Source organism: Carlito syrichta, unplaced genomic scaffold (genome assembly GCF_000164805.1).
Source record: "Carlito syrichta isolate Samal-C Ts95f unplaced genomic scaffold, Tarsius_syrichta-2.0.1 Scaffold314064, whole genome shotgun sequence".
Taxonomy (NCBI): Eukaryota; Metazoa; Chordata; class Mammalia; order Primates; family Tarsiidae; genus Carlito; species Carlito syrichta.
The window spans coordinates 39,349-103,302 of record NW_007258160.1 but is presented as its reverse complement, the minus strand read 5'-3'; the positions used below and the strand labels follow the sequence as shown (position 1 = coordinate 103,302).

General features: G+C 39.6%; 3 protein-coding genes across 3 annotated transcripts in view; all 3 read left to right on the top strand.

Moving 5' to 3' along the window:
• Window positions 1–4,080: 4,080 nt before the first annotated feature.
• MS4A1 (membrane spanning 4-domains A1) lies at window positions 4,081–11,421 on the top strand. Its single transcript, XM_008070933.1, has 6 exons — window positions 4,081–4,431; window positions 4,870–4,989; window positions 6,195–6,251; window positions 8,020–8,256; window positions 9,302–9,403; window positions 11,200–11,421. The coding sequence occupies exons 1-6, from the start codon at window positions 4,273–4,275 to the stop codon at window positions 11,416–11,418; spliced, it is 894 nt and encodes a 297-aa protein (XP_008069124.1). The 5' UTR covers window positions 4,081–4,272; the 3' UTR covers window positions 11,419–11,421.
• A 24,287-nt stretch (window positions 11,422–35,708) lies between these two features.
• On the top strand, window positions 35,709–45,204 carry MS4A12 (membrane spanning 4-domains A12). The gene is made up of 6 exons (XM_008070935.1): window positions 35,709–35,972; window positions 39,613–39,750; window positions 40,515–40,571; window positions 42,162–42,278; window positions 44,816–44,926; window positions 45,103–45,204. The coding sequence occupies exons 1-6, from the start codon at window positions 35,709–35,711 to the stop codon at window positions 45,202–45,204; spliced, it is 789 nt and encodes a 262-aa protein (XP_008069126.1).
• A 15,662-nt stretch (window positions 45,205–60,866) lies between these two features.
• Window positions 60,867–63,954, top strand: part of LOC103273498 (membrane-spanning 4-domains subfamily A member 13-like) — a 7,169-nt gene continuing 4,081 nt past the window's right edge. The window contains exon 1 of the mRNA XM_021719006.1: window positions 60,867–60,998. Coding sequence (XP_021574681.1) covers window positions 60,870–60,998 — 129 coding nt within the window. The 5' untranslated portion in view covers window positions 60,867–60,869. The remainder of the gene's footprint in view (window positions 60,999–63,954) is intronic.

Genomic DNA, 63,954 nt, shown 5'->3' with positions numbered 1-63,954 from the left:
CCATTCATCACTACCAGACACAGCCAAGAAGCATTTGCTTACATAAATGGTTTATCTCACCAATCATACAGACGCAGACTTCCTTCAAGCAGCTGACGAATAAACAGAAATTAAGACAGAGGCAGGCCATTCATCTCCTTCAGTTCAAATAATTGATAACCTCTGCACTGTAAGCAATCTTTACTAAAAACAGCCCCCTGGAGAGGAGTGTAGCCTCTCCCATTTCATTTGATACTTGCTGTAGGATCTTGGGAAAATGACTGAACCTCTCTGAACCTCCATTTCCACATCTGCCAAAAGGAGACAAAAATGCTCACTTAGTAAGGAAGGTGTTGGGTGAGTTGGAAATAGCACACACAATATCCCTGGAACATAGTAGGTGCTCAGAAAAACGATATCATTATCTGGACTAGCCTGTGGTACAGCAGAAAGAACATCAACGTCAGAGTCATGGTGATTGCCATCCACTGTGGCTCTGTTACTAAGTGTGAGATCTTGACCCAAGCATGGCTCATCCCCAGGCTGCAGTTTCCTCGTTTATAAAATAAACAGAATGGTTTTTCTTTCTTTTCTTTTCTTTTTTTTCTCTTTTTTTCCCCTTTGAGTCAGAGTCTCACTCTGTTGGCCCAGACTGGAGTACAGTGGCATGATCATGGCTACCACAGCCTCAACCTGCAGGGCTCAGCCATCCTTCCGCCTCAGCCTCCCAAGTAGCTGGGATCATAGGTGTGCAACACAACGCAAAACTCATTTTTGGATTCATTGTAGAGACAAGGTCTCAGCATGTTGCCCTGGCTGGTCTTGACCCCTGGGCTCAGGCAATCTCGCTGCCTCCCAAAGTTCTGGGATTACAGGCATGAGCCACTGCACCCAGCCAGAATGGTTTCTGAGATTTAAACTAGCTCTAGAAATTGTCTGGTAAGCTGGGCACGGTGGCTCAAGCCTGTCATCTCAACACTTTCAGAGGCCGAGACAAGAGGATTGCCCGAGCTCAGGGGTTGGAGACCAGCCTGGGCAATTTGGCGAGACCTCATCGCTACAATAAAAATTTTAAAAAATTAGCCGGGCATGATAGCATGCACCTGTAGTTCCAGCTACTTGGAAGGCTGAGGTAGAAGGATCACCTGAGCCCAGCAGGTTGAGGCAGCAGTGGCTATGAGAGTGCCACTGCACTCCAGCCTAAGCAACAGCATGAGACTCTGACGCAAAAAAAAAAAAAGAAATCCTGTCTGGTGACTAGAACCAGACTGTAAACTCCTTAGTGGGTTATATTAATATAATCCTTTTTGTTGATGATCTTGTGGGGTTGTTGTGGTACAAAGCAGAGCCCCAGAATCTCATGACATCTGGCTGTGTATGCCAGAGGCAAAAGCAAGTGAGAAAGACCCAAAGACTCTTCTCTTCCCTCTAGCCTGTGCCCCAGACAGATACTCTGTTTTCAACGGATTCGCCGTCACCCAGATAGTGCATCTACTTGAAGGACAAGAGAGGGGGTTGTAAGGCAAAGGCTGAATTCTTCTCCACAGGAGACAAGGCTGCCTGGTACCATGGATCCCTCATTTGATAGGTCCGAGACCTCATTTTAAATCTTTACTAATTATGTAACTTAGAACATGTAACCCAACTTTTCTATGCCCTCGTTTCCTCTTTTATAAGATAGAGGCAGCGATTCATTCTTGGCCTATACTATGAGGCTCACATGAGATGCCATATGTGAAGTTTCTTTGTAACTCTAAAGTAGGTACAAATGTGACTCCTAGCCGCCTGTCTTACAGCACACTTGTAGCTACCCAGCTCTGACGGGCCTTAGGAAGATATACTTCAACCTGTGGTCTAATGGATTAGTGAGATAAGCAACCTGCATAGACAGTCTTGATTTCCGAAATCCCTTACAAGACTTATAATCAATAAAGACAAGACCAGAGATGTGTCCCCAGAGGGAAATTTCCAGGCCACAGGAAAGACCCAAGAGAATTCACGTAAGTGGTTGACATAAACAAATGAATACCAAGAGGAAGCATGAGATGAAGATTAAACAGAATTTTAAATGTCAGAGCTGGAAAGGACCTGGCTAATTGCCTTCTCTCTTCAGAAATGAATAAATCATGAACACTAACAAACAGCATCTACTAAACTTGTCTTAGGTACTAGGCACAATTACAGACTCATATGCTAACTCATTTATGTCTTACAAAATCTCAGAGAGGGATATTGTTCTCACTTTAGAGATGGATAAAATAAAAACTAATGCTTAGAAAGGTAAGAAGAGCAAGAACAGCAATAAAAATATATTTATTCAGACATGACTGCTTTGCAGACATTTATTTCTTCAATAATATTTATTAAGAAGCTACTAAATTCAATTATTACTTTAGGTACCAAATAAGAGAGATCAAGATTTCTTCTTTGATGAAACTTACATTCTGTAGGGAGAGACAGGCAATAAATGAAGTGTTTTTCCACAGTGATACATGTCATGAAGCAAATAAAATAGGATGTTGAGAGAGAGAGAGAGCGAGCGTGTGTACACAAATAGGAACATGTGTTATAGATTGAGGTTTCAGGGAAGGCTCTGAGGAGCTAACATTTGAGATACATCGGAATAAAAGATATCGGTCATACACAGATCATGGATCCAGTTAAGTCCTTTTTATTTTTTTTGAGTTGGAGTCTCACTTTGTCGCCCAGGCTGGAGTGCAATGGCATGCTCACAGCCACAGCAGCCTCAACCTGCTGGGCTCCAGGGAACCTTCCACATCACCCTTCCAAGTAGCTGAAACTACAGGTGTGCATCACCATGCCCAGCTAATTTTTTGATTTATTGTAGAGATGAGGTCTTGTCAGTTGCCCAGGCTGGTCTTGAGCCCCTGGGCTCAGGGGATCCTCTCATCTCTGCCTCCCAAAGTGCTGGGATTATAGGCATTAGCCACCGCGCCTGGCCAAGCCCAGTTAAGTCTTATGGCAGCCTATGAGGTAAAAATTAGTTACTCTCGTTTCTCAGTTGAAGAACGTGAGGCCCGCAGAATTTAAAGGACTTGTTTAAGGCCTCAGAGAATTATTAATGATGGCCATCAAAACACAAGAGATGCTGGAGAGGATGGTGGGAAAAGGGAATGCTTCTACACTGTTGGTGGGAGTGTAAACTAGAACAACCCATTTGGAAAACAGTGTGGCGATTTCTAAAAGATCTAAAAATTGACCTCCCAAACACCCCAGCAGTTCCCCTTCTGAGAATATACCCAGAGGAACTCAAATCACTCTATAAAAAAGATACCTGCACACACATGTTTTTTGCAGCACTATTCACAATAGCAAAAACATAAAACCAGCTGTGATGCCCATCAAAAGGTGACTGGATAAAGAAAATGTGGTACATTTACAAGATGGAATATTACACAGGCATAGTTATGGACTTCGCGGCAACTTGGATGGATTTAAAGTCTATAATATTCAGTGATCTATCACAGAAACAAAGATCTGAGTACTACATATACTCACTCATAAGCAGACCCTGAACATTTATCGTAAAACCATAAGAAGGGATTGGCAGTAGTGAACACTGCCGGGGGGGGGCATACAGCATCAATAAGGTGCCCAATCTCAAACCAGGCAAAGCGGAGACCAAGGGGAAGCCCAAATCTTGCCTATAAGATACCACTTATGTACCTAACATTGTGAATTATACCCCACATCTTTAAAATAATTTTTAAAAGTCTCAGAGACAATGGAGAAATCACTATTTAAACGTAGACAATCTTGCCTCAGGAGACCATGATCTTCCATGCTGCATTAGAGGGCCTTCTTGACAGGACTTGCTCAAGGTGGCAAATTTAGAGGCAGAGTGAGGCCTGGAATCAGCCTCCTGCTTCTAAGGACAGTCCTCACCATACTCTGTAATGATGCCTCTTCCCCATTACAATGAGCAAGTCAATAGAAAATACATTTTCCAATGTCAAACATAAGAAAAACATGCAGGGATGTACACATGGTGCTCTCAACAAAGGTAAAGCATGCCGAGAACACCGGCAGGGAATACTGGGTCCACATGATCTTGCCTAAGGCAACCCCTCCAGATTCTTTCTCAGACCAGGACAGCAGGCCTTGCCTCAGACCAAAAGCCACTAGGAAGAAGCCACGTCTGCCTTCAGTGACACCCACAGAGGGAGTGCTGAGAGAAGCATTCAGATGCATGACACGAGGTAAGATGGCCAAAATGCGTTTTGCTCTCTTTGGTTTATTCTCTATTTTATTTTTAGAACTTTTGAGAGTGAAATGATGACACCTAGAAATTCAGTGAATGGAACTTTCCCAGCAGAGCCTACGAAAGGCCTGATTGCTATGCAACCTGGTCAGAAACCAATCCTCAAAAGGATGTCTTCACTGGTGGGCCCCACACAAAGCTTCTTCATGAGGGAATCTAAGGCTTTGGGGGTAAGTCGGTTGCCCTCTGTTTCACGTAGCTTGGGATTCTCTGGCCTACAGAAGCTGAGGACATAGTCCATGTGTATAATTCAATACATCTTGAAGGGATGCGATCCAACACAGCATTCTTTGCGTCCGACACAGTGGGCCCAATCAGGGGCATATCAGAGAAGTTGTCACCTGGATCACCTCAGGGTGATTTTATGTCACCTTTCGGTTTGGGGGCTTGTATGTCTAGGGGTCTCTCATCCCAGTCCACTGACAGAATCCTAGGCATCCTCCTCCTTGGAAATGCCCCATGTGGTGGGGGAAAATGGATCTGAACAAGAAAAAGATAAAATTCTTGGCACTTCTGCCACTTCCTTTAGGCATTTTCCTTAGCTCCAAGTCAGGAGCCAGGACTTCCAACCTTGCCTTTGCCTTCTGACAATGATGATTCTCTTCCAGGCTGTCCAGATCATGAATGGACTCCTCCACATTGCCCTGGGGGGTCTCCTGATGATCCCCGTGGGAGTCCACGCCCCCATCTGTATGGCTGTGTGGTACCCTCTCTGGGGAGGCATTGTGGTGAGTAAAAAAAAAAAAAAATAGCAACAGCCATTTGGGGAATGGTACAGACAAAAATGTTAAGAAGCTCCAGAGGGATATGCCAGATTGCTTCTGTATTGAGGGGATAGTAAGTAGGAAGAGAGGCTGACTAAATTGAACATGAATCCAGGATTGAGAGTCCGTGGTCAGGCTTCATGTGAATTCAGAGAAAGACCCCCTCCATGGAGCTACACAGGGGTTGCTCACTGCAGGACCTCTCCACAGTCAGTGCTGATGAGAGGAAGGCACTAGACATTTGCAACGTGTGGCATGGTGTGTTGGAAAGCAAGAGGGAGCGGGAGTATCCACTTCCTCCCATACTCTCCTCCTTCCCTGCGATTATTTTTGTTTAAGTTTCCAAATAAAGTTTATTAGCAAGGAAAAGAGGAGAAGGAAAAAGGGATATTCATAGCAGAAAGACCTGCCACGGGCAAGTGTCTCAAAGAAGAAAAACTGCCCTTCCCTACAATTCTGTTTAGTTGCTATGAAACCTAGTGAAATGAATCCCATACCCAAAAAAATCTCCTTTTGCTCATCAGCCGAGCAGCACTCTTTTTTGGCTGTTTTGTACACATTTTTCAGATCTGTAACCCTGTCTGGGTATGGCATGTGGCAGTGATGTTTATTCAGAACAAGGAGAGATGGATTAGGACAAGCGTTTCCTCCATATTCTGCCTTGAGCATTAGAAAAGGAAGATGAGAGATAATCAGCATCACTTCTTGTAGCAGTTAACATTTCAATGGAGTGCACTTGACATGCAGGTCAAGCATTTTCTTCTATGTCCATCCTCTCTTCCTTGACTTCAGAGTCATTTAAGTCGCCTTAAATCCCAGAGAGCGTTCCCACAAATCAAAAGGAAAGAAACACTAAAAATAAAACTTTTAAATTCATGGTGTACTAATTGACAAGGAAATGTGAGCTCTGTCTCTTTGTTCTTATTATATTCCTAGTCACAGCTCCCAGATGGTTGAATAAAAGGCATGAATTGAATGTAGTTGAGCCTGAATAAAGGGAAAATAAGACTGCTGAAAAATGAATGAACTGGATAAAAATGGGCGAGCAGTTTAGTGAAAGCGGCTGAAAGTGTGGATGGCTTCTTTCTGACCAGTTCTCAGTGCTAAAAAGTGGCCTCCCTCTCTCCTCCTTCTCTTACCTCACCTACCCCCACCTCTCTTTTTTACAGTACATTATTTCTGGATCACTCCTGGTAGCAGCAGAGAAAAACCCCAGGCAGAGTTTGGCAAGTAACCGTATGTCCTTCTTTCCCACACATCAAAGAAATACCTGTTTTGCAGTTAAAAACAGGGAAAGTTAAAAACTTAAAAAGCCTTGGGATCACAGATTCGTAAGCCTAAAAAGCAAAAGATCCCCCACAGTACTGTTGTGATTTTATCCATGAAAAACTTGGAAGTAAGTCTACCTGAAGTTCAGAACTAAAAGCAGATCTGTGAAGACTTGTATTTACAGTCTTGAGAGTGTTAAATGCCGTGTGAAAATAACAGACCTTTCTGAAAGCCATGTCAATTCTCCTAGACTCCCGTTTAGGAAAACTATCTGTTCAGTGTTGTGCTCGATTCAAATTCTAGCTAAGTAATGTTGAGCAAGTCAGCTTGCCTCTCTGTGACTGAGTTTTCACCTATAAAGCAGGGTAATGGTCCTTGCTATCATGTGAAATCAGCATAAGGATAAAAGGCAATAATGTGCGTGACAGGGTTTCAGAGAGCACAGGGAGCTACAGGGCAATCTTGCCCATGTAAGTCCTAGGGACTCATTTACATCCAGAAAAGGCTGCCCTGCAGTGCTGCTGACACTGTGTGGCTGAAAAAAGAGCTGATCAGCAAGTTTCCTCCCAAGAAGATTCTCTCCCAACACTGTCTTATTACTTATGAAGTTGAGTCACTTTCTTTGTATTTTTTTACTTTTTATTTTCAAGATGTGGGGTACAATTCAGGGTTGGGTATACAAATGTTCATTCTGCAGGTGCCCTTGTCGATGAGGTGTGTCCCCCCTCATGGCAGTTTCCCGCTGCTGCCAGTCCCACCCCTCATCCCCCACCCCCGCCCAGCAGTTTCCCACTACTGCCAATCCCTTTCTTGTAGTATTTCAAAGTCAGTGAGGGGCTGGGTAAATCGAGATGGTTCCTCTCTAAAAAATGATCTGACAAGCTCAGTTTGGGGCAGGAGAGGAGTTGCTTATGAAAATCTAATTATTCTATTCTCCAAATAGGGCCAGACCTACTGACTGGTCATTATAGCCAGGGATGAAATATGTGTGGCATAAAATAATCATCAACAATCCCATACCGTTATGACACATACATTTTCCTGTTTCCAGCTTTATCATCCCTGCAAGGTAGAACATTCACACTGGCCATTCTCTTACCTGTGCTACCTAGAGACATCGGCCCTAACTGCATTTTGAAAGATGGGTGACTGGGGCTAAGTGCGGCCTGTGTCAATAAGGAGTAGGTGGTATGTTATAGTTGCACAGCTGCTTGTTCTTTCCATTTGTTGGTGTAGACTAGAGGGTTCCATCTGCACCTTCTCAACCTAGACTCAATACCATCCCACTTACGCATAATGCAGGAAACGTCTTCTGTCTCTTCTCTCTATCTACTTACCTAGACAGGTAACAATCTGGATACGACTGAACTTCACTTATTCAACAAATGTTTATTGAATACCTACTAGGATAGTGGCAGTGGCAATAAAGAAAGGGCAAGGATAAAAGATATAAGAATTAAGGATCACTTCTAGAATTTGGCTTGATAAAATGAATGGAAAGGTGATGGAATAAAATGAGATGGAGAAGACAGAAAGGAACAGGATAGTGTCATGATTTTATTTTATATGGCAAAGAGGCTAAAAACAACTACGATAAGAAGTATAATATGATTTAGGGGCAATACCTTTGTGAGTCAGGGGAATGGCATCTGGAATTCCTTCCTAGGTTATATTCTCCAAGTGGAAGTCAAGCCCAATTAATAAATCTTTATGTCTCCATTTCAGGTCAAAGGGAAAATGATAATCAACTCATTGAGCCTATTTGCTGCCATTTCTGGAATGATTCTTTTGATCATGGATATACTTAACATTAAAATTTCCCATTTTTTAAAAATAGAGAGGCTGAATCTCATTAAATCTCCCATACCATATGTTAACATATACAATTGTGAACCATCTAATCCCTCTGAAAGAAACTCTCCATCTACACAGTACTGTTACAGCACACAATCTGTTTTCTTGGTAAGTGTGAAGTTGGATTTGATTCCAGAGAGGAAGTATGACATTTTTATTATGAGCATCAACTCTGGACCAAGACTGTCTGAGTTTGCTTCTTAATTGTATATGCAGCTTTGGGCATGAATTCTAACCACATTCTACCTAAAATTCTTCAACTGTGAAATAGGGGTGGTGACCCCTATTAATAATAAATGAATTAAAAATGCAAAGCCTTTGTAACAATGTCTGGTAGATACAAAGTGCTATATAAGTGTTAGTTTTAATATTATTATTAACAGAATTAATATTTATCATTATTAACTAAGATAAACATGGAAGAAATGCCTAAGATGCTATGAACATCTTTTCCCTCAAGGATTAAAGGAGAAAAATATTATATTTCCCAAGTGTGAAGAGGTTTTCTTGATGTGATACCACACCACATAAAACTGAATAAAATTTAATTTGGGACTCAATACGTATTCTTTCCTGCATAGAATTGACTCTTCAACTGATTATTCCTATCTTACTTTCTATCAGCAACATGTAGTAACCATCTGTTATATGCCAGAAGTGGTGCTAAACATTGTGTTATAAAGACACTATTTCTCTTTTCTTTTCTTTTTTTTTTCCTCAGTCAGAGTCTGACTTTGTTGCCCAGGGTGTAGTGCAGTGGCACAATCATGACTCACCATAGATCATGGCTTACTGCAGCCTCGGCCTTCTGGGCTCAGGCAAATCCTTATACTTTAGCCTCCCTGGTAGCTGGAACTACAGGAAAGCACCACCACACCCGGCTAATTTTTTTTAAATATAGATGGTGCCCAGGCAGGTCTTGAACTCCTGGCCCTAAGTGTTCCTCCCGCTTCAGCTTCCCAAAGTGCTGGGATTACAGACGTGAGCCACAGCACTCAGCCAAGACACTGTTTTCTATACTAGCAGTTCTCACATTTAGTCATAACCTACCTAAGGAATCATTTAATTATAGTCAACAGTAATTTTCTGAAGACCGACCATGTTCTCTGTCCCATCTTTACATTTTCACCGCTGTTCTTCTGTTGTTTTTCAGGGCATTTTGTCAGTGATGCTGATCTTTGCCTTTTTCCAACAACTTGTGATAGCGGGCATCATTGAGAATGAATGGAAAAGATCATGCTCCAGATCGAAAGCTGTAAGTAGCAGCTGCTCTGTCCATAACCTTACTCTAGAAAAACCACATTTGCAAAGGATCTTATGGAGAATGATGAGACTTTAAAAGTAGGAGAAGGCTGGGCGTAGTGGCTCACGCCTATAATCCCAGCACTTTGGGAGGCCAAGGTGCGAGGATTGCCTGAGCCCACAGGTTCGAGATGAGCCTGGGCAACTTGGCGACCTCATCTCTACAATAAATCAAAAAAATTAGCTAGGCGTGGTGGCACGTGCCTATAGTTCTAGCGACTAGGAAGGCCGAGGCAGAAGGATCACCTGAGCCCAGCAGGTTGAGGCTGCGATGACCGTGAGCATGCAACTGTCCTCCAGCCTGGGTGACAAGAGTGAGACTCCAACTCAAAAAAATTAAATTAAATTAAAATTAAAAAATAAGATATAGGTGAAGAGAATAACATCCAATTATTAAAAATCTCTAAATGTTATTCTGGAAACTATCTCTTTTAGGTAGAAATAATTCACCTGCATAAAGATTTTACTTTCATAGTTATTTGCTTTTAGATTCAAGCAAGAATCTAATAGGTGACAGAGGACCCTCCCTAGTGGAAGGATTCGATAATATTGGCCTGACAGGAGTACCACTATCTCTAGCTTGATCTCACTTCTCCAAAGAACTTTTTGGACAACCACAATTCTATTTCTGAGACTGTTACAAGCCTGGCATTTGTGTGCAGGTGAATTCACACTAAAATGAGCATTGACCGGACACAGTAGCTCATGCCTGTAGTCCCAGCACTTTGGGAGGCTGAGGTGAGAGAATTGCCTGTGCCCACAGGTTGGAGACTAGCCTGGGCAACTTGGCAAGACCTCATCTCTACAATATATCAAAAAATTAGCCAGGCATGATGGGGCATGCCTGTAGTTCCAGCTATTCGGAACGTGGAGGTGGAAGGATCACCTGAGCCTAGCAGGTTGAGGCTGTGGTGGCCTTGAACATGCCATTGCACTCCAGCCTGGACAGCGGAATGAGACTCCAACTCAAAAACAAATGTAGCGGTTTCACAAAAAATCATCTTGGTCTGTTTCTGGAAGGCAGAAAATACCAATAGTGAAAGAAATTGTCTTGAAAATTGGCACGTCTGTTCTTAGACTTCTAGAACATGGAGTTTTATGGTACATGCACCTTCTTATTAACCTTCGGTTTCTATCTTGAGGTCATGGTTCCATACTCAATGTGTAAAAGCAGAATGGTTGAAGGTTAAAGTCACTGGTTCTCTGGCCACTTCTCAGTATTGCCCTCTTCCCTCTACTTCTTTTCGCCTAATTACTCTTACAAAACAATAGGTTTGAAGAGGCTACACAATTGGAAAATATGAATATCCCAATATAGATCTATTACCAACTGCTTCAGAAGAACCAGCCTGCTAGATTTAGAAAAGAATTTAGAAATCACTAATTCCTTCATTTTGCAGATGAGAACACTAGAATCAGAGAGGGAAACTAGGGCTATATTCACTGAAGGAAAATCAGAACTAGAATCTAAACTCCTCTCTCATTTATGCACTCTTTTTCCAATACAATGTGATCATTCCAAGTGCAGAAGCAAATGTCTACTTGAGGGACTGCTCAGAGTTGAGTTTTAGTAAGTAAGTGATTTGATAAGGATTTGATCCTCTGGGGAATAAATCCTTGCTTGTGGAGGTATATATTAAATAATACAAGTAGCATTAAAAACTAGAAGGCATTGGATAAATATTTGTAGAGATTGTTAAGAAAAGTGTCCATGGTAAAAGTCAAGAAAAGTTTAATTTTGTGTTCTAGAATGTAGTTCTCCTGTCAGCTGAAGAAAAGAAAGAACAGACTATTGAAATAAAAGAAGAAGTGGTTGAGCTAACTGAAATATCCTCCCAAACAAAGAATGAAGAAGACATTGAAATTATCCCAGTCCAAGAAGAAGAAGAAGAAGAAACAGAAATAAACTTTCCAGAACCTCTCCAAGATCAGGAATCCTCACCAATAGAGAATGACAGCTCTCCTTAAATGCTTTCTTCTGTTTTCTGTTTCCCTTTTTAAGCATTAGTAGTCTTAGCTTCCAAGAGATATGCTGATTTTCATTTCTTGAGGTACCGTGCAAAATCCTTCACAACTCTACTTGGTCTTTGCTTGGAGTGACCACAGCTCCTTCTCGCACACATTCAGAGAATGTAGCCATTGTACCATTCCGTGTTTCGTATTTCTTGTTTGGGGCAACTTTCTTAATTGAAAAAAGGCATAATGAGTGCTGCAGAATGTGATTTTTTTTCATTCATCTTTTCCTTGGGTAGGCTTTGTGGTAGTAGTGGCAGCATTTCCTTTCATTTCTTCCATTAGTAACAGGGAGACTCTATACCAAATAAAAAAGATGGCTCCATGCCATCCCTAAACTGTCTTTAATTCTTTCCACATCTACATTTTTGGTGAAGTCCTTTTTGTACTATGGTTTTAAGGACAATAAAAAATAATGACAATGAAGAGCAATAAGGAACCTGTTCCATCTGTCTTTCTGTGGGGCTAACATTGTAGCACTTCTTAGAGTCTCTACACCCTGTTAGAGAAACTCTAAATGGCCAATAACCAACTTTTTCTTTGTTCAAACAGCATAGCTTGAACATGGACATATCTCTGTCTTAACTTTTCCTAACACCTTCTCTAGGTTCTTGGTTCTACTTTTAGCCTTTCATCCAGAAGAATGAATGCTATAGAAAATGACACAATAAAGTACCCAAGTCTCAAATAATAAACAAACATTTGCATTTATATTATAAAACGATTTCCAGATAACATATTTTATCAAATCATGTTATTAGATCTTCCATGACCAAGAACTCCTCTTTCTATTTGACAAGTAATTCGAAGAGGTAAAGTAACCTTTAAATGAGAAAAAGTAGCTTGCCAACAGTCATAGCTAGTAATTATGAAAGCCTTGTTTCATTAACCAGGCTTTCTTATTCGAATCCTATGATGTCTGAAACAATGAACTGTCTATCCAATGTCTGCATACACTATTAGAGTCAGATCAACAGGTCAAAAACCTACCCTCTGTCCTTCCCTAAACAGATATTGAGAAAGACACAAGAGTCAGAATCTGATTTTACCACTTAGGGTTAAAAAATATTTAGATTTTTCTAAAATTTGTAGCATTTGTAAAACTACATCAACATATAATTAGCTGGTAGATTGTATAAAGTAGATGCTGAGTGCTATAGACATTCTCAGAAACACGATTGTGCTTGGAAACAACCTGATTAAAATGCTAAATCTCAGGCAATAGCCACCCTACTTTTCACTTCAGCTATATGAGCACCTTACCTAGAAAGAATATTAACCTAGGCTGATGTCCCTATCATCTATCAATCACATCTAAGCATTTGCTACATGCTGAGTGCTGCAAGATTGTGGCAGGTAAAAAGACAATGTAATTTTCTCTATGATATTTTCACTTTTTTAGGAAACACCAATGGATAAGATATTCCCTGTAATTAGAAAAAAAAAAAGGAGAAAGAACATTTCTCTAGGTAAAGTCCCCAAAATTAGCTCTAAATGGATAAAACTATTTTTGTGTTCTTGTTTGCAATAGATTATTCCAACAGGCACATTTTCACTGTTCTTCTTTCCTCAAGGAATGTCAGACCATGGGAGGCTCCCATAGTTTTGAGTTCATAGCCACATAACCCCAATCTGGGTTTGAACTGTGAGATCACAGGTCATCAGATATTCATGCCTGTATATTCTCAATATGTGTATTCCCAAGGAAAATGTTCACGGGATAGGTTGCTGATAATGTATTCCTCGTTCCCAACACTCCAGGCTGTGACAGAAATATATGGCAGGTGCTCCTAGAGAAGAAGGAAAAGGGTATAGCTATGGTAGATCTTAAAAAAAATGAAAATCAGAAAACTTTCCAAAAAATACAAGATGTCATTTCTATATTAGTTTCTCTACTTCTGAAATATAAGTATTCTTCTACAAACCAATGGTTTCTGTAAGAATTTTGAGTCATTTTTATAACCTCTATTTGTTTTTACTGACTTCACCTAACTCCTTATAATAGGAGACACCTTTAATGTCTACTATTAAAGAAGAATAAAAATCCGTGTTATTACCTCCTTCCCCATTCATCCCTTGGCAATATAGAATCAAATAATAGTATTGGCCAATAGCAAATATGCTTTGCCCAGAAGTGGAAGATATACTCTCTGGTCTTAAATTAGTTTTTCCTCCTTTTTATTTTTATAAAATTAATGTTATAGTCATAAAGAAAATAAACTTTACAAAGCCAATTGCAACCATTAATTAAGAGGCTGACATAACCCTTTTTCACTTTCTTCTTGTTTTCTTATCATCTTTGTTCATAACAGGGTGATCAAGCACCCCGGTTTGATTGAGCCTGAGGGATTTCCTGGGATGTAGAATTTTGATTGTTAAAACCAAGACAGTCCAAGGTAAACAGGATGGCTGATTACCCTAGGTCACAGTAAAAAATAACTTTACCCAGTTGCAATCACTGCATAATATAATCTGTATTTCATATGTAATTACATATCATAGATTCTTCCTTATTATATCATTTTCATAAGCATTAGCTTTAATTGCAACTTAGGATTCCAAGAATCAATATAAATAAATTTACCATCTCTCCAGCTCTCTTTGAGTACTTAGGATATTTCCTTTTTTTCATTCTCTCTCTCTCTTTTGCAAATCACTTTTGAAGCTGCAGAAACCATGAACAAAACAGGTATTTCCTCTTCTCATTATTCAAAATGTGGTTTCCCATTTTAAGTCTTGTCAAAGTCCACCAGTAGGAAATACTGGCACCTATTAAAAACAGGGAATTGACTTTTTATTTCACTTTGACAAAAAAAAGTAGTCAAAGACCTAATACAGAGATGGGAACTTCAGATTGATTTAGCATTAGTTCATTTGTGGAATCCGATTTGTTTTAAACTCTTGGAGTATAACCCAAAAAACTAATGGGGGAGGGTTCAAATCTAAATTTTTCCTAGGTTAAACATTCATTCCTTAAAGAGGATTCCTTTAATTCAAAATCTGGTTGTGTGTTCTGAGCTAAAGAAGACCCAGCAATAAATGAAAACAGTAGAACAATATGGTGGCAAAATCAAAGTTAGGATTATCCTTTATTGATCCTAGCATATTCTGCAGTGCAGAATGGTGAGCAATACTAAACGAGTTGTGTCCTCTTAGAGCTTACTATCTGGCTGAAGAAAGAAACACTAGTAAAATATATATCAGGCACATATTTTGGGTAAGGCATTCTGTTAAACACAATAGGCTATCCTAATGATAAGAAATGCCTCCTTACCACAAAAATCTTAGTGTTCAATTGAAGATGATATTAATATATGTGTTAAAAAGTAACCAGTAGGAGTCCAAGAAAAGGTAATGGAAAAAGAATCATATTTTCAACAAACGATGATGGGACAACTGGACAGCCACATGCAAAAGAATGAAATTAATCACCCACCTCACCTATATACAAAAATTAAGTAAAAATATAGGCCTATGTGTAAAAACTAAAAGTATAAAACTCTTAGGAGAAAACACAGGTACACATCTTGTGACCTTGATTAGGCAGTGGGTTCTTAAATATGACACCAGATGCACTAGCAACCAAAGGAAAAAATAAACTGGACATCACCAAAATTTAAAGAGGACACTATAAAAATAATCAGCCACATTAATAAAATGCAACCTAGATTTTAGAAAATCTAATATATCATATAACTTAATAAGCACTATATTTTCTCAGATCTAGTTAATGACACCCACAATGACATTCACAAAGTAGTCTTTTGAGTCCAGTAGGACAGGACAACCAATTGGTTTAGTTCAGCATCAGCGACCTGGTATCAAGGGAGAAAAATGACACAAACAACTTTCAAAGTCGAGCAACTAACTGTTTAAACCTATGACATTATTTAGATCATCAATAAATTGACAAATTCGAAGGTCAAATGTAATCGTGTTATGATACCTACAATAAAAAAGTAAAAAGAAAACGCAAATACTACCCAAAAAGGGAAAAATATTTGCAAATAATTCATCTGATAAGGGTCTAGTATCCAGAATATATAAAGAAAGCTTACAACTCAGCAATAAAAAGACAACCCAATTAGAGCTGGCAAAGTATTTGCACATATTTCCCCAAATTAGATATACAAAAGACCAACAAGCCTATGCACAACAGCCATATAAAAAGATGTTCAATGTCATTATACACCAGAGAAATGCACACTAGGGGAATGCAAATCAAAACCACAATGAGGGGGCCGGGCGCAGTGGCTCAAACCACTCAGCACTTTGGGAAGCTGAGGCGAGATGATTGCCTGAGCCCACGGGTTCAAGACCAGCCTGGGCAACTTGGCGAGACCTCGTCTTTACAATAAATCAAAGAAATTAGCCTGGCGTGGTTTGGACATGCCTGTAATTCCAGCTACTTGGAAGGCTGAGAAGGAAGGATCACCTGAACCCAGCAGATCAAGGCTGCGGTGGCTGTGAGTGTGCCACTGCACTCCAGTCTTGGTGACAGAATGAGAGTCCGACACATACACACACAAAAAAACCCCACAATGAGATACCACTTCACATTCACAGATACGGCAATCACCAAAAAAAAGTAACAAGTATTGCTGAGGATTCGGAGAAAGTGAAAACCTCCCACAATGTTGGTGGGGATGAAAAATGATGTAGCCTCTTTGAAAAATTGTTTGGTAATTCCTCAAAAAACCAAATGTAAAGTTACCATAGAACCAGCAAGGTTATTTATGGTACCCAAGAGAACCAAAAATAAGATATATGATCAAACAAAAATTTTATACAAATGTCCACAGCCGTAATAACCAAATAGTGGACACACCTCAAATGGCCATCAACTGATGAATGGATAAATAAAATGTGCTATATCCATATAATTCACCCATCAAAAAGAATTAAGTGCGGGTCTATGGACAGGTGAGATCAAGGAAAGAGTGGTCCATAGTCCTAAAGCACCAGAAAGCTCCCACTGGGTACATCACTGGCACCGTTTCTCATCAGCTTCTTCAGTCAGAGCTGGCCAAAGGTATATCCACAACTTTTTGTACTTTTATCATTATAGGAAATGAAACTTGTTAAAGTTATGCTGTTGCATTCTGCAGGAAACAGCTGCAGTGAATTCGACTTGATGACAGAAACAATGTGCATCACGAGATGGTAGAAAACTTTATTAAGACTTATTTAATGAGACCGACACAAAATTTTTTCTTTTAAATAAACTTGAGTTAGGTGCTTACCAAATAATAAGCTATGCTCTACTTAGATATATTATTTATTTACAGACTTTTTTTTTTTTTGCCAATGTGAAACTGCAAGAGATTCTTTTAAACACTTTTTCAAACTGAACACCACGTGTTTTCACTCGTATGTGGGAACAAAATAGTCACAAAGAAAGAAATAATAGACACTGGGGGCACCAATAAAAGGAAAGGTGGGGAGAGGGGCTAGGGTTCAGAAATTACCTATGAGGTACCGTGTCCACCATCTGGAGAATGGGCCACCTGAGACCCAATTCCCACCTCTACACAGTATGTCTATGTAACAAACATGCATGTGGACTCCCTACATCTAAAATACAAATGGAAAAAATGTGATAGATCCAAGCTATGTGAAGAAATATTTTAAAGATAAAAAAATTGAAACTGTTTTAATTGAGAAAACTCTGAGAAAGACAAATTTGAAAAAGACTATCATTGAATGAAACAAAAAGGAACAGATTTCAGATAGAGTTTCGCACAGGCCTTCCGAGCTCTGAGCCAGGACACGTGACATTTTTAAAACCACTGGTCTTCACTGCAGCTCACATTAGAATCACCTAGGGAGCTTTGAAAAATCCTGATGTCTGAGCGCTAGCACAGATTCTAATAATTATATATGGGCTCAATTTGGGCATGTGTTTTTTTTTAATTCTCACATTATTCTAATGTGAATCAATTTGATGACCACTATTCTAAATTCTTTCTATGAAGTCTAAGATATATCAAAATTCAAGGCCCAAGCGGTATAAATTTCTACAATTTTCTTTCTTTCTTTCTCTATTTTTCTCTTTTTTTTCTCTTTGTTTTGTTCTGTTTTTTATGGAAGGAGGATCTTTAGAGAAGATGAATGATATAATTTCTGAAGAGCTGAAGGGAATTCTTGGGGAAAATAATTTAGTAGTGAGAGTAGAGCTTGTGACATAAGAAATGCAATGAGTTAAAGAGCATATGGATAGCATCTTATCAAAGAAAGAGAAATTGAAGAGACAATATTTAACAACATTCTATAGCATTATCCAAGAGGAAGACACTGAATATGGGAAATACCCTTGCTGAGCCAAACTACTTCCCATAGATGAAATGAGAATTGCTTTTTTTGAGATCACACATGCATAGTCAACAAGCAGAGAATGCTTTTGTCTATGTGCAAAGCAGTCCAGGAAATTCATTACTGAAGTCTACATTTCAACCAGCAAGACAGAAAGGGAGGACAGAGCAAGGCGACAGAGATGGCAAGAAAGAACTATTCCCTGTTATGACTAAGAGTCCACCTTTCAAGGCATCTCAACTTAGAACTAACTTCAGGGAGGGAACTGAAACGAAAGGAAATGTTTAAATCAAGGAATATATAGTCTTAAAATAAGAAGAGAAACTAATTTCTGTTAAATATACACCATGTGACAGGCATATGGGTAGAAGCATTGCATTTATTTAGTATATCATTTATTCTTCATCTCAACCCAACTGAGGTGGGTGCAGTTCCGTTTTACAAATGAAGAAATGGAGTTTAAGGAAACATCACTTTGCATCACGTACCTAGTAAGAGGAGAACTAAAATTCAAACTTCAGACTAACTATAAAATCTCCATTCTTTTTTCTACTGTCTTTCTAAAGACTAAAAATAAAAATCCCTGTATCTTCCACCTAAAGATATACCATATTACATTAATGCTTTACTATTTTTTTCCACATTGTAACAGCTTGGAAACCTTACAGTATCATAGGTTAAGTGGCAGAATTTTTCCTTCTTGGTGTTATATACAACAATGGTGCATCTTACCAACAGTAATGTTATAGAGTCAATGAAATACTTAGATACATGACTGACTCCTGAAGGAAGTATTAATAGAATAGTGTAGATTTGAATATTCACTGTCGGATGGAGAGCAAGGTCCTGGAATAGAAAATCTCTAAGAGTCAGCGCCTTTGTTTAGTTCTGTTCTTCACGCTTCGATAATGGCACCTCTTTCTGAAATATTCTCTCTTCCGATGGTTAGCAAAAATCATTTTTTATAGAAGCTTTTTTGCTTTGCTTATCTGGGGGAAAAAAGCATTTGGAAATCTTACAGTATCATAGGGTAAGTGGCAGAATTTTTCCTTCTTGGTGTTATATATGACAACGGGGCATCTTACCAACAGTAGTGTGGTAGAGTCAATGAAATACTTAGATACATGACTGACTCTTGAAGGAAGTTCTGGCAGAGATATGTAACACATAATATTAATAAAATAGTGTAGATTTGAATATTCACTCTCAGATAGAGTGCAAGGTCCTGGAATAGAAAATCTCTAAGAGACAGTGCCTCTGTTTAGCTCTGTTCTTCACACTTCGATAATGGCACCTCTTCTGAAATATTCTCTCTTCCAATGCTTAGCAAAAACCATTTTTTACAGAAACCTTTTTGCTTTGCTTATCTTGGGGGAAAAACTTTTTATGACAGCATCCACACAAAGAACCTTCCGTTAATAATGCAAAAGCTAGGGCGTGTTTAGAGGTATCCCATAAAATCAGAGAAGGATCAGAGAGGAAGATACTTGGCTAGGTCCACACTGCACCTCCTTCACCTCTTGCTCCAGAGAGCGGTAACTCATGGAAGGAACGAGGACATAGAAAGGACGTCCAGAGTGAGACTCCAACTCAAAAAAAAAAAAAAAAAAGAAAGGACATCCACATGGTGATAGAGATAGGCCTCTGTTCCCTAACATGGGGATAGGGTGTGGCTCCATTTTTCCCACTTTCGGTCCCAGGGGACAATATGAAAGTGACCAGCAAACAAGACCAGCTCTCATCCTTTCCAGTGGGTGTGGCCTAGACCTGGGGAAGAGCCAATAAATGAATGTGAAGAGGTCACTAACAGCCCACATTTTGGGCCAAAGTTAAATTCTCATGTTGCTATCTATAAACCAAAGATTATTTCTTAGCCCCAGGGAATCCAGAGATCCTTCCCTGTCAGAGGAAGTCTTGTTCAAAGGCAGGTCAAGGATGACCTCATCTGCGAAGTTGTTCCTCACTTACACTTTAAATTTTTATCTTATTGGCCAGGTGTCATGGTCGCACCTGTAATCCCAGCACTCTGACAGGAGGTGGGAGGATTGCTTGAGCCCAGAAGTTCAAGACCAGCCGAGGCAACATAGCAAGCCCTCATCTCTATAAAATAAAAATAAATAAAATTAAATACTTTTTTTATCTTATGAACTTCCTGGATTTCATAGAAGCTATGTATTTCACTGGGTCTAACTCTCATTATGATGTAAGTTTTTTGAAGTTTAAAACCATTTGCATTCATCTCTGCATCCCCAGTCCCGACTCAAGCAATTCTCTTTGAATAACTATGTCAGTCTTTGTTCTTTAAGAATTGAGTGAGGCCCTGTGCAGTGGCTCAAGCCTATAATCCCAGCACTTTGGGAAGTAGAGGCGAGAGGATTGCCTGGGCCTACAGGTTCGAGACCAGCCTGGGCAACATGGTGAGACCTTGTCTCCACAATTAAAAAAAAAAAAAGTAGCTGGGCGTGGTAGCGCTCACCTGTAGTTCCAGCTACTGGAAAACTGAGGTGGAAGGATCGCCAGTGCCCAGCAAGTCGAGGCTGCAGTGGCTGGAAGCGTACCACTGCACTCCAGCCTGGGCGACATAGTGAGATGCCAACTCAAAAAAAAAGAAAAAAAGAATTGAGTGAAATCATCTTCAACACAACTTCCATCAGCAACACTAACTCCTTAAAGCACCCAATTAGAACAAAAGTAAATGTGTGCTTTATCTGCCACACAACTTGACTTTCCTTCAAATGGTATGTGAGGTGATGCTTGATGTAATTATTTCACAAGGTGTACACATATCAAAATATGTTGCACACCATAGATATACACAATGTTTCGTTTGTCAATTGAAACAATTAATTAAATATTCCAGAGATCGGTTCCAAGCACTTCAGTTTTTATTCTCCTGGCTCAAACTTTCTGAGAGATGGAGTTAGTTCGTATCACTACTTGCAGTGAATTCTCTTTTTTTTTTTTTTTTTCTTTTTTCTTTTGGCACTCTGCCTCCCAGGCTGGAGTGCAGTGGCATGCTCATGACCACTGCAGCCTCAACCTGCTGGGCTCAGATGGTCCTTCCGCCTCAGCCTTCCAAGTAGTTGGAACTACAGTCACGCGTCACCCCACCCAGTTAATTTTTTGATTTATTGTAGAGACAAGGTCTCTCCAAGTTGCCCAGACTGGTCTCGAACCCATGGGCTCAGGCAATCCTCTCACCTCGGTCTCCCAAAGTGCTGGGATTACAGGCATGAGCCACTGTACCCAGCCCATGAATCCTCTTTTCTATGTCTTCCTGATGTCTCATCCTCAGAAGCCAACAGGTGAGCCCATGTGTGTCTTCCACACAACAGGCAACTCTCATCCTTCTGCCAGCAACTTCCACTCAAGTCTCCTCATGACACTTCTGTCACCTCCCATCTAGGGTTCTTCACTTGCCTTTGGTTCCCACATCCACTTTAACCCAAGTCTTGACAGTTCTTCTTCTTCCGGGTAGCTAAGAAAAGAATTGAAGCTTTTTGAGCCCCGCACCCACCCACGTAGCACACAGAATGCAACGTGTTCTGTATACATATCTCATTTCATCTTCACAATAACCCTTCGGCATAGATATTGTTACTTCCAAATTTCAAAGTCAAGTTGACTAAAGCATAGAGAAGTTAATTCATTTGTCCAAGGTCACAAACAGCAAGAAGGAGAACAGGAATATGAACCCAGGGTGTCTGCATTAGATTCCACCATACTCTTGACCTCCATGGGCACTGCCTTCCTTTTCTCTTTTAAGACACTGTCTTGGCTGGGCACAGTGGCTCAAGCCTGTAATCAAACACTTTGGGAGGCTGAGGTGAAGGATTGCCTGAGCCCAGGGGTTCGAGACCAGCCTGGGCATCTTGATGAGACCTCATCTCTATAATAAATTAAAAAATGACCCAGACATGGTAGCGTGCACCTGTAGTTCTGGCTACTTGAAAGGCTGAGGTTGAAGGATCGCATGAGCCCAGCAGGTCAAGGTTGCCATGGCCGTGAGGATGCCACTTCACTCCAACCTGGGCGACAGAGTGAAACTCCAACTCAAAAAATAAAAAAGACACCATCTTTAATCCTTTTACCTGCAACTTCACATCCACCTAGGTTTGTTGATGTTGTTTGGTTTTTACTTTTTATTTTGCAAAAATAGTATGAGCTCCTGGTACCCTTCTACCAGCTTCCTTCATGTTCACATCTTCTGTAACCACAGTGCAACTGCCAAAAGCAGGAAACTGACATTTGTCTAACACTATTGACTACACCCCAAAACTCATTTGAATTTCACCCTTTTTAAAAATTATCAATTTAGAATCATGGGGTACATGTGAGAATTTATTCCATAAGTATACTGTGTGAAGGCGAGGTTTGGCTTCTAAGGAGCCCTCTCACTCTCCAGGAGTGGGTCTGGTACCCAAATGGGTGGTTTTGTATCCCTTATCCCCACCTTCTTTAGCAGTGCTCAGTGTCTGTCGTTCCTCCTTGTGCTGTGTGTGCCCAATGTTTAGTGCCCACTTAAGAGTGAGAACGTGCAGCATTCAGTTATTTCTGAGTTTCATCCATTTTTCAATGCACTTATCACATTTTGCACGTGTGTGTGGATGTAGTTTGTGACATGTAGAGAATCACATAACCACCATTACCATCGGAGTTTAGAACAGTCCAACCATCCCTAAAACACTCCCTTCAGAATACAGATCGTTGCCAGCACCACAAAGACGCTCACTTGTATCATTCCTTTGTAATCCCAACCCCATCCCTGATCACTGGTCTGTTCATCATCACATATTTTGTCATCTTAAGAAAATTCACAAAACTAGCCATAGACAATACACAAACAAGTGGGTATAGCTGTGTGCCGATAAAACATTACGTATGAGGAGGAGGGGCATACCTCATCAACAAGGGGACCTGCATAATCAACATTTGTATACCTAACACTGAATTGTACCCCACATCCTTATAATAATAATTATAAATAAATAAATAAATAACAACTTTACTTATAAAAAAACAAAAAAATATTCTAAGATAGAAACAGAGTATGTGACCTCTTAAGGTTGGCTTTTTCACTTTACATAATGCCACTGAGATCCATCAGTTCTTGTAAGTATCAATAACTACTACTTTTTAGAGCAATCCATTGAATGCATGCAAAGTTTTCTTTTTCTTTTTTTTTAAGTTGGAGTCTCACTCTGTCACCCAGACTGGAGTGCAGTGGCCGCTCCCAGGCCACCACAACCTTGGCCTGCTGGGCTCCGGCAATCCTTCCGCCTCAGCCTTTCAAGTAGCTGGAACTACAGGCGCACGCTACCACGGCTGGCTAATTTTTTATTTATTGTAGAGATGAGGTCTCGTCAAGTTGCCCAGGCGGGTCTCGAACCCGCGGGCTCAGGCAATCCACTCACCTCGGCCTCCCAAAGTGCTGGGATTACAGGCTGAGCCACCGAGCCCGGTCTTGCATGTAAAGTTTTCTTAGCAACTACCTTAAGGTTTTTTTCCTAGCCTCCTATGGTTCCTTTACCAGAGTATTCCAGTGATTCTCAAATACAGTGGAAGAACTTCCCTCAACTGAGCATGTGCGTTTAAGATGCAGAATTCTGGATTTCATTTCAGATCCATTGAATCTGAATATCTGTGGGTAAGGATGAGTGTTACAGTGTCTGTAATTCAAGAACTTCAAGGTAGACAGCATAACATAACATTGGTTGCTTTTCAGTTGCAGTAAACCAGAAACCTCTCTATGTAGCCGCCACTGAAATTAGGAATGGTGATTTTTAACTGGCATCCTTATCACAAAACCCATTCACCAGAGGCAATCGGTGGTATTGATCAACATTGACCCTCTTTTTAGTTAGAAGAATAGATGTCAGATTTTTAAAAATATGAGTGGCTTATTACATAGCATATGAGAAATGGATTCTCATTAGTGAAATTAAAGGTATTAATATTTTAGGAAGGCCAGGCGCGGTAGCTCAAACCTGTAATCCCAGAACTTTGAGAAGCCGAGGTGAGAGGACTGCCTGAGCCCACGGGTTCAAGACCAGCCTGGGCAACTTGGCGAGACCTCAACTCTACAATAAACTGAAAAATTAGCCGGGCATGGTAGCGCATGCCTGTAGTTCAGGCTACTTGGAAGGCTAAGGCAGAAGGATCGTCTGATCCCAGCAGGTCGACGTTGGCGTGGCAGTGAGCGTGCCACTGCGCTCCAGCCTGGGTGATGGAGTGAGACTCCAACTCAAAAATATATATATATTTTAGAGACATCTTCCACACTTGCATGAACAGGATATGTAAGTAATCGGACAATGTTAGCAGCATTTATACTTATGGCCTAAACTTATGCCGGGTCTTCTGTCCATCTATGAACTTGGAGAATCTGATGATAGGATTCCATCTTGGGGAACTTGGCTTGCCTGGCCATTAGAAAATTTCAGGTAGAATGGCATCAAGAGGAGCACCTAAGGGATACAGAACCTATGTGTCCCAGCATGTTCACTTGTCAGAGCCTAGGGCAAGGCCTGGCACAGAGCTGGCCCTCAGCCCATACTTAGTACATTTTAAAATGTGCTCTGTTCTTTTATAACTTTTCCCAGTGTGGACCGGAGTCACTGAACTAACTAATCCCTAACTAGCAGAATTCAAGATCTTCAGTGGACAAATACATTATTTTATAACTTTGTACCTACTTTAGATCTTGATTTAAGACTTTAAGGATACAAGTGCAGTTTTGATACATGGATATAATGAGTAGTAGTGAAGTCTGGGCTTTTAGATTCAAAACACTTGACTCAAATAGACATACTATACAAACACTGGTAAAGGGTTCCCAACCATTTGTCACTTTCTGGGGTTGCACAGTGTCAGGGAAGGGGCAGAGGGACTAATGTTCTTCCCTCTCCAAAGTCCAACAGTAACTTCCTGATGTCTCAGGATAAAAAGAAAAAGAGGAAGAAAAGTATAATTGTCCAAAATGAACAAGAAACTTTTTAAAACTCAAAGATTAACCATGAAGGGACACCTAGTGGTGAAATCTGTCACCATCCTGTCACAACTGTTCCTCGGCATCACACTTGCAACTTGAGGCCACTGCCCAGGCTCGATACCACACGAATGCAGAGTTGCAAGCCTCGTGAAAAGCCGAGGAATGGCGACCCCGTGCCTTCATTCATGAGTGTACTCTGCCTCTATCTTACTCCTCTCTCTCTGGTTGGCTCAAGTTTACCTAGACTTAGTCAGATCCTGTTCCCTACAGGTGCCCTGCTTTAGTAGAAAGAGGGCAGGGTTTGAACTCAGATACACCTGTACAGACCCTCTGCCACTTTCTTTCTTACATATCCTTAATCAGATTGCTCACCATGCTGAGACTCAGTTTACTTGTGCATAAAATTGCAATTAAATCTATTATGGCATCATTTTCGGAAGAATTAAATAAAGCAGATTTATGCAAAGTCAATGTCCAACAAATGGCACATGATATTATTTCTAAACCAATCCTTATATAAAATATACTACCACCATCTGCCCAACAGCGATTAAAGTTTAGAATTTCTTATCTCTTTTCTAAGAGTCCTAAGCAGCCAGACCAACCTCTTCTTGTCTTCATTCTGACCTAGAACTGGGCCTTGGTTTCTTGACTGGCCCCTCCAGCCTAAGCAACCTAGCTCTCACCATTCCCCCTCCCAGAAGACTAGACCTCACTCCCTGCACCTCCAGTTGCAGGATGGAGTCTGTCTGGCAAACATGGAATCCTAATGCTTAGCATAGACTGAGGCTACTCCAACTGGAGACTACAGACCAATGCTGGAATCCTTCCTTCCTCCCTCTCTCCCCCTATCCCCCCATCCCTTTCTTCCCAATCCATGAAAACATAAATACAGAAAATGAGAGTAAAGCATGTACCACTTCTCTGCCTTTTGACTAACATCAAGGGTGAAGAGTAAAGCATTTAATGATTTTCATCTCACAGAGTAGGGTATTGACCTTTTCCTCTCACTGAGTAGGGTATCGACCTTTCTGGCAATTGTCCAGTTTGTGTAGCAAGTCACACGTGGTGTGAACTTCCTATTAGTCATACTCTATAGGACCAGTCATGATATCTGTAGACCTACAGACGTATCACATCTGCAACATGTGAGATATTAAAGTTGGCTGTCAACAAATCCAAGAAAACACACAAAAATTTGAAAAACTTTAAATATTCCTTATAACTTATTATTCAGTTGGAAAAACTGCCGAAAATCTTTGAAATAGGGAGTGAATAGTTTGTATTTCAAGATAAAAAGCAGTTTCGGTCTCAACTTTTCCAAGATGTGACTGTGACCAAAATCATTTATTTGTATGTCATACAAATGATCATAATGATGATCATAATAAATGGCCATAATGATCCCATACCAAGAAAAACTGCAACATGTTTTACAATGGCAGGTAGAATTAAAGGGGAAAAACCAACAGAAGCTTAGAAAAAGAATGTCTACAGATAGTGATGGCCATAACTTAATTTGGCAACTAGCAGGGAAATTGTTGATGATTTTGATAGTACACATCTGCAAAAAATTACCAATCATCTTATAAATTTTATACCTCATCAAAAGAAGATCTAAAAATTTAAAATTAATCTTTCCAGAATCCATTTTCTGATCTAAAGGAGAAAAAAGTTATAGACAGAAAAAATTGTTTGGACTACTGATGGATTAGATACATTATTTTGAAAATAGAGTTATCACTTGTCTTATTTTAAATAAGATTTTAAAATAAGTGTCCTCTGTTTCTGAAATTATCCTAAAATCTCTTCTGTTTTTGTCAACATACCTCTGTAAGAGTGATCTCTCTACTATGGGTATTTTTAAAACAAAACATAGAAACATTTTAAAAATACACTATCTTCTGCAAGTAGCATTGCCATCAATCCAAGTTAGATTTAGTAAAGTAATCAGCAAGAACTAAGTTTATTTAAATAGTGGTTATTTAAATAGTGGTGTACACAATGTTCATTTCAAGTGTGAGCATAAACTTTTAACATAAGAGATCATTATCTTCTTTGTAATTGTTTGTTTAGTTACAATTTTGGAAGGGAAAAAGCTATAGTGCCATAGTGATTTTATTAACTGCCTATCAATGTTTTCAGATTTCCAATTCTTTTTCTATTTTCCCATGTTATGTTTGTTATCAAATTTATTATAACATAATTTTGTGACCACTGATTCTAACCATAAAAAGGGCTTGAATTATTGTCTTTATTTTATTTTCCTAGTAAGTTATTTTTATTCTATTTCACTAAAGTACTGGTCCACAATGGATTGAGTTTTTTTAATGGAAAATGGTTTTTCTCCACAGACAGTTTAACGCATTAAGCTGAAGGATTGAGTCCTGGGGTCGGAGCTCCTGTTATCTGGCCCTGCCTGCAGAATTAGGGTGGGAAGCCTCACAGGAGCAGAAACCAAGTCCAGGAACCACACCTCTCTGAATCTTGCCTGAAATTTAGACTTTGACTTATTTCTCAGTAATCCAATTTCACAATTAGGTGAATTTCCCTTGACTTTAAACTTTCTGAAATGATAACTTTCTAAAATGCATATTAGAAAAGCTAACCAGAGAGATATTTTCATTGTATTTAAATTGTATGACAAATACAGTGGCTATATGATGGGATATTAATAAGGATATGTGCACATACACATTAAAATTACAATAATTTACTTCCATAATATTTTCCCATATAAGTTCACTCAGTTATTTATATGCAAATCCCAGAAGACTGGGATGTAGGCATTTTAATAAGAGGACTAGCACTTTGTTAATACATGAAAAGTTGTCCTTTACACAGAAACAAACATACCCATCCAGTACAAATTTGTCTTGGTAGCCAGTCAATTGCAATGCTTTGCTGCTATACGAGAAAGCACACTTGGTGAATTTGCATGGCATTCTCTCACAAAAACCACATCCCTCTTCTGCTTCTTCCAGTTTTGGGGAAATTCAGCAGACACAGATCAACGTACTTCTAAAATGGCAGGTGATAACATAAAACCAGTGAGACGAGCTATTTACTAGGAATAGTGATTCAGCAAGCAGATTGCATGCAACACTGTCTACTTTTTAGAGAGAATATTAGGAGCTAACCAAAAAATTAATATAGTTGAACGAAATTACATGAAAATACTCGAAGTCCTGCAGAAAATTCATTAAAAAAAAAAGCAAGAGTGTTTTCTTGTTGGTAAAAGGAAAGTAATGTTAAAAATGTTAGCCTTTGACTCCTATTAACAAGCTATAGCTCAGCTATCCATCCACTAGCATCTTATTTTCCTTCTAGCAAACAAGGGGATGCAATCAAGAAAGCAACAAAGAAAATTTGGATTATGACATAATTACCATGTTTAGTAATGTACGAAGCCTACTGAGAGATTTTTCATCCAAAAAATATTGAAAGGAAAATATTTGCATGTTTAAAGGGTTAACGCTCACTTTCCTACAGAAATTTACTATAGAGAACAGCCCAATTTCCCAATAAACGTATAAAAGAGAGGTGTTATGATGCATGGAACTTGTAGGGCCTTATTCTTCAGCACTTACTAGCTATATGACCCTGTAACGAATAGTTACTTAACCTATGTGACTAAGTTTTAGAAGATTGTTCTAAAATGTCTTAGAACTAGGCCTATCAAATCATAAGTATTTAATGTGTCATAATAATAATAATAGCAGCTATTATTAAATACCATGTTTGTCCCTAGAGGTCCTTTCGGTCATAGGTCAAACAATTGCAACCGCATAGGATACCACAATGGGTATAAGTTTTTCTCAGCTAGCTGGTAAGATCACTAAAGGTAGGGAACACATTTTCTAGACACATACACCCTAGTATCCCATGTTTCAGAACACTGAATAATGAGCTCCATATTGATCTAAGAGAGAAGCTCTCTCTTCCTTTATAAAAAGTAAGTAAATGTTTTATTTCAAACATTAATGTTTGGTGACATAAGTTACTTTTTAAGCTGGTTTTGCAAGCACGTGATGCAACAGAGATCTTTAAATGGTACTATATTTCTTGTCCTTTTGGAAGTTGGTTGAAGAAATAGAGATCAGAATAATGCATGGAAGAAACCCATTACCAATGGCTCCATCCACATGGTTGTGAGACCCCTAAGGAGAGGGAAGAGTATAGAGGTCTTATGAAGAAAGATGTACTGCATGGACGTGGGTCTGGAAGGCACAAGGAGAAGGATGGGGATTCTGGGCTTAACGAACACTAACCATTTGCAACCTTCTCTTCTGCTGCCTGGATAACATCGATCAGGCCAATTGCCGGATCCCTTGCCAAATGGTAACCATGATACTGTGGTCTCTCTGAAACAGAGCCAACTTCCTGTTCTTTTAATTACCTTCAGCCTTTCAGCAATATGACTGCCTGAAATTATAACTTTCTTGTGCTCATAACATTAACAAATTTTCAGCATCTCTTTATTCCATTTTAGGAAAATACATCAAAATATAAAACCAGAAGAGAAAGGAAATCTTAAATAATACACACATAACCGGGCGCAGTAGCTCGCACCTGTAATCCCAGCACTTTGGGAGGCTGAGGCAAGAGGAATGCCTGAGCTCAAGGATTTGAGACCAGTATGGGCACCTTGGCGAGACCTTGTCTCTACAATAAATCAAAAAATTAGCTGGGTGTGGTGGCATGCCCCAGTAGTTCCAGCTACTTGGGAGGCTGAAGTGGAAGGATCGCCTGAGCCCAGCATGTTGAGGCTACAGTGGCCGTGAGTATGCCATTGCACTCCAGCCTGGGCTATGGAATGAGACCCCAACTCAAAAAAAAAAATTATAAAATACATACATAAAAAAGAGAAAAAAATGGGAAAAGAGTCAGCACGCATGGCACTAACTCATTCAACATACATTCAATGAGTCTTATCATGTGTGAGACACTGGGTCATACCAAGGGGTTGGAGGGAGGACGTATACATTGGATTCTGCACCAAGGATCTCTGGTCTCTAGATACTAATTTGTACCTGTTAGAGAGGACCAAAAATAAAAAAAGAAATTAAACAGCAAGCCACAATTAAAAATTACAATAGATATGCTTACATGACAAGCTGCTTTAAGATATTAAGCTAAAAAGCAGGTTATAAAATATATATATATTATGATCCTAAACTGGTGATTTTACAATCATATGTCTCTATGTAAAATACATGTTTACATACAAACTTTACAAATCTAAATGAAAATACTATCGTTAATTATGCGACGGCATTATGATGGTTTTTAAATAATCTTTATCTGCATTTTCCAATTTTGACTACCTAATTTAAAAGGCATTAAAATGCAGTATGATATTGCAATGATTGAGTGTCAGAAAGCTGGAGAAAGAAAGGTTTGAAAGCATAGTATGTTCTAAAATTTACAAATGAGCCTATGCCACCTGGGGTGAAAGAGAAACAACAGTAAAAGGACTTTGGAACTATTAAAATATAGGAGACAGGTTTGAGGCAAGGAAGTAACAGGTATCTATAAAATCCAGGTAGATAACTGAAACTGACGCAGAGCTTGAAGCAGCGAAAAGGAGAACGCACAGAAGTGCCCAAAGGAACAGAGTAAGTCCATGGAAACACCTTTGCCTATCTCTACACCCAAATCAATGGACACAGAGTGGGGGTGGTCTGGGCGTGGGTTCTCTCCTACATTCCCTTCTCTAGGCTGGAGAGAGGAAGCCTGTTCTTGCCTCCATGCTGAGCACAATAGATAAACGAGGAAAAATAAAACCGGGAGAGGGAAGAAATGAAATAGGAGAGGAAAGAAAAAGTGCAATGACTATAAACAGTTAAAAGGGACTACAAGAAAAAAATATCAAAAGCTAATGCTAAGGAAGGTTGACAGAGTAGGTTCAAATGTATGTCATTCCATGAACATTAATAAACAAGGAAGAGCCAATGTCCCACTGTGGGCATTTGGTGACCATTAGCTACTGTCGGACTACAGCACAGGAAAAATGCTGGCATGCGTGGCATTGTAACACATTTTAATTAAGGTGCTTATTTCTGGTGATAGATTAGAGACAGATGGAGATAGGTAGACAGAAAGGGAGAATCACCCATTTTCACTAGGTCAGCATATTTTATTTGTGAAAGGTTATTTACCTGTGTACCTGTAGATGTACTGGGTGATTCTGTGGGCATGATTTGTTTTTATGTTTCACTATATCCTAGAATGTATCCTCAAAGATAGTGGTTATCTCCACTCTATTAAAAGTGAAGTGGGGAAAAGGGGGGTAGAAAGACTCTAGGAAAAAGTAAAATTTTCCAATTTTCATTTGAAATAATTTAATCAAAGAACACATTGGTGAGCTTTTCACTTGTTGCTATGGTCTTCTTGTGCTTTCTGTCATACCTCCTATTTTTTTATTTGTTCTTTGTGCTTAAAAATAATTGCAGTTGTTTAATTTTTAGCAAAAAGGCCACTGTTGGTAAATATCTTAACATTTGTCAGGAGAAAAATTGTACTTTAACAGATGCAATCTATGAAAAGAGCCTATTCATTACTATTTCTTTACTTATATCATTTGCAGTACTAGTCCCATTTCAGTCGAATGATCAATTATCCTCCCAAGCATTTTAACTGTTTACACATGAAGTCATTTTGTTATATATAAACTAAAAGAGTCAAAACTGGCTCAGCTCTTCAATTCCTTTTATAAAACCAGAACCTGACCCAGTAAAAATGCATTCTGAGACTAACCATAATCTCTATAGACCTAGACATTAATAATCTGGGTTCTACATGAAATGTATAGATCTTTGTCCAGAAACTAAATAGCAGATATGAAATGAGAAACTGCCAAAAAGTAAATAAAAGTATTGCTTCTCCTCAACAAATTTCTCAAGAAAATCAATGAATAACAGCAAAGGAGAAGGGAATGAGATCACACGTTTGCAGAAACTTGGGAAAGTTGTTTAATTGTACACTTTTTAAAAGCTCCAGAGAATCCTCTTTCTGGTTCACTGCCAGTACCCTGAGCCTCCACCTCCTATCTCCTTGCTCTTTACACTGACCTTATTCAATTCCTTTTATAAACTTTTCATGTGGCCACATTTGCTGCTGAACACAAGACAGAAGACCTTGGACTCTAACAATAAAATAATAGCTACCTTTTATCAAGCTCTTGCCATTGCTGGGCATTGTTCCAACAGTTGCACGTAAACCAGGATCACTTTATCTTTACAGTAGCCCATTTCAGTGCCATCATGTCATTTTACAGTTGAGAAATGGAAACGTGCAGGGATTTTGTGAGGAAAGTTACTCAAAGCCCCAAAATTAGTGAAGGAGCAGATGGAGGATTAGAAAAGAGGGCTGGGGCAATATTTGGGCACAGAAACCAGATCCCCAGAATGCCTAATCTCATATTCCTTTTGTTTTTTGAGTCGGAGTCTCACTCCATCGCCCAGGCTGGAGTGCAGCGGCATGCTCATGGCCACCCCATCCTTGACCTGCTGGTCTCAGGCGATTCTTCCGCCTCTGCCTTCCAAGTAGCCAGAACTACAGGCATGCACTACCATGCTCGGCTAATTTTTTTGATGTATTGTGGAGACAAGGTCTCGCCAAGTTGCCCAGGCTGGTCTCGAACCCGCAGGCTCAGGTAATTCATTTGCCTTGGCCTCCCAAAGTGCTGGGATTACATGCTTGAATCATCGCACCCAGCCAACCTCACATTCTTCAAAGTTATTTCAGAGTTATAGAAAGTTACTCCAGGAATGAGATGTTTAGCTTTCTTTGTTTAAAATAACTTTGTGTGGGTTAAAATCTGCTTCTGTTTTGAAAGAATAATCCCTTTGTAAACAGGTATTTCAGAAATGTGTTTTTTCCCTTTTTACTGAGTTTGTTTGGAGTGGGGAACTCAGCAGCAACAGTCAATAGTCCCATTTTCCAGTCCTATCTTGGCCACACATTTCCTATGTTACCTTGTTTAAGTCATTTAACACGTCTCAACTTCAGTTTCTCATCTGTAAACCAAGATGAATGAGACAGGTTAACTGAACAGGTTCTATCCTACCTGAAATGTCAGGATTCTGTGATAAAGGGTCTGAAAAAGTCTCGGTTAAAACACCAGTGGTGCAATGTACCCATATGTGATTCACACTATTTATACTTCATACCAATGATGAAGGCATTTATTACTCCTATCTTCTTGATATTCATGAAGTACAATAAAATGGTCTGGTAAGAAGTGCTCCAAAATAGGAATCTAAGGACATTGAAAACAATTTTTTTTTTTTTTGGAAAGGAAATGTCTTTTTATTTTTTTATTTTTAAAAATTTTATATTTTAAATATGTGGGGTACAATTCAGGGTTAGGTATACAAAAGCTCATTATGCAGATGCCCTTGTTGATGAGTTATGCCTCCCCACCCCGGCAGATTCCCACTACTGCCAATCCTTTTCTTATAATATTATGATAATTATTCAAATTCTGCTTATGAGTGAGAACATGTGATACTCAGTTCTTTGTTTCTGTGATAGATCACTCAGTATTATAGACTCTAAGTCCATACAAGTTGCTGTGAAGTACATAATTTTGTTCTTCTTTATGGCTGCGTAATATTCCATCGTGTATATGTGCCACATTTTTTTTTATCCAGTCCTTTTTCGATGGGCAGCACTGTTGGTTCCATGCTTTTGCTATTGTGAACAATGCTGCAATAAACATGCATATGCAGGTATCTTTTTCAGAGAGGGATTTGAGTTCCTCCGGGTATATTCCCGGTAGGGGGAATGCAGGGTCATATGGAAGGTTGATTTTTAGATCTTTTAGAAATCGCCAAACTCTTTTCCACAAAGGTTGTACTAGTTTATGCTTCCTTCCACCAACAGTGTAGAAGTGTTCCCTTTTCCCCGCATCCTCTTCAGCATCTGTTGTTTTTGAGTTATTGATGATGGCCATCCTGACCGAAGTTGGGTAGTATCTCATTGTGGTTTTAATTTGCATTTCTTTGATGACGAGTGAGGCTGAACATTTTTTCGTGTGCTTGTTGTCTGCTAATATGTCTTATTTTGACAAGTGTCTATTCATATCTTTTGTCCACTTTGTAATGGGGTTGTTTGTTTTTTTTTTCTTTTCGGCACATTTGAGTTCCTTGTAGATCCTAGATGTTAGGCCTTTGTCAGATATACAATTGGCAAATATTTTTTCCAGTCTGTGGGCTGTCTCCCTGCTCTCTTGATGGCTTCTTTGACTTTGCAGAAGCTTGTCAATTTGATGAGGTCCCACTTGTCTATCTCATCTCTTATGGCATGGGTACTTGGGGTTTTGATCAGGAATTGGTTGTCAGTTCCAATTTCCATAAGGCTGTCTCCCGCATTTCCTAAGATTCTTATGGCTTGGGGTTTTACGTTTAGGTCTCTGATCCATTTAGAGTTGACTTTTGTGTATAGGTAGGGGTCTTGTTTTAATCTTCTGCATGTGGTCAGCCAGTCTTCCCAGCACCATTTACTGAATAGGTTCTCCTTTCCCCAGTGGTTGGTGGTGGAGTCTTTGTTGAAGATGAGTTGGTTGAGAAATTGAGGCTTTGCTTCTGGAATCTCTATCCTGTTCCATTGGTCTATATGCCTGTTCTCATACCAATATTACGCTGTTTTGATTATTGTAACTTTATAATAAAGTTTAAATTCTGGGAGTGTGATACCTCCCACTTCGGAAAACAAATATTTTAAGTGCCATTACTTTTTCAAGGATGTCTACATCTAGTGTGCTGGTTTTTTCCAACAAAATTTCCCTTGGCCACATGGGGCCTGAGATGCTCTAGGCTTCCAGAAAAATACAAATGAATAAGAAATCTCAAGAGAGAGAGAAAGAAAGAGAGAGGGAGGGAGGGGGAAGGAGGGAGGGAGAGAGAGAGAGAGATTGAGATTGATTCACCTCCCTAAAGTAGGGGAGGAGCCAATGCTTAGGAAAACATGGCCCAGCCACATTGGGCCAAGGCTTAACAAAAGCGTGATCAAGAAATTTTCTTAAAGAACAAGATAATCCACTTCCGTGGCAACATGTGAGATATCTACTTTTCCAATTACTAACAAAATAATTTTAATCTTGAATTGTCTTCCTTGCCAGCCAATTGTATTATTGGTCCTTTTATTGGTTTTCTATTTACTGCTATAACAAAATACCACAAAACTAGTAGATTAAAGTCACATGACAGGTCTTAAGTCAAAAGTCCAACACCAGCTCACTGGGCTAAGGTCAAGATGTCAGCAGAGCTATGCTTCCTTCTGAAGGCTCTAGAAAGGAATCTGTTTCCTTGTTTGACCTGGGTTCCTTGGTCCATGGATGCCCTCCCCCATCAAGCCAGCAGCACGGCATCTCTCTGACCTTACTTGCATCAACACCTCTCCTTCTCTGACTCTCTTCTTTTACCTCCTTCTTTCACTCTTGCAGACTCCTGTGATCACAGTGGACCCACCTCATAATCTAGGACTATCTGCCTATTTCAAGGCCAGCTAACTAGCAACCTTAATTCCCTTTTGTCGTGTAGCCTAACGTGTTCACAAGTCCTGGATTAAAGTATGGATATCTTTGGGTTGGGTAGGGATAGATGGGCATTATTCTGCTTACCATAGCACTCAGGTTATACACACACACACACAGAGAGAGAGAGAGAGAGAGAGAGAGAGAGAGAGTTTACAAAGTCAAATGGAATTGAAAAATAAATGTATTCCCATCCCCCCCTCCTTTACATCCTTCAAACTATAGGAGGTACAGGATTTCAAAGTCAAGTGAGATTCATCTTTATCTTAGCTGTTGTTGCCCATTATCTGCTCACTCGCTGTCTTCCACTTACATAGATAGTTGACATTGAACAAGATTTTATTTTGTTTCTTTTCTGGGTAAACGTATCATTTCAGTATGTTTTGTAATGCTTAGGACATAATGTCATCCAAGCCAACAAGCCACGCTGAAGAATACGGAGCCTTGCCCAGCCCTTACCCATCGAGCAATTTTATGTCTCCTGGGTCTCAACAGCCTCTGGGTTTAGTAAACCCAAGAAATCAAGGTCAAGGTGGTCAGCCTGTCTTCATCACTTCTCCAGGAGTTCTTGCTGGCAGTCAGCTGGGTCAAGCCACTACACAAACCATAAACCCATCTACACAAACAGCAGCAATAAACTTTAAAGAAGAAGCAAAGACATTAGGGGTAAGTCTATTTACTACCAGAATTTTAATTTTGATAAGATATAGGTGAAGAGGATATCATCCAATTATTTAAAAGCTCTAAATGTTATTCTGGAAACTCTTTATTTTAGGTAGAAATAATTCATCTGCATATAGATTTTACCTTCATAGTTATTTGCTTTCAGATTCAAGCAAGAATCTAATAGGTGACAGAGGACCCTCCCTAGCAGAAGGATTTGGTAATACTGGTCTGACAGGAGTACCACTATCTCTAGCTTGATCTCACTTCTCCAAAGGACTTTTTGGACAACCACAATCCTGTTTCTGAGATGTTTACAAGCCTGGCTTTTGTATGCAGGTGAACTCACATTAAAATGAACATCAACTGGGCGTGGTGGCTCAAGCCTACAATTCCAGCGCTTTGGGAGGCTGAGATGAGAGGATTGCCTGAGCCCGTGGATTTGAGACCAGCCTGGGCAACATGGCAAGACCTCTGTACAATAAAAATCAAAAAATTAGCCGAGCATGGTAGCGCACGCCTGTAGTTCTGGCTACTCAGAAGGCTGAGGTGGAAGGATTGCTGGAACCCAGCAGGTCGACACTGGGGGGCCGTGAGCATGCCACTGCACTCCAGCCTGGGCCACAGAGTGGGATTCCAACTAAAAAAAAAAAAAACAAACATTGATGGTTGTCTTCAAAGGGAAGGAACTACAAATGAACAGTTTGGGAAGGGCTGAGTGTGAAAGAATTAGGGGACATCAGCTGTGCCTCTTTCTCGCCAGTACCCCTGGAGATGCTGTGGCCTAAATGTCACCTTACTTCTACAAAGGGTAATTTGAACTGAGCACCTTGTTTCTGTAAGCATTGCAAAACGTGCCCTACTTGTGGGAAGATTCCACTTGTCTAGGCAGGATTGTTAGTCCCTTTGCTGTACTTTCCAGATGCCTCGTTCACACCACGAATACAACTCCACAGAATTACATTGCATCTCTCCCTGTGTGCAGCTCCAACTTCTCTGCATTCAGCCAACAATACCAGGAGTCCTTAAGGGCCAGAAACTCTTCTAGTCATCTTACTACCTATTTCAAGTTTTGAGGTTATAGAAAAGTAAAAATGAGCATCGGTTCCTCTCCAGCAGCCCATCTAAGCTGTGGAGGCAAACCCTGGGATCCTCCTCCTCCCAGATAGAGAAAATTCTCTGCTTCCACTGAGCAAATGGGACAAACCAGCCCTTCAGACAGCCAATCCCCACACAGGTATTGAGAAAATCACAGAGCATGAAGCAGGCAGAATCTCTGCCCTCACAGAGCTCACAGCCTAATAGAGGAAACGAAACCAACACATAGTAAGGCAGTCATGCACACAATGTGTCAGAATGTGCTCAATGACACAGAGAGAATTTTAAAAGTATAAAAGGGTAAGAAGCACCAGGCAGTGAGGAGGTGGCAGTTTCAAGCTGGTCAGGGTGGGCTTTCCTCAGGACACGACATTTGAGCAAAGCCATGACATCAGGAGCAAGCCGTGCAGATGTCAGAGCAAGAGGGAACAACCAGTATAAAGGTCTTCAGTTGGAAATGTGTGTGATATATTTGAAGAATGGGGAGGAGGTCAATAAAACAGAATAGAACGAGCAAGGGGCAGAGCAGCTGGCGGGAGGGTGGAGACGTGGCAGGGGCCAGAACCTGAGGCCTGGGGAGCAGAAGGCTTTGGCTTTTACTGTGTGGAATGAGGAGCCCCTGAAGCTTGCTGCCTACTACCATAATCAAAATACTTTAAAAGGTTGTGAGGAGGTTTTTTGTTTTGTTTTGTTTTTTGAGTCTCACTCGGTCACCCAGGTTGGAGTGCAGTGGCACGCTCACGGCCATCGCAGCCTCTACCAGCTGGGCTCCGGCAATCCTTCTGCCTCAGCCTTCCAAGTAGCTGGAACTACAGGCCTGTACCACCACACCCAGCTAATTTTTTGATTTATTGTAGAGACGAGGTCTCACCAAGCTTCCCAGGCTGGTCTCAAACTCGTGGGCTCAGGCAATCCTCTCACCTCGGCCTTCCTAAGTGCTGGGATTATAAGCGTGAGCCACCACCCCCGGCCATGTCTGAGTTTTTAAGTCTGTCCTGTAGGCGATCAGTAAAGGGTACAGTCAGGGCTACTGGAGGGGAAAAGAACACCAGTGTGAATCAAGATCTAAGTGACATCATCCGGATGATAGCAAGGACAAGAACAGGAAGTTTGCAGCCAGATGACTGAACTGCTGCTCTAGAGAAGAGCTTGTAAAAACCAAATATAAAGGAGTTCTTCAAGTGAGATTGGCTAGAAAACGTGCATCACCCCTCTGAAACTATATGCAAAAGTGTGGGGTGTGTGTGTGTGTGTGTGTGTGTGTGTGTCTGTGCAAGAGTAATTTTTCGGGAAGAAAGATATATAGCTTTATCAGAGTCTCAAGAAACTTCATTATTCAAAAACATAAAATTGTTTTTGAATAATGAAGTTTCTTGAGACTCTGATAAAGCTCAAAAATATTTATTTTTGAGAAATATTTTTTGAAATATTTTGAAAAATATTTATAAAAACTGAGTTGTTTCTCATTTTAATTCAATTTAATTGTATTTAGTAGTTATTCAATTAAAAAACACAGCAGTCTTTGTACTTGTGTCTTCTGGATAGATAAAATATAAATATGGGAAGAGATAAATTATGAATCTACAGTCAACTTTTAGACCAATCTAGTGCAGTTATTTCTCAGAAATCTGTGTTTATCTAAGATGAAGGAAGATGTGCTGAAAAGTTTCAGGAAGTAAAAGATGTATCCCTTATCTTTAGTAATATATCTCTTGACTGGTAAGAAAATGATCTCATCACTGCATTAAAAAAAACAATATAAATAAGTACCAAACCTAGCAATAAGGTGTGTTTCCTATCATGAGATGCAACAGAAATTTAGAAAGAAAGAAAGAACTTAGGGTAATTTGACTGGTGTAATCAGCGAGACTTCACAGAAGAGGTAGAGCTAAGCTGGGCCTCAGGGAAGGTTTTACTGAATAGTTAAGACTTGATTTCTGGAGTCAGTTTGCTACCGTGAATTTCCAGATCTGCACTTAAGTAACTGTGTGACCTTGGACACCTAATTTCTTTATGTCTCTTGTGTCTCCATCCAGTTACTGGGCGGATTATGTGAAACAATAAACGTGAAGTGCTGAGAACATTCTCAAGCATATAATTCATGCCCAATAAACGATTTTCTCTTCACTGATTGCTTTCCCCATAACTGAAATCACCCAAGCAGAGAACTAATCCATCTGAAAAAGAGGGCCACTGAAGCCACCATCAAAGCATTCTTTTCTAAGAGTCTTTCAGAGGCTCTTGGGGATGCTAATACATGCTTAGGCAGGCGCGCTTTCTGAAGCACTCTCTTTAGGCCGCCCCTACACATTTCCCCCAAATACTGTGCCTCAAACAAGGCCTTCCACTGAGGCCTTTGCATCCTAGTTATTCAAGTGTATGTCAGAATCTCCACCACCTGCCTCCTGCTTCTAATGCAAGCCTAAGTGACACTCATGGATCTTGGCAAAGCTGGCAACACAAAAGCAGGAGAAGCCACAGCAGCAATGTTTCACGGGTCTGAAAGTGAAGGAGTAATTTTTAAATGACTGTTTTCTTTTTCCAGGCAATCCAGATCGTGATTGGGCTGATGCACATTGGCTTTGGAATTATTTTGGGTTTACTAAGCTTCTCTATTGGACAAAGCTTGGGTTTTGCCTCCACTGCTTTTCTTGGTGGATATCCATTCTGGGGTGGCCTCTCTGTGAGTAGATTGCTGGAACTCCTCTCCTTCCCGGTTTATAAAGTATAGATGTCTCCAGCCTCTTTACAACTCATTTATTGATAAGCCCTGCATCTGAAGGCTGGAGCATTCAGAAAAATAACAGATCTTAATTGGGTGTCAAAAGTGAAGAACTTACACCCCAGTTTAATTAGGAGCTTAAGCCCATACTTGAAAGTTTACACTGATCCAGTGATCAGCAAGCCAACGTTTTAGTTGCCTATTACATTTTAGATGAAGATGGAGTTGTTGGGTAGAAAGTGACAAAGGGAGGGAACTGGAAACATGATTAAAAGTATGCAACGGAGCTGGGCAGGGTGGTGCATGCCTGTAGTCCCAACTCCTTGGGAGGCTGAGTCAGGAGGATCACTTGAGCTCAGGTGTTCAAGACCAGCCTGGACAATATGGCAAGACCTGAATCTCTAAGGGAAAAAAAAGTAAACACACACACACACACACACACACACACACACACACACACACACACACACACAATTGATTATGAGAAGACACTGAGCAGTATCAGAATGAGGACAGCTTAAACAAGAATGAGTTCTTTATAGTCAAGAAACTAAAGAGAAAAAAAGTCAGGGCATATGCCTAAGAGTAACTTCAGAAAATTAAGTATGAGAGAAAATGTTGAGAGGGAAATTAGATTAATATAAATAGACCAACCTTTCACATAAAGAGAAGTTCCCAGGCACAACCAGTGAATCTGTCATTTCACATTATTTCTGTCTCCACAGTTCATTATTTCTGGCTCTCTTTGTGTATCAGCATCCAAGGAGTTTTCTCTTTGTCTGGTAAGTCAGAATGTTTCTATTTTTTAAACCCCTCTAAAAATTAGTTTAATTTATTGGGGAAGGGAAGTTGAAAAGTTGGATTTAGGAAATGAGAATAGGAGCACGTTTCCCAAAGATCTCCTGGTTGTCCCACGGGCTGTGTGCTGGGGTGGGGGAATGGGCCACACCATTTGCCTTCAAGAAAGGGCAGAGGTCCATATCCTGACTCTTGAACTCAAAAGAGCAGGAAGTAATAAAGACCAGGATTGCTTAAGCTTTAACCTAAAAGCTGGTTCGGCTGGGTCATATCGCTTTAAGTCAAGTCTGAGAAGGCTCCAGGAGGCAGTAAACACCCACTTGCCACTTCAGTTACAGTCTCTAAGGTTCATTTGCCGTTTTTCAGCTCTGCCTTGTATTTTTAACTTGTGAATTTCTCCTGTTTTTATTCAGATGGAGGTTTTGTCTAACAACTCTTTCAATCACCATTAAAAGCATCCAGCTCATTCCATGAGAATTTATCATAATGATCACCAAAACAGGGCTTTCAATTCTTAGTCACTCCACCCCACCTACTGCAATTTCCTGGTCTACCATAGAAACCAGGAAGAAGAAAATGATTTGCCAAGGACTAGAACCAACTAGTACAGAGATGGTTTCAAGATTATATGTAATTATCCATCACAAGAGGGAAGAATGAGGAAATGAGAACATAGAATTGTGTGGTTCATGCTCTTCCAAACAAAAATAATTAAATCAAGCTAATTTAAAATAAAATAAAATCAGCCTAATTACAATTAACTACTCCTGTTGTCATCCCAAAACAAAATAAAGCACCCTTTCAATGCATCCTTTATGGGTCCTTCCCGCTGAGACTGTCCAAGTATTGACTGTCCTTTTGGAGAAGACGATTTTTCAAAGAGCCTTGTAGAGCTCTCCAGGAGACTCTAAGGCGTGCTGCAGAACTCAAAGAACTCTAACTGTGCCACCCCAGGAGGTCAGTGGAGGACTTGGTTTTTGTGTGTCGAAATTCTGTCTCAGGAACTGGGGAAAGATACCCCTACCCACAAAAGCCCCAAGAGTTTCTTTTTTCTAAATTTGGGGTTCATTACCTAGTCCCTGGAGAGACTTAAGGACTTTCATTAATCCCTAAACTTATCAACAAAATTTTGTTTCTATATACTGTCCCATTGATAAAACCAGATGCTCTACTACCTCATACAATGGCTGTAAGAGTTCAATGAGATAACTTAAATAATTAAACACGCTGTCACAGAAAAGTGCTCATTAAGAGTTTATTTGTTCCTTGATTGTGTTCATAAATAAAATATAGTCATTTTTGTGCATAAGGCTTTTAGATAAATACAGTGGATGAGTACCTGCTTTGTATTATTTACATTTTTCTACACCTTTTTAGAAGTGTTCTGTGTCTAGGCTGCACATAGAGTAATTTTTATTGTAACGACATAATAGTAACAGAACTCAAGATATTGTTTCAAGATTTCAAAAATTAAGAACATTACATCTGATTGATTCTTATTTCATTTAATTTCATTGATCATACATATAATTGATGTGTTTTTGTTTTTTTTTTTTTTTTGCCACCTCCATTAGATAAAAGGCAGCCTGGGAATGAATATTGTTAGTTCCATCTTTGCCATCATTGGAGTGATTCTGTTGGTGGTGGATATGAGCATCAATGGCACATACTACCAAGTCTACTGGGCGGTGGTAAGGATCTTATAGTCTATCGTGTGCCTGTTCTCTTTTCTGCCCATAGAATAGGTCTACTTTTTATCTCTTATCTCTTCTTACATCCCTAGTGGAATATCTTTTTCTATTCCAGCCCTACCCCTAGTCATATGATCTCTAGGACTATAGAAATAAGTAAGAGAGTTACCTACCACTACAAATAAGGCAGAAAGGACATCCCTCATTGGTCTATCTCACTGTCAATCACATCAACAATAGGGAATGGTTTAGATAAGCCTCCAAGACCCCTAGGATTGCCCATACATTATTTTCCAAAGATTTATATTCTAGATACATAAGATAGTCAAGTTATTGAATAGCTTCTTTGTTTTAGAGAAAGGATGTGTTCAGAAGAAATGCCAGTAACAAGAACATCCAATTTTTACAAGAGAAATCCTAAAAAAAGAAAGCATTGCAAAGAAGCATATGCCTCCGAATGTGCTCATAACAGAATCATCTACGTTTCATCATTCTATAGGGCAAGCATGGGCTCTGACCTTAAGAGGAAATGGGTCATCTGAGGGCTGAAATGCTCACCATCTGTAAGGAATGGAAAAACACAGTATAAAACGAGATTGGACTGGAAGGTGTCATCCTACCTCAGTGGCCATGTTATGGATTTGGGTCTTCATTCTGGGAGAAAAGGAAAGTCACAGAAGAGGATTTATTTTTTGTTTGTTTGTCTGGTTTCTTAAGTTTTTTTCCCAGTTAAAAAAAAATAAGACTATTAAATTGTGGTGGGCTACATATATCTTAATAGAATGACTCTCCTATATGTCCAGAAAACAGAACATTAAGGCAGTATCAATAATACTTTGAACAAATAGCCACAATAACATGCCCTTATCAGGTCATTCAGTACCATGTAAGTAAATCTGTTCCACTGGGTCGTGGAGCATCAGTCTTCTGAAACCATCTGCTTCTCAACCTAATGGTTCTAGAGTCCTGACTCCAACTGCTGGTATGACCTGAATGTTGTCTAAGCAATGCCATCAGACATCTGTACCCAGGAGTCTGTTCTTTCAAGTGTCAATAGTTTCAAGTAGGTGGCATACTCTTTTTCCACAAGGCTCTGAAACAATCCTCCTTTGTGAACAGCACAGAAGCATTTTAAGCAAGGAACTGGAACGATCACATTTGTGCTTTAAAGAACAACTCTGCAGTGTAAGTTGAAAAGCTTTTAAGGAGGCAAGAATAGATGAGGGACTCTTGGTGAAGCAAGAACAAAGCTCATTCTCCAAACTACCAAGACAAGAACAAAAATTATTCAAAAAAACAGCTCTAAAGCTGGCAACCAAGTAGAGAAACACATCACTCTGATGTGGTTCGAGGTGGCAGAAAAAAGCACAACACCTAGCAGTGGCTCTTGTTTTCACAGAAACAAAACTGAGGAAAGAAGGAAAGTCAAAAACTACTTAGTCTCACTAACACTCTCCAATCAAGGGCTAAGAAGTCTGAGGTGGAAAACAGTCAATTCTGAGCAAGGATACAGCAATTCCTGTATTGTACTTCTGTATCCAGGATACAGAAGCCTGGGGGTGGTACCCCAGGACCTCAGGAGAAGTAGGAAAGGCCCCATCTCTCAATGCACCTTGCTCCAGTAGGGAAATGAGCAGAAACCCACAGGAATACAATATCCCTCCTGCCTTCAAGCAGGTCTTCCTACCAGGCATTCAGCAGACTCTCAGAGGGAAGAGAAAGCAAAGTTCATGTTCACTAGCAAGAAACGTGCTCGGTGTCAGCTAAGCTCTCCTTTTCCCTAAAACAACCTCATGATTAACATTCAGAAAAATGGACCTAAAACAGTTATCTAGAACTCAAGCCGCAGATGGAAACAAGGAAGACAAATTGGACCCAGATAAGTGGAAGTGTGAATCAAGGAAAATTATACATGATATCCAATCAAATAGAAGACCTATAGAGAGTTCAATTAAACGTAATATCTTATTTCAAAATAGGAATAACGTGATTCCATTCTTAGAGTCTTAGAGAATAATATTCCTCTCTCTTGGTCATGCTCTTCTTTTTTTTTTTTTTTTTTCCATCTCCTCTCATGCTGCCTCTCCAGACATCCATTTTTATATTTGCCTTTTGCCTATATATAGAGATCAAGAATAGAAGTTAACAAATGTAGACTTTGGTTATTTCTCAGCAGTGGCATTTGGCATGATTAGTTGGTTTTCATATTGCTTTAATTTTTTCTTTTCTTTTTTTTTTTAGTGAATAGTTAAATTTTATAAAAACAAGTCCATTGCAAAGAAAAAAATAAAAGACCCCCTTTCTAATATTCTAAATTAAATAGTCCTACTGGCAAAAGGAAAGTCTTCTGGCATTTTAAAGAAAATCCAAAATAAATTCATACTCCCCTGAAATAAGCATCTGGTGATAATGGAGGAATAATCATAGCATGAGTGGAATATACACAATAGTCATGGCGTGAGTTGATGAGTCAAATGTGTTCTTTTTGAAGCCCTCTTGACTAGCCAAAATTTTACTATGTTTATTTCTGATTTCAGCTTTCTGGAAAAGGCATTTCAGCCATTTTGTTTCTTTTCTCCCTCTTGGAACTCTCCATAGCCTGTACCACAGCCCATTTTGCCAACCAAACTATCACCAACACCAACACGGTAAGTTAATCAACTGTAAAATAATCTGAACATGTGTTGGAGAAATACAGGCTTGTGTCTGCTAAATTTCATTATGTGCTTACCAGAGTGCTCTTTATTTTTGACTCTGATGGGACCAGGGGAAAATAAGTAGGATTGTAGTGACAATATTGCTTGTGTTTATTCATTCTTTCCAGGCTGTCCTCATCGTTCCAAATGCATATTCAAACAACCCCTTGCCACCAGAACTGGTTCCTCCCAGAAATGTCGGCTACCCACCACATCCTCCTGCATATTAAAAGAAAAAAGGGGCGTCAGTCTAATCTCATGAAGTGAAACTACTCTGCAGAAACTTCTTAAGCAGATGGTTCTTCTTGTCCACGATGAATGCTCATCTCTTTTTTTTGTTTTTTGTTTTGTTTTGTTTTGTGTTTTTTTTTTAAGTCGGAGTCTCACTCTGTCACCCAGACTGGAGTGCAGTGGCCACTCCCAGCCACCGCAGCCTCGACCTGCTGGGCTTTGGCAATCCTTCCGCCTCAGCCTTCCAAGTAGCTGGAACTACAGGCGCACACTACCACGCCCAGCTAATTTTTGATTTATCGTAGAGATGAGGTCTCGCCAAGTTGCCCAGGCGGGTCTCGAACCCGCGGGCTCAGGCAATCCATGATTGCTCATCTTTAAAGACTGTGTTCGAGTTTTATTGTTAGGTTGATCATTAATGATACCTGCATCCTCCCATCACTGTCTCTTCCTATATACCACTACTACTCACTGGCGACAGTGAAGGACCAGAGGATTGAAAAACGACTCTGCAACTCAAAGTTAGAAATTTTTCTGTTCGTGTTACATTTTCCTCAATAAAATGTCATTAGGAACAAACGCCTTTTTTAGTATTTTTTCATTCATTTTGATTTGATGATGGTGGTAGAGCAGTCAGTCTGACCACAAACTACAGAGCAGGTAGATCAAATTTCGGTGACGATTTGCTAGTTGTACTGGAGTTTACTGATTCACCCCCTCCTCCTCTTTCTGTTCAGAAAGCAAATTCCAGTTGCCCTTGTTGGGGACTACATCATTTTGTACATTAATATCACCAAATATCTTTTTTTTTTTTGAGTTGAAGTCTCACTCTGTCGCCCAGACTGGAGTGCAGTGGCCGCTCCTGGCCACCATATCCTCGACCTGCTGGGCTCCGGCAATCCTTCCGCCTCAGTCTTCCAAGTAGCTGGAACTACAGGCGCGCGCTACCACACCCGGCTAATTTTTGATTTATTGTAGAGATGAGGTCTCGTCAAGTTGCCCAGGCAGGTCTCGAACCCGTGGGCTCAGGCAATCCACTCACCTCAGCCTCCCAAAGGCGCGGGATTACAGGCTGAGCCACTGAGCCCGGCTTCACCAAATATCTTGACTCTTGAAAATCTACAAAGTTTTTCTTTTTTTTCTTCTCTCTTTTTTCTTTCTTTTTTTTTTTAAGTTTTACATTTTCTGGAATACTTCCATGTGCATTAAACTCATTTGCAATAGACAATAGCAGGACAGAGATGGTGCACTGAGGGGTTTTTATTTCAGTTTTGGTGGGGTTTTTTGTTGTTGTTGTTTGTTTGTTTTAATGTAAGCCTGTTTAAAAGGTATTGAGAACAATCCAGGCAAGAGAAAAGGAATGAATGACAGTGTAAATGTGAAGAGATCAAAAGAATAGATGGAAGACATGGCCTAAGATATAAAGAAAAGCAGTTTCCCTACATAGCAGAAAGAAAGGAAGATGCAATTGTCACAGATAGCCATAGGTTTGCAGTAATGGTGATGAGGACATAAGTAATGGCTCGTGTCAAAGCAGCACTGAGGTCATGCCCAAGGTGGGGTTCATGAGTAGAGTCAAAATATTGAACAGAATGGGTAATGTGGGAATAGTCATGGAAATGGAGAATAAACTTATGAGAAAAACAGAGGATTGCCAAGCTGTGCTGAAGGTATGTTTGATGGAGTGATAACAAATTTACAGTGCGAACAAATTGTTACTGCAGGGCCTGGTTGCTCAGACATGGAATATGTTTTCATTCAGGGTTAGGATTTTACTAGAGAGGATGATAAAATAGCAGAGAAGCAAACAAGCTTAGGACATTGTCCAAAATATTATTTAAATGATGGACTGTGGTCTCAAGGATAAGGAAGGAAGTAAGGAAAAAACAACATATGGATTGATCAAAAACTGAGAAATCTACCTTTCTCACGTAGAGCTGCTGTAAAGAACAAATGAGATAATGGTATATGAAAATGATTTGAAAACGGCAAAGTATTGTCCATTTTTGAAGTGCTAATATTATTAAAGAAGCCAGAGGGAAAAAATGCATATGAAAAAAGTAGGCAGAGAGATCAAAATGGGGGAACAGGCAGGTGAGAACAGAATATTTGCATCTGGCAAAGCAGATTATTATGTCAGGTGAGAGTCACATAGCTTCAAAGTTCTTGGCCTGCCTGGGTCTCAACTATTCAGCACCTTGGGTGATTAGGAGTGCTGTATCCTTCACAATGAAGCTTAACAGCTCAGCAAAAGTGAAGACATGTAATTCACGGTGTGAGGGTCTAGGAACTAAACAGTGCCTCCAAAATGTCTGGGGATGGTATATTGCATACATGGAAACTAAACAAATATGAAAGTAACCATTGCTTTAGAAAAAAAAAAGTATTTCCTGCAAAGTGATTTTTTAAAAATAAATTTCTATCAAGCATATTATATTCTTCAATTTGCTTTGATAATTGTAATAATAAAAATAGCAAATATTTAGCCCCCTCTTTGTTCCAGTCACATTCCAAGCACTTACATATTAGCACATTTAATGCTCACAACAACAACCCTGGGAGGTAGGTACTATTATTAGCATTATTTTCAGATGAAAGAACTTTGGCAGAGGCTAAAAACCTTGCCCTAAGACATGTAAGCCAGCAAATGGTGAAGCATGGATTTGAACCCAGACACTGTGACTCCCAAGTCCAGGCACGTGCTCTAACCATCAGCCCCGCTTTTCTGCCTTGGATAGAATCAGAGATTTGTAGTTTCAAAAACAAACAAATTTTTTCTACAGTAAACACAGTAAATTTGGAAGAAATAGGCTCACTCCCCAATGGAAGAGAAGGAGTTTAGTAATATAATAATATAGTCGACCCTTAAACAACACAGGTTCGAACTGCACGGGTCCACTTACCTGTGAATTTTTTCCAATAAAGTTACAACGAGTTGTGCTGCGTCTCCTGCTTCCCCTTCCACCTCCTTCACCTCTTCTGTCTCTGCCACCCCTGAGACAGCAAGACCAATCTCTTCCCTTCCTCCTCAGCCTACTCAGTATGAAGACAAGAACGAAGACCTTTATAATGATCCATCTCCACTTATAGATAGCAAATATATGTTCTCTTATGATTGTCTTATTAACACTTTCCTTTCTCTAGCTTATTTTAGTATAAGAATACAACATATAATACATATATAAAATATGTATAACATTATCAGTAAGGCTTCCGGTCAACAGTAGGCTATTAGGAGTTCCATTTTTGGCAAGTCAGAAGTGATACATGAGTTTTTAACTATGCATTGGTGTGGCATCCCTAATGCCACCATTCCCTGTTGATATTATTTAAATATCAACTGTACTATTTCCAACACTTGCTTTCTAAAAGTTACTGTTACCTTTCCATCACATCTGCGAACCCCTAACTAAATATCTAGAGTAGCCATTGTTCCCCTTCCTAACTTCTTTTTACTGGACAGCCAAAAGATGCTGAGAGTTGGGTTCCAACCATCCAGAATGTTCATTTGAGGCTCTTTAGAGTATGAGAAACAATACTACCTCCTTTAACAATTTACTGCAAGCATAAAGTTCTTACATAATGAATTCATTTAAACCAATGCAATCATGTGTTTTCTAACAGGAACAACATTCATTCATTCATTCATTCATTCAACAAATACTTATTGAGTGCCTACTGTGACAGTGTTCTATATGCTTGAGAAAACATACAAAAATTCTGTCCTTTGGAAGCTTATAATGATCTAAGTGTTAGACTTCCTGTGAAAAATGAAATTAAGTAAGTTTGACTTTAAAGTTTAAGTCTTCTAAGCTTCCTAAAAATGTACCTGTGATCTAAGAAGGTGACTAGAGTAGAAATACTACATCCCTTCATAGAGGTCACGTGCCTACTACTAAGGTGTTACTCTTTAAAGGATTTGAAATATTTTCATTCTTGAAAATCTGAAAAAGGTGTTCACTTATTCATCAATCTGCTTTAAAAGAAGCTTACACTACTACTTTGTGACGAAACACTGTGCTGGGCCACTGCATAAAATTTAAGCTTTACATAGTTGTGTTTTTTTTTTAATTTAGGGTAATATAAAATGGGATAGAGTGCAGTCTATCTACATGCCAGTCTGCATACGCTTTTCTCATCACAAGTAATTAATGCTGGATTTGAATACAAAGATTTTGCCTAAGAAATAGGACTTAAGCTACCCATGTACTCACAGCCTAAGTGCATCCTATATCTAATCCCTTTCCTCCTCAGAAGAACACGTGTCATTATTAGATCTCTAGGGCTCTAAGATATCTTCTTAATTCTAAGGCTTTAGAGAAGGTCAATAATTCATCACTGAATACATTGACTCAACAGTTATCTTTCCAGAATCCATAAATGTATCTTAGAGATATATATATCACTGATTCATGCCTGGGCAACACAATTAGTCAATCAATCACAATTTTCCCCTTTTCCCCTGGAGCAGATGCTGAACAAACCTACCTGGAGTCTGGACAACTAGAAGTGGGGTAGAGAGAGTTCCTACGCACCTACTCATAGGAACGATTTGCATCAAGGAAAAGATCCCACAGAAATCTTTAGTTCAGATATCTGAAGCTCAGGCTGAAGGGAAAACCAGAAAAAGGAATCCAGTTGCCAACCTGGCCCCGGTGACTGGGTCTGATCTTGTGGAGAAAGGAACGCACACCTCATTTGTGCAGACTAGTCCCAGGCTCCTGCCCTCAGACTGAAAAATATGCAAGGATGTTTGAACACCTCTAAGGCTCTGAAGTTTAGGGAACCCTGGGCCCGGAAACAGTGCCTGGGGCAAGGCAGCCTTCTCCCAGAGAAGCTGCAACAAAGGCTGAGAAGACTACAATGCAGATGGAAAGTGGCCACCCCCCACACAGAGAGAGCTCAAAAACAAATACAAACATTCTGAGGAACCCAGAAACACTTTGGGGGGAGATTTGCTGAGACCTGGGATCATGTGTCAGCAGAGAGGGGTACAAACCAGGCAAATTTGGCCAGGCAGCCAGTGTGTCCTGCTAATTTCCATGGGTTGGACAGGACTTGGCTTTCAGCATTTTCCTAAATCTGGCTGATTTCTGCCTTTCTCCCGTCATTTTGCATTTAAAACAAAGTCTTCCTCTCTCTGGGCTATTCTCTACAAGGCAATTTATCATTTTCAACTGTTCACTCTTCTATTCCAACTCCTCTCTTTTTCACTCCTCAGTCCCCTGGCTTCACTCATAAAAACAAATAGCCTTTTACTAATTTCAACCAGCACAGCAGTGCTCAAGGGACTTCATTCAATCTGTTTCTCCACACATGCTCCCAGGGGGTCTCTACCCAATTGAAGCCTCACTCACAATTTGACTTTGCATTCACAACTCCTGCTCTTCGAAGTATTCAGCAACACTTTAGAATATGGTATGGACTTACAGGCCAAATGTCACTTCATATATTCAAACAATGCTACAAGGTCTAGTTCAAGACCCTGATTTTGCAGATGAGAAATAAAGTCAAAGAATGGTACTGTGGAGTACATGCAGCTGACACTGGAGCTGGAAACTGTCCCTAGACCTTGGGATTTCTTAGACTTTTTTTTTTTTTTTTTGAGTCGGAGTTTCACTCCGTCGCCCAGGCTGAAGTGCAGTGACACACTCACAACCACCCCAGCGTCAACCTACTGGGCTCCAGCGATCCTTCCGCCTCAGCCTTCCAAGTAACTGGAACTACAAGCACACGCCGCCATGTCTGGCTAATTTTTTGATTTATTGTAGAGATGAGGTCTCGCCAAGTTGCCCGGGCGGGTCTCAAACATGTGGGCTCAGGCAATCCTCTCACCTCAGCCTCCCAAAGTGCTGGGATTATAGGTATGAGCCACCACATCAGGCAACAGTATTGTTTAGCAATTCCATGACAGTCACAAAACAGAGTCCTTTCTGATGGAGGCTTACAGACCAAAAAAAGGGGAGGGGAGATAAAATACAGGTTCTGAAGCTAGATTTGGAGTGTTTGAGTTAGACTTTCACCTTGAACATTTATAAGCTGTGTGCCCACGGACAAGACCTGAAATTTCCTCAAGCTTCAGTACTCTCATCTGTTAAAATGAAAAAAACAGTAATAGCATGTCTAGTTTACCATAGACACGTGGTAAAGTTTAAGCAAAACAAGCTATGGAAGGCGCTTAACATAGTAAATGCAAGAAGAAAAAAGCAAAATAAGTTTAAGCTATTGATTCACATTTTATTAAAGAATAGTATTTGGCTAGGTGCAGTAGCTCAGCCTGTAATCCCAGCACTTTGGGAGGCCGAGGCGAGAGGATTGTCTGAGCCTGGGGGGTTTGAGACCAGTCAGGGCAACTTGGTGAGATCTCATTTCTACAATAAATCACAAAACTAGCTGGGAATGGTGTCATGTGTCTGTAGTTCCAGCTACTTGGAAGGCTGAGGTGGAAGGGTCACCTGAACCCAGCAGGTCGAGGCTGCGGTGGCCATGAGCGTGCTATTGCACTCCAACCTGGGTGACAGAGTGAGACTTCAACTAAAAAAAAAACGTTATTTAAGTGATAGGGTTACTATATGAAAACTGAAATCCACTGTGTATGTACGCATGTGTACTAATATGTCTATACATATATACATATAGATTACTTTTATAGAAATATATATATTGCATTTCTATAATGAATTCAGTCACTTAGTTTCCCCAGTTTACCTAGATTTATTTCTTATTTTTCTTTATTACAACACTGATGTTTACACAGCAAAAAACATGTTTTCTCTTACGTATAATTAAAATAAAATTCCTCACTGGAAACTGCCAGGGGTGGGAGAGCACATAACATTAATAAGGGGACCTCATCTCAAACCAGGCAAAGTGGGGACCAAAGAGAGGTCCAAACTTTACCTATATAATTACCACTTGTACACCTAATCCTGAATTGTACCCCACACCTTTAAAATAAAATAAATTAAAATAAAATAAAAAGAAAGTAAACAAATTTTTTTTAATTCCTCATAGAAATTTGGGCAAGTTTGTTTTGAAAGAGCTTACAACCAACAGAGTCCTTGTAATGATCCCTAACAATAGTTCGAACAACATTCTATCAGACACGGAAATTCCAGCATGTTTTCTTTTAGTGCCTTTTGTATAATGGAAACCAATTCAAGGAAAATTAACAACATGATTCAATGGAAAAATATTTAAGACAACAAAGATTGAAAAGTCACACTGGATGTCAAATCGTGACTGGCTACCGGTCTCTTCATTGTTGAAATATGCAGAATTTTTAACAAGCAAAGGATAAAACTTAAAAAAGTGAATTCTGAATGTCTAAGTCCGGGTTATAGGTATAGAGAAAGTTGATATTGGTTTATTGACCTGTGATATTAAGAGGGATTAAGAAGTGCCAAATAACTGTGCCTGTCTCATAGTTTGGTTCATTCTTCTAGTCTTGCCTGTTCATTCTGAATGCATATTTTAGCTCCAGTTCAAGAAAATGATCAAATTCAGATAATTTCCAAAGACTGTATGCTAAAACTTAAATGGAAAGTTACATCACTTCTCTCACAAGCAATCAATCAATCTTGGCAGCAAGTTACAATAAGGGTCTGTATCATCAGAACTGACTTTCTACTATGGGTTTTAAAAAATCTATTACCTTGAGGTTGAAAGCACATTCTAGTGAATTCCTCTTTCTACAACATACGTAATGCTTAATATTGTCAGAGCCCTCTCTGCTCATAGACAAATCACAAAGGAACAATACTAATGTTAGAAACTAAAATTCTGTATTACTTAAGAATAAAACAAATACACTAAATGATATACTGAGCTTCACAAAATGTAAAGACTTTTGAAAGCCCCAATTTTTTTTTCTTTGAGGGGGTTTTGAAGTCCCAATGTAAGGAAATTAGCTGTGAGGCTAAAGATAAAGTTACTCCATTTATTGTTGACTTTTCAGACTATAAAAAATCATTAAAAACTTTGGCTTTTAAGACATACTCATAATTTAACTTTTATTTCTTGGCTTTTCAGACTATAAAAAAATCATAAAAGACTTTGGCTTTGAAGACAGTCTTATAATTTAACTTTTGCAAATAAGTTCCTTGTGAAAACAAAATCTGTCTTGTTTTCTAAACGTTTAACTCACCGGCCATCATTCACTAAATATTTACACTACAAGCCAAAATTTTAACTTTTCCACAAGGCCAATTTAAATTTTCCAGAAATAAAGGAAAGCCCATGGCATTCAGCAGCTACTCTCCAGCTACTTTAACACCTCAGTGTTAGGGCCGGGGGCTCCAAAGGGGGCACAGCACCTCTGGAGCTGGTGTGTTGGAGGTGAGGCAGGGGCCTCTCTGCAAAAGCAAAAACGCAGAGGCAAAAGTCAGGGAAAAGAAAATATATGACTTCTTGTTCTTATATAAGTTGTTTTACTTCTTGTGTTTTATAAGTTACCCTACCTCTAGCTTTTATATCAGTTACTCCTCATTTCCTTGTATTATTACCTAAATTACTTCCTGGTTCTTTGTGCTACTCTTTTTTGCGGGCTTTTCACTTGGGTGGGTTGCACTGTCAAACTTCTGGCAGCATCCAATCAGGATACCAACCTTGTAAACCAATTAGCAAATAGGACATGCAAATGAAATAAGTAAAACCAATCAGTGTGTAACACATAATGCTAACTGCAGCCTTGAGCTACAAACATCCAATCAAATGAGTAATGTCAAACTGTAACCTTATAAAGGAGGCAAAGAGGTTACGATGTAAAGAAAGAATATTTAAGGCAATGCCTCACTGAGTTCCAGGCTCAGCCTTTGGATGCCAATCCGCTGAGCCAGTGCCTGCACGAATAAATGCTGTTTCTGGCAAAGTAGTTTCCGTGTCTGGGTGCTCTCGGCAGTCGGCTCCCGCTACTAGGTGCACACTGATAACCAGAGATCTGAGTAACACAAAGATTTGCAACCCACCAAGAGGTGAAGAAAGAGAAGATTTATTTAAGAACAAGATCACTTCCCACAGACAGGAAGGGGCTCTCTAAGATGAGTGTGGCTCTGAAGGCTGGGGTACTGGGTATATTTAAAGCTCTTGGAGAGGAGTTTGGATCAAGGAGATTGCTTAAAGTTGCACTTCTTGTGTAGATAACAGAAACCACAAGTATTATGTCTTGGTATCACCAGGCCCTGGTATCTCATGACCCCATGACCCGGTATCTCATGATCAGTCGCAGTAAACTTAATAATAATACATCAAGGCCAGAAGCACAGATGACTGGCAGGGTGAATGATTTGTAGACCTTGAGGAAGAGAGGGAGTCTGCATTACGATTACAACAGGCAGGTACTGGTCCTGTTTGAGGGATCTGGGTTTCTGAAATGACAAAGTCATCAAAGTTCATCTTTACCTAAAGTATGCATTCCTCCTGGACACAGCTTTTACTTTCTCATTATTGTGTTAAGATTTAGGAACAAAACAAAGAGGCTTTTCACTTTCAGTTCATCCTTTCACTAAGTCATGAGTCATGATGCTTGCCTATCAGGTTGGTCTATACTTGTCAGTTGAAATTACATGCTTTGAGGGTTTTTTTGTTTGCTTTTTTCCCCCCACTTCCTCACCCATGTTCTCAGATGCAACGCTTTTATATCTGTCTTCTGGCTGCTCCCTCTGTGTCGTGAAGCACCTCTTCATAAACATTAACTATTGCCTACATCAGATAGGAAATGGATGCCATGTATTACGGAAAGGTAAACCCATCTCAGCAGGTGGCTCAAACAGTTATTCTGGCAGCATGCTAACTATTATTCTTTATTAGTGTTCTTCTTTTGTTACTTCTGTTTAAAGGGGGGGGAAAGTGAGCCAGTAACCCCTGCGCAGGCGCACAAGGCGTGTGTGCCATTGCCCTTGGAGATCGTCGATGCCAAGAGAGGCTGTGCTCCGGCTGGGCGCTAGGCTCCAGGCGACCTCTCTGATGGCCTCTCGGCGGTCTCTGGGGACCTGGCGCTGAGGGCGTGGCCGGCTGGGATTTTCCTCCTCATCGGTTCCAGGCGCTGGTGAGAAGGCCCGGACTGAGTGCTGGACGAGCACACCTGGGCAGGGCGACCCCCTTAGCCACGTGCAGGGACCCCCTTGGCCTGGGGGCGCCCGGGCGCCGTGAGAGGACGAGACTCCTTGGGCCCTTGTGCAAGTAGAATGCAGGGAAAGGATGCGCTTCGGTGATTTCTTGGGTGTCAAAGGCCATAAAGGGGCGAGGGTTCTGAGAACAATGCCCCTCCCACTTCTCCCCTCCCTCCCTCGGGAGAGTCTGACCTGGGTCTGAGTCTTAGCCACCCAACTCTCCGCCCTCCCATTTTTTACTTGATCAAATACTGAGTCTCTCGGTCCCAGCCCAGGACTGGCTCTGGATTTACAGAAATAAATCCCTTGACTTCTGGGAGCTCCCATGGACTTGGGAGCCATTCCTGAAAATCAAAACTGAGAAAAGGCGGAGCGTAGTGGCTCACGCCAGTAATCCCAGCACTTTGGGAAGCTGAGGCGGGAGGATCGTTTGAGGCCAAGAGATGGAGACCACCAGTCTGGGCTACATGGTGAAATCTCATCTCCACAAAAGGTTGTTTTAAAATTAGGTGGGTGTGATGGTGCAGGCCTGTAGTCCCAGCTACTCAGGAGGCTGCGGTGGGAGGATCCCTGAACCCAGGAGTTTGAGGTTACAGTGAGTTATGATCGTGCCACCGCACTCTAGTGTGGATGACAGAGGGAGCCCCTGACTCTAAAAAAAAGAAAAGAAAAGAGAAGAAAATAGACTGCATTGTGACTTGTGAGTCAGAAGATTACTGCTGGGGCTGTCAGTGCTGAAACCCAGGAGGGACCAGGATGGGCTTGAGAGTAAAGGCAGGGAACAGTCCCTAAAGGACTTTATAGGACCTGCTAAGGAATTTGGACTTTATTCTGGAAACACTGAGGGCCTGCATCCCTGCTAAAGATAGAGAAGGGGAAGGGGTTTCTAGATATGGACTTTTTGTGACTGTTTCCGAATGTCTGTGTAAAGCAAGTTTAGGGGATAAGATGGGGTTGGGAATAAGGGCTGGGAGCTCATCCTGCAACTGCTTTGGGGTTAGTGATGGGATGACCAAAACGTTTTAAAAAAAAAATAAAATGAACAAATAAATGGCACGTTATTTATTTATTTTTACAAAGCTTACAAAATGGGATGCTTAACTGTAGCCACATGTCGAATGTTTTTTAAAAGAATTTTTTTTTAAGAAAAGAATTCCAGCCATCAGTTATTTCAGGAATGTGTTGCAATATTTCTTAGTGTTTTTCTTCCATCGATTAAGCTGAGGATTTTAACCACTCCCTCCCCAACACACACTTTCTTTCGTTGATGAGTATTTTTTATGAATATGCTACCTGGATGGTTTTGGTGGGGACCAGATGGAGATTATAGTGTTGCTAAACTCTCCTCCCCAAGTCACTTCATGGTGCCTCTACTGTTAACTACAAATGTGGAAATACATTTTCTACACAACCCTCCATATCTCCTGGGCAAATACTACAATTCTAGAATATTCAGGTCCCTGACATAAAATAGCATGGGGTTTGCATATAACAAGCATATCCTCCTATATACTTTAAATCGTCTCTAAATTGCTTATAATACCTCATGCAATGTAAATACTATGCACCTCGTTGTTATACTGAATTTTTTGTATTTTTATTGTTATTTATTATTATTTTTTGAATATTTTCAATCTACGATTGGATAAATCTGAAAAAACGGGCTGACTGTACACACAAAAAGGCTTACTTTTATTTTCCTGTTCTCTGAAGAGGACAAATAATAGCCATCTAGATATGGCTGTTCCTCATTACTCTATGTAGATTCTATAATTCTATAATTCATTACTCTATGTGGATTCTCTAATTCTGTGACTTATTTAATCATAACAGAGTGATTAATTGTGTTTGCCTGTAGTTCCAAACCATTTCTTTGTTATTTCTCAAAGACGGTGTTTGAATGTATAAAACTCACTTCAATTACTAACATTGTTGTCTCTCTTTTGCTACCACTAACTCTTGTATTCTTTTTTGTTTTTAAGATGTGGGTAGAATTCAGGGTTAGGTATTAACAAACACTGATTATGCAGGTACTCTTGTTGATGAGGTATGCCCCTCCCTCCCCTGGCAATTTCCCATTACTGCCAATCCTCTTCTTATAGTATTATGATAATTGTTTAAAGTCCACTTATGTAACTCTTGTATTCTTACCTAGCTTTTTCTTTCTCTGCTTTATAGCTTTGAGACACTGGGAAAACAAATTTTAGAAACCAAAGACCCATTTAAAGGTGCAGAGAATTGGGAGGTCAGCTAGTCATGGGATTTCCATTCTGAAAAGATCAAGCCTCAAATTTTGGGATCATCAGTTAGTCAAGTGGCATGACTCTTGACCTGCGTGGGCATGACCAATATAGATATAGAATTTCAGATCTACCAAGAGATCTGAAACAAGGGGGCATAATTATTAACCAGGTTCTTATCTTAATATGAATAGTCAGATGATCTAAACATCAGAGAGGAATGCAGGAATAACATGAAAAAAATTAAGAACAGGAGGTATCATTATTGTAAAAGCAACTTTTATAAGTTGTCTGATAGAAGAAAAGGTTATTTTCATATGGAGAGGAGAACGGGGCAGCAGGAAAAAAATCACAGGCCCATTTTTGGTGAATTTAAGTACAAGAACTTGGTTTTCACAATGCAGACATGGCATTATGAATTGCATTGAATTGAATTGATTATGAATTGTAAATGATTGTGGAAAACCTAACTGAAAATTCTCAAGTACTATTCCCTAGATGTTCCTTATAATTTATCATCTAGAGACACTACTTACTACTCGGAGATAATATCTGTAACATGCCAATTTTTTAGTCATCAAGAAAGGCTTCTCAATTACTCAGAAAAGGGTGTTGCCTCTAAGAATAAAGGAATACAAAGAAGAAAGGTATTGCTTCTGAATCTGGGGAGGTGATTGCCAAACAATAAGGAAAGACTCCAACTCACATATTTTCTTCTGAGAAAATCATGTGTATGTGTCTTGTATTTTTTTGTAGACATTTGCCATTAAAGTTATCACCAGAGATTAGAGGTAAAATCTTCTAGAAGAAATGTCAGCAGCATGGGCCATGGGGCATGTGTACATTCCAATGTCCTTGAAGGAAATTCTCTTGTTTTAGGGGTAAGTCAAGTTTCACTTTGACCAACTACCTTCAGGATCATGAACTATTTCAGTTTTTTAAGAGATATTTTGATTCTAGAGAGGGGCAGATTTGATTAAACCAAAAAAGTAAAGTTTCTTTCTTTAGAATGTTGATTGTCTTCTACAAATTCTGATGGACAGATCTCATGTTCCTTCATAAACAAATACATGTATAAGTGTACTCACTAAACCAGCACGCACAAGGTAATAGAGAAATCCAAATAAGGAATAAAAGAAAAACAGAGAGTATGTGTATCTGGTGTTTTTTAACTTTGACAGAGAGCTATCACTGATCTCTTTTAAATACTATATTGATGTCTACATAATAGAATGATTATAAACTTGTCTCTTCTATTAAGTTATAAATATAAGAGGTTAATTTTATCTCACTGCATAATAAACTCCAAGGAATTATGAGGATCGTGCTTTTTCATATCTGAAGGGGAGATAACTTTTCCACTGATACGAACTTTTTCTCTTGTAGATGTTGTATAGCTCATTTGTCTAGGTCTCTGCCTGACTGTTCAGCAGAAGTTCTTAACTGCTTTGGGGACACAGACCACTTTGGCATAGAAAGAAAACTCCAATCTTCTCCTCAGAATTATGTACATAGTCCTTTGTATTCCTTTTTTTTTTTTTTTGGAGGTAGGGCAGAGGGAGCAGTCTGACCTCCTAGAACCCATTTATTGTTCCAGTAGATAACCATTTTTAATGAAAGACTTAAATTAAAAAACAGCAATAATTACATTAAGTGTAAGTGAATCAATGTTTCAACTAAAAAGCAGATTCAATAGGAGGAATAAATTCTAGCTTTACAGGGAGACTATAATTAACAATAATTTATTGCATATTTTCAAATAGCTAGAAGAGCAAATTTTGAATTTTCCCAACACAAAGAAATGATAAATGATTGAAGTGGTAAATATAACAAGTATCCTATTTGATTAGTTCACATGGTATGCATGTATCAAAATATCACAATGTACCCCATATATTATGACAATGATTATGTGTCAGTTAAAAATAATAATAAATGCAAATAAAAATATTACAGTGAAAAAAAAGAAGAGAAAACAACCATTTTAAAATAAGAAATTCCATCTTGCCCTTCTGTACACACTGGCAGTTCTTTATAAGTTTTGGCTAATTGAATATTTAATAGTTTTATATAGAACAACAGCCAATCTTATGAAAGAGACTGTTTTTTCAAGCCCACTCCTTTCAATAGTTGGGAAAGTCACATGGAATTACCATTTTTGATACCAATATCCTTATAGAAGAAGTATTTACTGGGTAGCCTGCTTCATGCTGAGCACCGTGTTAGAAGTTGGTGAATACAACAATGAGAAAAACAAAGTCTAGGCCTTGGAGGATTTTACAGTCCAGTGGGGGATATTTTTCCAAATCCAAAGAACCCCTGGAAATATATTCTTGAAAATTGAATGCAAGAGGAAACCTTAAATCCTAAAACTATAAAAATGTATAAAACTGTTAAAAATAAAGGCACCTTCCTTTAAGAAAAAAAAACTTCTCTAAAATATATATTTTAAGTCACCCAACTGCATTTATATATTTCATAGATTGCTTGCTTTGTGAGAAACTGGAACTCTTCAAACATTAAATAGCTTCCCATTAAATTTATATGAAAATAAAAAATAATGTATCCTCTGTCACTTTTAATGAGTGATTAAAAATGTGATCCAGTATATAAAATATCAATTCACATATAACTTTAGAAATAAATTTACTGGGATTATAAGTATCTTCTTACAAATTAAAGATGAATAATGATTCCCCCATATTCTAACTCATCCCCTAGCCAACGAGAAGACCTAACTAATACAAGCAACTACATTTTGGATATTCTTTATATCACTGTGTTGGATTGTACCTCACTCCAGTATACTTATGAAAAAATCCATGCCAGATATTCCTTGAAGGAAATTACAGACCTTCATAAGTTTCAAAAAGTGATTCACCCTTGATAAACTACTAATATGAGATAAAATCTTTATATGGCTTCTTGAATCCAAGTAGATTAGTAACTACATTTCCTTTGATATACCCACAGTATTCTTCTCTTATAACATTACTTGATAGGAAGGGAGGATAGCCAGTGGTAGAATCAAATTGTTAACTTTCTTATAGGAAAACTGGCCACAACTACAATTATGGAACAGTCTGTTGCTCTAAGGATGACTGATTTCAGTTTGGTAGATCCCAGTTCCTACTGGTTTGGTCCTTCTTTCTGGGCTAACCAATCCTGGAAATACATTGTTAAGTCCATTTCTATTTCACTTTCATTTATGTAAAAGTGTTAAATTTTCTTTATAGTAAACACTTCCTGTAATTATGTTTTCAGTTACTTTATCTCAGTACTAATAGTGTTCTCTTTTCATAGGTTGTCCAGATTATGATTGGTATCTTTAGTGTTTTCATGTGGTATTTACTACTGAACCTGTATACAGGACAAATTAAAGGAGTCTTTGGAACATACGAACCTTTAACTTACAAAACAGGATGTACATTATGGGGAATTGTTGTGAGTAGAATACAAATATATTAGTCATGCCAAATGTAGAAGGTAAGGAACAGTTTCTAAAGGTTTTTGGGAGAATGATGTAGCCAAATCCCATCCTGGTAATTTATTTATTTATTTATATTTTTTTTTTTTTATTTTTGAGTTGGAGTCTCACTCTGTCGCCCAGACTGGAGTGCAGTTGCCGCTCCCAGCCACCGCAGCCTCGACCTGCTTGGCTCCAGCGATCCTTCCGCCTCAGCCTTCCAAGTAGCTGGAACTACAGGCGCGCGCTACCACACCCGGCTAATTTTTTGATTTATTGTAGAGATGAAGTCTCACCAAGTTGCCAGGCGGGTCTCGAACCCGCAGGCTCAGGCAATCCACTCACCTCAGCCTCCCAAGGCGCGGGATTACAGGCTGAGCCACTGAGCCCGGCTATGGTAATTTATTTGAAGTCAAATTCCTTCTTTCAACAAATGTGTATCGAGCGCCTTTAATTTACAAGTGCTACTTCAAGAGCTATGGAGTGAGTACACGATGACAGCCATAGGGTAGATTGTCCCTTTTTGTGTGAAAGGCAAAGGATGTTAACTCTAATATCCATTAGCACGACTAACTTTCATGTTCGGTCTTCACTTTAGCCTCCTCATCCAATGAGTCAATTCTCACTTCCTCAGTTTACCATTACTGACACTCTTCCATGGTTTCCAGACAGCCATTAGGTAGAGCGAAAGCCTGGAGAGTGTGGCCCCCCTGGAAGCCAAGTGAAGAAATGGTTGCAGGGAATGGGGAAAGATCAACTATATATTTTGTTGTTCTGTAAAATCAGAGGAGGGTAAAGAATGGGTGGCTGGATTTAGCAATATGGAAGCCAGTATTTTCAGTGGAATGATGAGGCAAAAGCCTGATTGGAGCTGGTTTAAGAAATCATCGGAAGAGAGAAATTAGAGGTAGCAAATACAGACAACGCCTTTAAGGATTTTGCAGTAATGAGGTATAGAGAAATGGGATGACTGCTAGGGAAATTTGGGTTAAAAAAGGGTGTGCTTCTTGGTTTCTGTGCATCAAAAGAAATAGTACCATATCTTTTGTTCCGAGGGCTAAGCCAGAAGAAAAAAAATTGATGATATGAGTAAATGGAGGTGGGTTTTGGAATCAGGTATTTATGTAGGCAAGAGATGATGAAGTTTAGTGCACAAAAGCTAGAAGCATGGACAGTTCATCCCTGGCAGTGCTTCTCACCTAGAGGTGATTTTGCCCCTTAGAGGACATGTCACTATTTCTGTGGCTATTCTGAGTTTTCTCAGCTGTGGGTGTACATCTTATAGGCAGAGGACATTGGTGCTGCAAAATCGCCTATAATCCCCAGGACAACTTCTCACAACAAAGAATTATCCAGCCTTACTATGAATAGTGTCAAGAGTCAGAAAAAGGACAGGTTTTGGCAGGATGTTGATAGCTTATGGAATTTTTTCTTCCAATAGCTTCAGATATCTCCATGAATTTGGAAACCAAATCATGAGCTGAGAATGAGGATGGGCAAGTGGATTGGTTTTTTGAGGAGAGAGGAGAGGATGTGAAGTAGTCACCTAGGAAAAGTGAGAGAGTGCATGGATTATGGAAAAGTCATTTGATTTTCATGCAGCATGAAGGTCACACTTGAGGTTTAGGAACATGATTGTATACTGAAATGGGTTGTGCGTCTCAGGCCGTGTTCAGCTGCATGGGTGCAGGCATGCAGGAGGAAGAGAACATTCCATGAGGATTTTGGTTTAGTCATGCAACTACAGTGAAACAAAAAAGGTACAAAGGAGTTGAGAATGGATATAAGGGAGCAATTATAATGGTTAACCATAGAATTAGGTTTGTGAGAGAGGCCAGGGAGGTGAGGGTCTCGAATTACAGATCCAGATGGGGTGAAAGCATGGTTAGAATTTTAATACTAGAACCATGAACTAGAAAGATACCAGGTGGTGGTCAGAATGGTATACTCAAAATTGAGATTTGAAAGGTATGACAAAGGCAAAAGAGTGAATATGAAAGTGAGTGCCACAGATAGTTTGGAGTGAGGGATTGGAGGAGAGAAATTCAAGAACCACAAGCCTAAGATATTTGAAGGATTGTTGGGAGCCAGCCTTGGAGGCCCACCTGATTGACAGGGTCCTTGTGGGCTGAAGACCCCGGGCCGCAGGGCAAGCCCGGGAAGCTGAGGCCCTTCTGTCTTCCACTTTTGCTGTTTGGTACTGCTGAAGAATTCTGTGCAGTCATGGAAGAAGAAAATGACATGTTTATGTGAAGAAAATGACATGTTTATGTGAAGTACTCACAGCTAACCTGGAAATGCCATGGTTTATTTTTCCATTTCCCACTATGCCATTTGGCCTTTTCTAACATATGCAAGGGTTGAATCTGAAACACATCAAAAATGCTTTCTTTCACTTGGTTATAAGTTACTAGGCATTGCTTGAGTAAAAAATGATATAAATATATTCACTCATTTGATTTAAAATTATGTAGTTTAGTGTTTAGACATAAGGTTTTTTAGAAGTACAAATTTATAGTAAGTTCATTATGAATTCATTATAAGTTCTAACACTTATCTAGGAGTTATATAGGTGATTTATAACACTGTTTTCACTGACTTAGTATAAAGATTAATCGTTAAGGTTTTTACTTAATTCAATAGTTAAATCTCTAAGTTAACATTTATAGAGTAGGTTTTCACTAAACTCATAATATACTAATCAGACACTTTTATGATAGATTAGCTAAAAACAAAAAACAGCCTTGGGGGCCTGGAAAACATTACTAAAAGCTTCTTTTGAGTTTTCTTTAAAAATAAGCACTGCAAGATAAGAGAAAAGTAACAAAGACATCTGGACAAGAGAAACGATTACAAGGCTCTGAAGGTCATAAAAGCCCCAGATGAAAAAACTCCTGACACATAAAAAAATGTACACTTAAAAACTTTCTTGAA

Excerpts from the sequence above, each read along its gene's own strand:
- MS4A12 (XM_008070935.1), top strand. The coding sequence starts at position 35,709 with ATGTCATCCAAGCCAACAAGCCACGCTGAAGAATACGGAGCCTTGCCC. Across the intron at positions 35,973-39,612 it reads AAGAAGCAAAGACATTAGGG|GCAATCCAGATCGTGATTGG; the intron begins GTAAGTCTATTT and ends TTCTTTTTCCAG. Across the intron at positions 40,572-42,161 it reads AGGAGTTTTCTCTTTGTCTG|ATAAAAGGCAGCCTGGGAAT; the intron begins GTAAGTCAGAAT and ends CACCTCCATTAG.
- MS4A1 (XM_008070933.1), top strand. The coding sequence starts at position 4,273 with ATGATGACACCTAGAAATTCAGTGAATGGAACTTTCCCAGCAGAGCCT. Across the intron at positions 8,257-9,301 it reads GCACACAATCTGTTTTCTTG|GGCATTTTGTCAGTGATGCT; the intron begins GTAAGTGTGAAG and ends GTTGTTTTTCAG. Across the intron at positions 9,404-11,199 it reads CATGCTCCAGATCGAAAGCT|AATGTAGTTCTCCTGTCAGC; the intron begins GTAAGTAGCAGC and ends TTTGTGTTCTAG.